Raw genomic sequence first — 60,948 nt, forward strand, 5'->3', positions numbered from 1 at the left:
ACTCCTTGGAATGAGCCCTCCCGGAGTCTGCCATTAGCCCCACCAAAGAGCCTGTAGCCTCTAGTGTTGGGTCGCCTCAGGCCAAGCAACCAACAGGGAGGGAACTCAGCCCCACCCATCAGCAGACAAGTGGATTAAAGTTTTACTGAGCTCTGCCACCAGAACAACACCCAGCTCTACCCACCACCAGTCTCTCCCATCAGGAAGCTTCCACAAACCTCTTAGATAGGCTCATCCACCAGAGGGTAGACAGCAGAAGCAAGAAGAACTGCAGCCTGTGGAATGAAAACAACATTCACAGAAAGACAGACAAAATGAAAAGGTACAGGACTTTGTATCAGATGAAGGAACAAGATAAAACCCCAGAAAAACAACTAAATGAAGTGGAGACAGGCAACCTTCCAGAAAAAAATTCAAAATAATGATAGTGAAGATGATCCAGGACCTCAGAAAAAGAATGGAGGCAAAGATGGAGAAGATGCAAGAAATGTTTAACAAAGACCTAGAAGAAGTAAAGAACAAACACTTAGAAGAATTAGAGAACACCTAGAAGAATTAAAGAACAACAAACAGAGATGAACAATACAATAACCAATATGAAAAATACACTAGAAGGAATCAATAGCAGAATAACTGGGGCAGAAGAACGGATAAGAGACTTGGAAGACAAAATGGTGGAATTCACTGCCGTGGAACAGAAGAAATGAAGACAGCCTAAGAGTCCTCTGGGACAACATTAAATGCATCAACATTCGCATTATAGGGGTCCCAGAAGGAGAAGAGAGAGAGAAAGGACCTGAGAAAATATTTGAAGAGATTTTAGTCAAAAACTTCCCTAACATGGGAAAGGAAATAGCCACCTGAGTCCAGGAAGCGCAGCAAGTCCCAGGCAAGATAAACCCAAGGAGAAACACGCCTAGACACATAGTAATCAAATTGACAAAAATTAAAGACAAAGCAAAATTATTAAAAGCAACAGGGGAAAAATTACAAATAACATACAAGGGAACTCCGATAAGGTTAACAGCTGATTTCTCAGCAGAAACTCTACAAGCCAGAAGGGAGTAGCAAAATATATTTAGAGTGATGAAAGGGAAATACCTACAAACAAGATTACTATACCTGGCAATGATCTCATTCAGATTTGATGGAGAAATCAAAAGTTTACAGACACGCAAAACCTAAGAGAATGCAGCACCAGCAAACCAGCTCTACAACAAATGCTAAAGGAACTTCTCTAAGTGGGAAACACAAGAGGAGAAAAGGACCTACAAAAACAAACACAAGAAAATTAAGAAAATGGTAATAGGAACATACATATCGATAATTACCTTAAATGTGAATAGATTAAATGCTCTAACTAAAAGACACAGGCTCGCTGAATGGTTACAAAAACAAGACCCATCTATATGCTGTCTACAAGAGGCCCACTTCACACCTAGGGATACATACAGACTGAACATGAGGGGACGGAAAAAGATATTCCATGCAAATGGAAATCAAAATAAGCTGGAATAGCTATACTCATATCAGATAAAATAGGTTTTTTTTTTTTTGCGGTACGTGGGCCTCTCACTGTTGTGGCCTCTCCCGTTGCAGAGCACAGGCTCCGGACGTGCAGGCTCAGCGGCCATGGCCCACAGGCCCAGCCGCTCCGTGGCATGTGGAATCTTCCCAGACTGGGGCATGAACCCGTGTCCCCTGCATCGGCAGGCGGACTCTCAACCACTGTGCCACCAGGGAAGCCCTAAAATAGGTTTTAAAATAAAGAATGTTACAAGAAACAAGGAAGGACACTACATAATGATCAAGGGATCAATCCAAGAAGAAGATATAACCATTATAAATATATATGCACCTAACATAGGAGCCCCTCAATACATAAGGCAAATGCTAACAGCTATAAAAAAGGAAATCAACAGTAATGCAATAATAGTGGGGGACTTTAACACTTCACTTACACCAATGGACAGATCATCCAAACAGAAAATTAATAAGAAAACACATAACACTTCACTTACACCAATGGACAGATCATCCAAACAGAAAATTAGTAAGGAAACACAAGCTTTAAATGACACAATAGACCAGATAGATTTAATTGGTATATATAGGACATTCCATGTGAAAACAGAAGATTACACTTTCTTCTCAAGTGCAAATGGAACATTCTCCAGAATAGATCACATCTTGGGTCACAACACAAGCCCTGGTAAATTTTAAAAAATTGAAATCATACCAAGTGTCTTTTCCAACCACAACACTATGAGATTAGAAATCAATTATAGGGAAAAAAATGAAAAAAACACAAACACATGGAGGCTAAACTATATGTAACTAAATAACCAAGAGATCACTGAAGAAATCAAAGAGGAAATCAAAAAATGCCTAGAGAAAAATGACTATGAAAACACAACAATCCAAAACCTATGGGACGCAGCAAAAGCAGTTCTAAGAGGGAAGTTTATAGCTATACAATCCTACCTCAAGAAACAAGAAAAACCTCAAATAAACAATCTAACCTTACACCTAAAGGAACTAGAGAAAGAAGAACAATCAAAACCCAAAGTTAGCAGAAGGAAAGAAATCATAAAGATCAGAGCAGAAATAAATGAAATAGAAACAAAGAACACAATAGCAAAGATCAATTAAACTAAAAGCTGGTTCTTTGAGAAGATAAACAAAATTGATAAGCCTTTAGCCAGACTCATCAAGAAAAAGAGGGAGAGGACTCAAATCAATAAAATTAGAAATGAAAAAAGAGAAGTTACAATGGACACTGCAGGAATACAACACATCCTAGAGACTACAAGAAACTCTATGCCAATAAAATGGACAACCTGGAAGAAATGGACAAATTCTTAGAAAGGTATAACCTTCCAAGACTGAACCAGGAAGAAATAGAAAATATGAACAGACCAGTCACAAGTAATGAAATTGAAACTGGGATTAAAAATCTCCCAACAAACAAAAGTCCAGGACCAGATGGCTTCACAGGCCAATTCTATCAACCATTTAGAGAAGAGCTAACACCCATCCTTCTCAAACTCTTCCAAAAAATTGCGGAGGAAGGAAAAGTGCCAAACTCATTCTACAAGGCCACAATTACCCTGACACCAAAACCAGACAAAAATACTACAAAAAAAGAAAATTACAGACTAATATCACTGATGAATATAGATGAAAAAATCATCAACAAAATACTAACAAACAGAATCCAACAACACATTAAAAGGATCATACACCATGATCAAGTGGGATTTATCCCAGGGATGCAATGATTCTTCAATATATGCAAATCAATCAATGTGATATACCATATTAACAAACTGAAGAATAAAAACCATATGATCATCTCAATAGATGTAGAAAATACTTTTGACAAAATTCAACACCCATTTATGATAAAAACTCTCCAGGAAGTGGGCATAGAGGGAACCTACCTCAACATCATGAAGGCCATATACGACAAACCCACAGCAAACGATATTCTCAATGGTGAAAAACTGAAAGCATTTCCTCTAAGATCAGGAGCAAGATAAGGACGAGCACTCTCTCCACTATTATTCAACATAGTTTTGGAAGTCTTAGCCATGGCAATCAGAGAAGAAAAAGAAATAAAAGGAATCCAAATCGGAAACGAGGAAGTAAAGCTGTCACTGTTTGCAGATGACATGATACTAAACATAGATAATCCTAAAGATGCCACCAGAAAACTACTAGAGCTCTTCAATGAATTTGGTAAAGTTGCAGGATACAAAATTAATGCACAGAAATCTCTTGCATTCCTATACACAAATAATGAAAGATCAGAAAGAGAAATTATGGAAACAGTCCTATTCACCATTGCAACAAAAGGAATAAAATACCCAGGAATAAACCTACCTAAGGAGGTAAAAGACCTGTACTCACAAAATTATAACACACTGATGAAAGAAATCAAAGATGACACAAACAGATGGAGAGATATACCATGTTCTTGGATTGGAAGAATCAATATTGTGAAAATGACTATACTACCCAAAGCAATCTACAGATTCAATGCAATCCCTATCAAATTACCACTGGTAGTTTTTACAGAACTAGAACGAAAACTCTTAAAATTTGTATGAAGTCACAAAAGACCCCGAATAGCCAAAGGAATCTTGAGAAAGAAAAACAGAGTTGGAGGAATTAGGCTCCCCAACTTCAAACTATACCACAAAGCTACAGTAATCAAGACAGTATGGTACTGGCACAAAAACAGAAATATAGATCAATGGAACAGGATAGAAAGCCCAGAGATAAACATACACACCTATGGTCAATTTATCTATGACAAAGGGGGAAAGGATATACAGTGGAGAAAAGACAGTGTCGTCAGTAAGTTGTGCTGGGAAAACTGGACAGTTATGTGTAAAAAATGAAATTAGAACACTCCCTAATACAATACACAAAAATAAACTCAAAATGGATTAAAGACCTAAATGTAAGGCTGGACACTATAAAACTCTTAGAGGAAAACATAGGAAGAACACTCTTTGACATAAATCACAGCAAGATCTTTTTTGACTCACCTCCTAGAGTAATGAAAATAAAAACAAAAATAAACAAATGGGATGTAATGAAATTTAAAAGCTTTTGCACAGCAAAGGAAACTATAAACACAACGAAAAGACAACCCTCAGAATGGGAGAAAATATTTGCAAACAAATCAACTGACAAAGGATTAATCTCCAAAATACATAAACAGCTCATGCAGCTCAATATTAAAGAAACAAACAGCCCAATCCAAAAATGGGCAGAAGACCTAAATAGACATTTCTTCAAAGAAGACATACGGATGGCCAAGAGGCACATGAAAAGCTGCTCAACATCACTAATTATTAGAGAAATGCAAATCAAAACTACAATGAGGTCTCACCACACCTGTTAGAATGGGCATCATCAGAAAATCTACAAACAACAAATGCTGGGGAGGGTGTGGAGAAAAGGGAAACTTCTTGCACTGTTGGTGGGAATGTAAATTGATACAGGTACTATGGAGAACAGTATAGAGGTTGCTTAAAAAACTAAAAGTAGAATTGCCATATGAACCAGCAATCCCACTACTGGGCATATACCCTGAGAAAACCATAATTCAAAAAGACGCATGCATCCCCGTGTTCACTGCAGCACTATTTACAATAGTCAGGTCATGGAAGCAACCTAAGTGTCCATCGACAGACGAATGGATAAAGAAGATGTGGTACATATATACAATGCACTATTACTCAGCCATGAAATTGGGTCATTTGTAGAGATGCGGGTGGACCTAGAGAATGTCATACACAGTGAAGTACTTCAGAAAGAGGAAAACAAATATCGTATATCCATGCATATATGTGGAATCTAGAAAAATGGTACGATGAACTGGTTTGCAAGGCAGAAATAGAGACATAGATGTAGAGAACAAATGTATGGACACCAAGGGGGGAAAGCAGGGGTGGGGGTGGTGGTGGAATGAATTGGGAGATTGGGATTGACATATATACACTAATATGTATAAAACAGATAACTAATAAGAACCTGCTGTATAAAAACATTAAATTAAAAAAAAGACTTCATATGTTAATTCCAGTATCTGGTTCATCTCTAGGTATACTCCTATTAACTGTTTTTTTTTAATTAATTAATTAATTTTAATCTTTTTATTTTTGGCTGCGTTGGGTCTTCATTGCTGTGCGTGGGCTTTCTCTAGTTGTGGCGAGCAGGGGCTACTCTTCATTGTGGTGCGTCTGCTTCTCATTGTGGTGGCTTCTCTTGTTGCAGAGCATGGGCTGTAGCCACACTGGCTTCAGTAGTTGTGGCACACGTGCTCCGTTGTTGTGGCTTGCGGGCTCTAGAGCACAGGCTCAGTAGTTGCAGCACACAGGCTTAGTTGCTCCGCGGCATGTGGGATCTTCCCAGACCAGGGCTTGAACGCGTGTCCCCTGCATTGGCAGGTGGATTCTTAACCAGTGCGCCACCAGGGAAGTCCCTAACTGTTTTTTCTATGATGTGTGTGTGTGTGTGTGTGTGTGTGTACTTTAATCATATTCTATCTCTTTGCATAAGAATTTGTTTTATAGGAGATCTTTTGGGTGATTAAAAAAAAAAAAGAGATACAACATAACTCAGCCAGGGGAGTACTGGGTCTGCTAAGGGAAGACAAGGACACTGAAGGAGTGGCCCATATGTAATGGAAGGAGGTGGGAAAGTTTATATGGGAATGGATACTGAGGGTGCCGGATCAGAGAGTGGAATATAAAGTAGGATAAGGGACAGTTTATCAGTATGGTTAGAATTCAACTCCTTACAGACATCATATATGTGACCCTTTGTGATATGGCTTTTGTGTCTTTCCAACCTGAGGTTTTGTTCAATTTGTCCCCTCTATTCCAGCAATACCAACCTCCTTAAGCCAAGTTATTTTACCCCTCTGTAAAATCATTAACAGCTCTCTCTTCCTAGAATGTTCACCCTACTCCATCCCCCATTCTACCCTTGCCGTAGGCGCCTATAGTCTACTTCTATTTCATAACAGCACATCTGGGAATCTTACCTGCTAAGTGAAGTAGAAATTAATGCATCCTTTTTGGGAAACAATTTTGCAATACTGAGAGCCTTAAATTGGTTCAGGAATCCCACTTTTCCCTGGGGGTGGTGGGAGGGGATCTGAAATTTTCAAAAATTTATGCACAAAGATATTAAAAATGGCATAATATTATTATAAAAATTAATGTAACCCAAATATCTGAAAGTATAGGTTTAAGGAAATTACATCCATACAAAAAAATTGTATGTAGCTATTGAAAATGAGGTGTTTAAATAACTTGTAATGATAAGAAAATGCTTATGATACACTAAATAAAAAATGAAATGAAGTTAATAGGACCAAAACTTTGTAATAATATGATAGGAAACAATACTGAAATAAAATATTACCAAATTTAACAGCTGTTATTGCCAGGCATTGCAATAAGAAGAAAAAGTTATTTAAATTTTCTTCTTTCTTATGCTTTTCTGTACTGCAAAATTGGCTCAGGGAACAGATACTGCTTTCATAATCAAGATTCAGCTTAAGTATCCCTTCTGGGAAGAAAAGTCCCTTTTACTCACAATGTGGAAAAAATATATATATACATATATTTGTATATACATATATATGTGTATACTTATATATGTATATATATTTTTATCATGGTCCTTACCAAACACAATCATCTATTCACCTACCTGCACCCTTCACTACGATTATGAGGATAAGAATTTTGTCTTTTATTTCTGTGACTTGGCATTTATGCATTGCCTGGCACATAGCAGGTTCCTAACAAATATTTGTTTTCTTTCTCTTTTTTTGGTGGGAGGTTGTTGTTGTTTTCGAACTTCTGACTAAGACAAGTGGTCTCTATTATTCTGAACCTAAGAATAAAAAACCCAAATTTTATTAAAAACAAACTTTTTCAAGAGATGCTTGTGTAACTGATTTTACTTTTGGTGAGTAAAATCTACAGTGTGGGATCATTTTTAAAAAAAAATCCAGGACTTCTGAAAAAAGAAATAAACTTAGCGTTAAACATGATGAATGTTGTAATTATTCCCTGAACCATAGTTACACGATATTAATACTAATATTTTCCTCAAAATAAACTCCAAATTTAACACAGTGTCCTTCCAGATCAGGGGGAAGGCAGGCAGGTGTTTCCCCAAGGGTGTTCCTCTCCGTGGGTGCTGTCAGCCCCAATGCAGTATTTCACAGCTAGACTGTAAACAAAAGTTATTCCAGTTGGCTCAACGTACATTCAATAGTAAAATCACAGAAACGAATGGTCTCTGTTCTCCAAAGTATTATCTTGAGCAGACTTTTATTGTGAAAGTGTTATAGTTTGCACACATTACTCCCAGCTGGAAATTTGCGTCCAGTTTAACAGTTACATAATATAATCTTTCACGTGAGAATTTTGAGCAACACAATAGGGGCATGAAAATAGACTAACCTATCCTTCTTGGCAGAAAGTGTCTTGCTTAAAATGTAAAAGAAAATTTATTTTGGGAACCCTGTGAATATGTTGGAGGAAACCTACGTCGTTGGATTTGACACTGGAGTTTCCTCTAGTAATAACCAGAAAGTTGTAGTTATCATCACCACCCAGTATAAAAATAAATTTTCCTCCAGGCTGTGTTTGTGCAGACACGCGTGTGTAGAGGGTTAGGTACCACCTACATTCGTTAGGTCATGAGGACCTGGAGGGTAACGCACAATCACCCTGAAGACGTGTGAGGACCCCATGAAAACCCTCCATGGGGAGAGAATTCTGTCTCTGGATGGTTCTGAGGTGAGCAGGGTGAGGTTAGAGCCAGCGCCCGCGGAGTCCGCATCATCTAGTGGCGCCCCTCCCCCGCCCGCCAACAGCTGGCCCAGAACCTTCCTTCCCCCGCGCCCCGTCGCGCCCCACAGTATCCCTACCCACCTCCAAGCCCCAGAACCACCCGCGACACCCGGACCCGCGCCCACCACCCCATCCCCCAACTCCCTCCAGGCCGGATCCCCTAGAGCCGTCGCGCTCGTTGCTCGCCCATTGGCCCGCGCGATCCGGGCGGGAAAAGCGACTAACGGCTGCCGCTGGCCCGCAGGGTGCTGAGGAGATGGCGTCGGGATCCAGAGTCACGGTGCCTGAAGACTCGGTCCGGACCGTCAGCCCCGGCCGGCGAGGCAAGAAGGCTGTCTCCGCGCTCACCGGGGACTCAGTGGAGGCGGGGACCCTGAAGAGCGCCGCGTCTGCCGTGCGGTCAGTGGTGGCCTCCCCTCGCCCCGTGAGGCGGAAAGCCGACCGGGAGGCGGCCCAGAGGCGGCCCCAGCTCCTGCCGGGCTCTCAGGACGAGGGTCGGGGACAGGGGCCTGAGGAGGAGGAAGAAGAGCCCCTTCTGTCAGTGCCGGAGGAGGATGACAAGAAGGCGCAGCCACTGCCCCCAGTCTGCGTGTCCCCCATGAGGGGGATGTGGCGGGAGGAGAAGGTGGCGCTGTATTGCGACGAGGTGCTGCAGGGCTGCAAGGTGAGGAGGAGAAGAAAACGGATGGGAATCCAGCACCGAGGGACTCGGGTTTTCCTCCTATGCTGATGGGGGTACAGAGGGCACAAAGAAACCCTGCATTTCAAAAAGTAAATTTACTCCACACTTCCAGGGCTTCCACCTTGTTGGAGGTTCCCAGGCCCTGTTAAAGGAGTTCCAATTCGATTTTCCTTCAAACAGATCACATAGTGTTTTCTGGTTTTCTGAGAGGTTATCAGTGCCCAGGTATGCATCTTAGTGTTTTCATTAACAATCTGTGCCCAAGCATAAGGATAAGATTACTTAGCCTTGACTTTTACACTACAATAACTCAAAACGTTTACACTTTAAGAGTGGTTCCCAGCCATCAGTCTAGGATGTGGAATGAGGTTTTGTAAAGAAGATACATGCCTGGTAACACTGAATAGAGCAAATATTGTTTTTTCTAACCTTTTTTTTTTTTTAAGTTATAGCAGAAGAATTTGTTTACAAGGGTTTCATTGCACCGATGTTTATAAAATTTAAAAACTAGAAACTAAATTTCCAACTATGGGGGCTGTAAAGAACTTGTGGTGGCTTCACGTAATGAAAAATCATGCATCAGTAAAAATTATGTTTTCAGAAACTATAGATATGCTTATGCTATAATGCTAAGGAAAAAAAATCAGAAGACAAAACATAGGCTTCATATGTATGGATGAATATATGCATAGAAAAAAGACTGGAAGGAAATGCACCAAAATATCAACAATGGTTATTCTGGCTGTCAGGATTAGGGGGTGGTTTTTGTTTTCCTTATATTATCTGTATTTTGCAGATTTTCTGTAGGTTAACCATATTTTATAATCAGAAGAAAAAATTTTAAAATACTGTTACCATAAAACTAGAATGGTATTTAATGACCAACTTATATTTGATATTCGGGGTTGGAGAAGGCTAGACCTCTTAAAGGCAATTGAAAAACATTTATATAAATCACAGTGTCATTGATCAGTCAGGGTCTAATGACTGAGTTTCATAATAGTTTATATTATTTATCATCCTGAGGTCACTGAATTGAAATGTAGAAAATCAAATGGGCAGATATTTATTGAATGCTTAATACGCTCATTTGTTTTATAGAGTGGATTTCTATTTTAAATTTTTATGTACTGAATAAATTTTAAATAAAGTCAATACATCTTTAAAGTTCAGAAAAAATCATTACTAAGTATTTTAACACGATAATAACTATGTTTTAATATGTATAATTACAGTATATTTTTTGCTCAGTGGATTAATAAAACAAATTACTTAAAACATAATAAGTAGATGTCTCATCTCTGAATTACTCTATTGAGTGAATAGATCTCTTTTAAATTTATTTAATTTAATTTATTTATTTATTTATTTTTTGCAGTACGCGGGCCTCCCACTGCCGTGGCCTCTCCCATTGCGGAGCACAGGCTCCGGATGCGCAGGCTCAGCGGCCATGGCTCACGGGCCCAGCCACTCCGCGGCATGTGGGATCTTCCCGGACCGGGGCCCGAACCTGTGTCCCCTGCATTGGCAGGCGGACTCTCAACCACTGCGCCACCAGGGAAGCCCTATTTTAATTTTTTAATGTTTCTATTTTCCATTAAATATAGATTCAGTTAAAAATCTATTATTTCCCAGGTTTTTCATTATTTAAGTGTATATTGGTTTCATATTTAAATAGAAATCAGTAAAAAAATATATAAATCTATAATTTCATATATTTATATGTATCTGTTTTTTCTTTTGCTAGGCAGAAGATGCTGATGATGCTATGAGTAAATACCTATCAGAAAAATTAAAGTTGAAAGGCAAATGGCTTGGAGTCTGGAAAACTAATCCTGAGTTATTCTTTGTGAAATATGAAGAAGCTTCTATTTCTTTTGTTGGTATACTGGTTGAGGTAAATAATTTTCACCTGATCCTTGTTCTTTGAGTGAAATTATCAGTTCTTTTTAAGACCAAAATGTAACCTTATTAATTTGAGGCTTTGATACTTAAACAATGGTTGACAAAAGTTTACTTCTATTTTAAGTTTCTAAGCAAATTAATAGTGTAAAAAGAAGGTAAGGAGGGATATTAGCACCCATTTACCTATAAACAGTTGTCATTAAATCAAATCTAGTAGTATTACATAATATTTATTAGCCTAGTTTCAATTGCTCAAATAACATAAAAATAACTAAAGTGCATTTCTTAAAATTTAGTAACTTAGGCTTTAATTAACTTGGGTCTTTTTTCCCCATCATTTCTCTTTAATCTTCATTTATCTGAATTATGAGGTTTAGTTACATTAGGAAAGAAAAAAATAGATCAGAAAACTATTGGTAAAATTTGAAATATTTTCCTTCGAAAAGTGCCCTTTTAGTATAATACATCCACTTCCAAACCTTTAGCTGATACAATTTTGCTTTTATAAGTCTATACGTTAAATACTGTAGCATATTTGACATCATAAATTCGATTCACTTAAAGGTTAATTATCCTTGTATAGAAATCAATATTTACAATCACAAATGGTACCCCTGTTTCAGATAGATATTTCAAATCTGTGGTTTTGGTGACAAGAAAAATTTGTGTTTGGAACTCATTACATTGCACACTGCCTGAAAACAATTCAATTCTGTGTTATATGGAAGAATAAATTAGTGGTATTTTTACAGTAAAGGATGGCATATTTTCAGTCATAGATGCTACAAAAGAATATGAAAGTGTTGGGATTAATTTTCCAATAATACTCTATTTTTAGTGGTTCTTTGAGGTTTGACCAACTTCGGATTTTGAGCAGATTTTGCCTAGAACTTTCATAACTTCTTTGGGCTTTTTTCATGTGGATAAAATAAGAGGAGGTGGACTCTATAGTATCTTAAAAAATTTTTTTAACAGTATAAGTTTGGGTTTTTTCAGTCAAGTTTTATGAAGAAGTCCCACATATACAACATATTAAAGTGGAACATTTCTGATTGAAATGCGGGATGGTATCATAGCAATTGCTTGGCTTCTCTCTCAACATCACATGATAGCCCCTACATTCCATAAAACTTTTCAAGATCCCTAAAGTTACATGGAAACTCACTGGATTAGGTTATCCAAAAATTCTGTCAAGTTCTAAGATTTTACATGCAATATATTTGCTCTCTTCCTTATTCCAAAAATAACAAACAAGATTACACATAATTAGATTGCTTTAAAATCCTCTAGGAAATGCTAACATCCTTTAAACATTAGAAAGGTGGGAAGAAAAGCGAGAACAGAAGAAAAGCAGAATAACATATTGGCAGATTCTAATTCTTTGCATTACAAGGCATTGAGACTAGTTCTTGGGACCTCTTAAGATTGTGCTGCACAATTCAGATTTGGTGGTTTTGTCTGCCTCTACTTCTTTAGTCTTACTTGGACTGAAATATCAACAGTGCTATATAATGCTCCTTGTTCTGAAGTCACGATAATTTATTCCTATGGACCTCAATCTCTGGCTTTAGCTTTAGATGCTATATTAGTTTTTCTATTGCTGCTGCAACAAATTACCACAAATTTAGTGGCTTAATATAAATTTGTTATTTTACAGTTCTATAGGAAAGAAATCTGACATGGGACTAATTGGGCTAAAATCAAGGAGTAGACAGGGCTCATTCCTTTCTGGAAGCTCTAGGGGAATATCTGTTTCCCTGTCTTTTCCAGCCTTTATAAGGTACCTGCATTCCATGACTTGTGGCCCCCTTTATCCATTTTCAAAGTCCTTCTCACAATATCTCTCCAGTTCCCTACAGTCTAGAAAGGTGCTTCCATTTTAAAAGACTCATGATTAGAATGGGCCCAACTGGGTAATCCAAGAGAACTTCCCCATCTCAATTCCTTAACCATAATTACATCTACAAAGTCCCTATTGCCTTGTAAAGTAATATATTCACAGGTTCTAAGTATTAGGGGACCATTTGAGGGCCATTATTCTGCCTAATACAGATCCATACAACAAAGAAAAAAAACTTGGAAATATAATATTTGATTGGAAGGAAATCTACCATATCCTTCTTTGTTACAAAGTGGGCCAAATATTAAGGAAACTTTTTTATAACCTCCGTAGAAAGCAATTTGGTAAAATATATTAAGAACTTTAAAACGGTTTATTTGTTGTAAGTCAGTTATTTCTCAATAAAGTCCTGGAAGAAATAAAAATAGTAATAAATAAATAGACCCCACTGCACAGAAAAATAAATAAAAATAAAAATTAAAATGTTCATCTTATTTCTAGAAATTCATTCTATAGAAATCATAAATGTAGAAAAAGATTTATGTATTTAAGGTAATCAAGTCATTTTTATAAAATTAAAAATTGGGAAGACCATAAAAGTTTAATAATAGGATATGGGTCAAATAAATGATAATATATTCATAAGATAGAATATCATGTAGTTATAAAACTTATGATAACAAAAAAACTCTTAATGATTTGGAACGTGCTCATTGTGTACATAAAGTAAAACAGAAGACACAAAACTAAATATACAGTATGATCCAACGAAGTATATAGGAATAAAACTGGAAGATAAAGAGCAAAAGGTTAACAGTGATTATCTCTGATGACAGAATTTTGGTTGATTTTTAAAAATTTTGTAAAAAAAGCATGTCTAGTCACCATCAGTAAGCTTTCTTGGACAACATGCTTTAAAATTTTGTTTATATCCCTTGATGAAGGCTTAGAGAATCTTTAATTTGAAGATGTTTAAGGGCATTCTCAGTGGATTCTGGAAATTGGTTATTTACCTGATTCTGCTATATCATAGTTGTAAAGAGGAAATAGTAACTTAGAGCTGTGCTCAACATTCACAGCTTGCATCGTGGCTATTTCCACACACTCCCAACTCCAGTAATAGGCCCCTTCGTTTTAAAGCCTGTATTAAAACTTGGTGATCTCTAGACCTGCTGGACAGCTTTTGGGATCTCCCTCCATCATCATCCTAGAAATTTCTTTCATCGTTCTCTTTTGTAAATAACCTATTTCCCCCAATTCCTTTTTTCTTAGTTTATTCTCTCATTTTGGCCAAGGATCTTATCCTAATAGCTTCACGGGTAAGGGCACAAAGTAGATAAAATTTTTGTGATATTGTGTGCTTGAAAATATCTTTACAGATCTTCAAGTTTATTTGACAGATTAACTGGGTACACAAATTCTACGTTTGATTTCATGCCCAGAATTTGTAAAATTCTATTTCATTGTCTTCAAACTTCCAGTGTAGCTGGTTGAGAATCCAGTGTCACTGATTCTTTGATGATATATATATATATAGATAGATAGATATAGATATAAAATATATGTATATATTTTTGTGGTTGTGTTGAGCCTTCGTTGCTGCGCATGGGCTTTCTCGAGTTGCAGCGAGAAGGGACTACTGTTCGTTATGGTGCACAGGCTTCTCATTGCAGTGGCTTCTCTTGTTGCGGAGCAACAGGCTCTAGGCTTGCGGGCTTCAGTAGTTGTGGTGCTTGGGCTCAGTAGTTGTGGCTCGCGGGCTTAGGTGCTCTGTGGCATGTGGGATCTTCCTGGACCAACACTCGAACCTGTGTCCCCTGCATTGGCAGGCAGACTCTTAATCACTGTGCCACTAGGGAAGTCCAGATGATATATTTTTTCCTGTCTGAAAACTTGTAGTATCTTCTCTTATAATATTGTCCCCAGAGTCCTCCACCAAAATGATAGCAAAGGAATTTTTTAAAAGGTACCCAAGGACAAGAGATAGAAAAGTAGACAATAGCAATTTAGAAGGTGTAAAACATATAAATAAATCACAGCTGACTTAGTAGAGCTAAGAAAGTTGAATTCTGTTTACAGCAGGGAAAGCCAAAAAAAAAAAAAAAAAAAACCACTTGATTTACACTGCATAACCCCAAAGGCTTAGGAATTGACTGTACTTAGAACTTGAATTGGGTTGAAGATGGAGCTTGAATTCAAGAAGAATTGCTTGAAAGCTATTTAAGAAACAGAGACTTCCCTTCCAGGAAGATGGAGTAGACAAACTTTTCCCTATTCTTCCTATCAAGTACAGCTAAAAACCCTGGATTATATGTATAAATAAACATAAGACTCTGAAAGTTGGAGAGAAGGCAGATTGTCTAGGGACCTTGTGACACAAGGAATGACATGATGATGAGTTCCCTGGGCTTTGCTTCATATATCCTAGACTGTGTACCAGAGGAGCTGGAAATCTGGAAACACCAACAGGTGTAGGAAAAAAAATTAAAAATTCCCCTCAAAAGCCTGCTTTCTCTAGTCAAAGCCAAACAATACAGAAAAAAAACTGCTGCTCTTCACTCCCATCTTGTAAGAAAAGACAAAGTGAAGAACCTACACTTCCACCCTTGCCAAGTTGTAACAAGGCACACTAACCCCACTCCCAGAGTGGTGTTAGAGAAGATCTAGTGGGAAGAAAATGGGGAGCTGGGTGATAAGGAACTTTCCCTGCCTCCCATGGTGTCAGTGTAGACTACATGGGAAGCCCAAACTACTACCCCCACTGGTAAAGGGACTCCTTCCACTTCCTGGAAGGATGATGTCAGAAAAGGTCTAGTGGAGAATCAGAACTTTCACTACCACCCCCATGATGTTAGTGGAGACAACATAGGGAGAAGTAATGAGGTGCTCTCCTCTCTCTCAGCCAGGGTGGTATCAGTGGAGGCCTAATAGAGAACCTGAACTCCCACCCCTGAATAACGGTAATGAACACCCCCCTCACCCTCCAGTGTCAACAGAGGTTGAGCAGAGAATCTGGACTTCCATCCCCATCTGGCAGTAACAAAGCCCCTTTTCCATGCCGGATTGGTGTCAGAAGAGGACTGATAAAATAAAAGATTTAAATAAAATCAATACTCAATGTAATACACAAAATGTCCAGGTTTCAATAGAAAATTACTTGTCATCACTCTCAATCACTTCTAAGACCCAGGAAGATCTCAACTTGAATGAGATAAACCAATAGACCTCAACACTGAGATGACACAAATGTTAGAATTATCTGACAAGGATTTTAAAGCAGCCATCATAAGAATGCATCAATGAGCAATTATGAACACATGCGAAATGAAAAAATAGGTCTTGGCAAAGAAATAGAAAGTAAGTAAATGAAAGATATAAAGAAAATGAAATGAAAGATGTAAAGAAAAACCAAAACAAAGTTTTAGAACTAAAACTAAAAAATATATAGTAACTGCAATTAAAAACTCAGTGGATGTGCTCAACAACAGAATGAAGACAGAGGAAACAATCAGTAAACTTGAAGGTAGAATAATAGAAATGACCTAACTGAACACCCGAGAGAAAATAGATGAAAAAAAACCCCAAAACCAAAAAATAAACAAATAAAAAATGGAGCCTCAAGGCCATGTTAGACTATAACAATTCATGTCTTCAGAGTCCTAGAAGAAAAGATTGGGCTGAAAAAAATATTCAAAGAAATAATGGCTGAAATTCCCCAAATTTGGCAAAAGACATAAACCTACAGATTTAAGAAGGTGGCTTGAGAAGCATGGTTAAAAATGGGAGTATCCCACTGAAAAAAAGATTGTGATACTTCATTGGTACTGAATGTTAGGATCCTCTGCCTTCTACCCTGATTCTCCTTCTAGAACACAGGCAGCTAAGGCATATCTCTCTAGGAATTAGAGTTGAAAGATTCTTATATGATCAGTTCAAAAGAAAAGATCTAAAGATACTGATATATGAAGTTCCCATGGAAAGAACCTGGGCAGAACATCTTACAGTGGATCCATAGTAGACTTGTTCCACATAGACCTTCCAATTACCTTTATAGTACTCAACTCTTAAATATGAGCAGACAGCCAAGGGTCACCAGACATTTGAGGAAACTTTAATATCAAAACAGTGGTTAAAACAGCAGAAAAGAAGACATTTGGAAGAAACAGATGACAGGGAGAAGAAAAACACACACACATATATATAAAACTATTAATATTCTCAGAAAGAAGAGACAAGCTAAAGCATTCATGAAACAAGAACTGGATCCTGTATGATGGGAAAATTCCAAGAAAGAAAGAGAGCTTTTGGAAAATAAAAATACAACAGCAAGTGAAAAACTGAATAGAAGGATTAGAAGCATTGGAAGATAAAGTGGAGTAAAATCTCCCATAAAGTAGAGCCGAAGGACTAAGAAATGGAAAGGAAAGAGAGGAGAGTAGTTAGGGGATTGGGTCCAACATCCAATTAAATGTTCTAGAGAGAGAAAAGGAAGGAGGGAGGGAGGGAAGAAAAGAAGAGGAGAAGGAGAGAGAGAGAGAAATAGGAAGAGGAGAAAACAAGAACAAAGACAGAGGAAAGAAAATTGTCAAGTTGTGAAAGTTTCCTAGAACAAAAGGACATGAATTTCTACATTGAAAAGGCCCACTGATTGTCTAACACATAGTGAAATTTGAGAACACGACAGTCAAAGAGAAGATTGAGCAGGATTACAGAGAGAAAAACAATAAGTTCATATAAATGATCAAGAGGCAGAATAGCATTGGACTTCTCAAAAGTAAGTTCTTAACTTTAAAAGGCTATGTAAGTATACTGTCAACAAAAGTGATATCCTAACCTAGAATTCTATACCCAGTCACACTATCAGTTAAGTAAAAGAGTAGAAAAAAATGTTCTCTTTTCGGCCTTCCCTGGTGGCGCAGTGGTTGAGAGTCTGCCTGCCAATGCAGCGGACACGGGTTCGTGCCCCGGTCCGGGAGGATCCCACATGCCACAGAGCGGCTGGGCCCATGAGCCATGGCCGCTGAGCCTGCATGTCCGGAGCCTGTGCTCCGCAACGGGAGAGGCCACAACAGTGAGATGCCCGCGTAACGCAAAAAAAAAAAAAAAAAAATTCTCTTTTCAAGGATGTCATATAGTATACAGCCTTTTCAGGTTGGTTTCTTTCACTTAGTAATATGCATTTAAGGTTCCTCCATGTCCTTTCATGGCTTGATGGCTCATTCCTTTTTAGCACTGAATAATATTCCATTGCCTGGATGTACCACAGTTTATCCATTCATCTACTGAAGGGCATCTTGGCTGTTTCCAAGTTTGGGCAGTTATGAATAAAGCTGCTATAAGTAGCATTAGGTAAATAAAATCTACTTAAAAATAAACAATTTTATTGGAGATGTCCTTGAAAATGTTTAAAATTGATTATTGGAAGCGTATTTTTTTCAGTTTTATTGAGGTTTAACTAACAAAATTGTAGGATAGGGTGTATAACATGATGATTTTATATATATATATACCCATATACATTGTGAAAGGATTCCCTTCATTAAGTTAATTAACATATCCATCACCTCACATATTTACACCCCCCCCCTTATTTGGTGAAAACATTTAAGTTCTCTCTTAGGAAATTTCAAATATATACTACAGTGTTATCAACTATAGTCACTATGCTATATATTAGATCCTCAAACCTTATTCACCTTATAGCTGAAAGTTTGTACCCTTTTACCAACTTCTGTAATTTTAAATTTTGTGTTAATACTTAGCATAATTTATTAACTTTTAAAGCTACTGTCAACTCAGTGGTTCTCAAGCACTGATTTTCAGACATGCTGGAGGTTATCACTCTGTTGTGGTGAAATGAGACAAGTAAGCACAATATAGTGTGCTGATTATGAATCTAAATTTATTCAACCTAAGGACTTTACCTTTTTTTTTAGGACTCCATTTTTTGATTATGTCCATTCTACTTTTTTGGTACTTTATTAGCCTTTCTTTTTTTTTTTTTTTTTTTTTTTTGTGGTACGTGGGCCTCTCACTGTTGTGGCCTCTCCCGTTGCGGAGCACAGGCTCCGGACGCGCAGGCTCAGCGGCCATGGCTCACGGGCCCAGCCGCTCCGCGGCATATGGGATCCTCCCGGACCGGGGCACGAACCCGCATCCCCTGCATCGGCAGGCGGACTCTCAACCACTGCGCCACCAGGGAGGCCCTATTAGCCTTTCTTTTAAAAATAATGTAATATAGATAGTAGGATTTTTTTTAAATTTTTAAAATTTATTTTATTATTATTATTTTTTATTTTTTTCAGTATGCAGGCCTCTCACTGTTGTGGCCTCTCCCGTTGCGGAGCACAGGCTCCGGACTCGCAGGCTCAGTGGCCGTGGCTCATGGGCCCAGCCGCTCCACGGCATGTGGGATCTCCCCGGACCGGGGCACGAACCCGTGTCCCCTGCATCGGCAGGTGGACTCTCAACCACTGCGCCACCAGGGAAGCCCGATAGTAGGATTTTTAAAAACATACTTTTATGGCAAAATTAGTCCAAAAACTTTTTTTAATACTACTGTTTTATAAAATCCCAAAGTCTGGCAACTCAAATTTAGAGTAATGTGGGAGATAAGCAATTCCTCTCATGAACGTTAAAATTAATGTTGTTTAAGAATTAGTTTGAAAAATTGTGTTTATATTTTATTCAATATTGATCTATTATTTTTATGTATGTTGATTGTTAGAGAAGTCATAAAAATTTAAAAGAAGAAATTTTATAAGTAGATCATATTTGAGAAAGAATTCTTGTGGTTTACTTTCATTTATAATTACAAATTTTATAATATTTATCTTAGGTAACTTGTAAAGTACGCCAAAGCTCATCATCTTGTTTCAAAGTTACTGTTTCTGTTGCTGAGCCCTTTTCTTCTAACATTGCAAATATTCCAAGGGATTTGGTCGATGAGATTTTGGAAGAACTAGAGCATAGTGTGCCTCTCTTGGAAGTGTACCCTGTTGAAGGACAAGATTCTGATTTACATGATATTGCTTTGGCCTTGGAAGTTGTAAGGTATTAGAGGTTTTTTCTTCTGAAAGTTCAAGTTCTCATATTCAAAAAGTTAATTTAATATGTAAGTCTTGTTCATAGAGGCACTTTATTTAACTTTTACTCACTGCTGAATTCAATTTTTCTATTTTTAATGAACATACTTGTAACTTTTACTTAAAACATTCTCTCTTGTGGAATTATTATATATGGGCAGTAAGTTTGCTGTTTTTTGATCTTGCATTTTACAAAAACTGAATTTTGAACAGTTCTAGAGATAAGTAATGCTAAAGTCTAGGGAATTCCCTGGCAGTTCAATGGTTAGGACTCAGTGCTTTCATTTCCCGGGGCCCAGGTTCAGTCCCTGGTTGGGGAACTAAGATCTGGAAAGCTGCATGGCGCAGCCAAAATAACCCAAAATCCAAAAAACAAAACCACTAAATTCTGTTCATATTTAAGCATCTTAAATATATTAGATTTCATTTTTCACATTTAAAGGCATTACAAATACCTGATGTCATCATCCCCATTGTGATTGCTTCTTACAAGTTGATACAATTTGAGAGAAGCTATCCGTAAGCATAATACAGAATATTGGGGGCATGTTTTTGTTTTCCTAATGCTTCCCCAATATAAAAATATGATGATATCTCAAGTATTATTTCTTTGGTAAACAAAATCATAGCCACAATCTGTGAAATGTGGAACATGAATTTTACAATCCCACTTTAAGAAACATTATCTTATCTGTAGTAACTTGAAATAGAATGCAGATCATCTAATGTATAAAGTTTTACTTTAATATTTGTTCACTGAAAGATCATTTTGAAATATTTTTCTTAACAATTAAGATTCATATAAAGATTTCTGACATCAGAATGTCTTTTTAATTCTAAACATGTACTGGCTGATTTTGATCACTGTCATCTCAATTTGATTTATCATAGGTTTTTTTATGACTTTCTTTGGAGGGACTGGGATGATGAAGAAAGTTGTGAGAATTATACTGCCTTGATTGAAGAAAGACTTAATTTGTAAGTATAGTTAAAACATTCATCACATTATGTAAGATAAACATTGTAACTATACTGATACTTTTCAGGTGGTGTGATATACAAGATGGAACAATACCTGGTCCTATTGCACAACGTTTCAAAAATACTTTGGAGAAGTATAAAAACAAGCGAATCGAGCTCATTGAGTATCAGAGCAATATTAAAGAAGATCCATCTGCAGCAGAGGCTGTTGAATGCTGGAAAAAGTACTATGAGATAGTAATGCTCTGTGGATTATTGAAAATGTGGGAAGATTTACGCCTCAGGTAATAATTTGTTCTATTTTAAACAGAAACAAAAAGATTGCATGGTCATTCTTTTATCATATCAGTTGTCATATATGTTACCCTAATTGAAATAGATTATAAAAGTAGATGTCCAGGGCTTCCCTGGTGGCACAGTGGTTGAGAGTCCACCTGCTGATGCGGGGGACACGGGTTCGTGTCCCGGTCCAGGAGGATCCCACATGCCATGGAGCGGCTAGGCCCGTGAGCCATGGCCACTTGGCCTGCGCATCCGGAGCCTGTGCTCCGCAGTGGGAGAGGCCACAATGGTGAGAGGCCTGCGTACCAAAAAAAAAAAAAAAAAAAAAAGTAGATGTCCAATTTATAAATAAACACAAGTGCAACTACCAATATTGGAAAATTATTTTTATATTAGCTGAATTCACTGAAATCATTGTTTTGGGTTTTTTTGATGAAAAAAATCTCATAAATCTAGTCCTTTCCTTACCTTTTTTCTTTACCTTCTTAATTTTGGCCAAAGCATAAGAAAAGAGTAAGTAGACGTCATCCACATATAAAATGAAAAGTCGAGAGAGAGTTGACTAATTTGGCTGCCTCATAATTTCTTTTCTAACCAAAATAAGTTAAGTTTTTTTGATGTTAAATAAAATAATGCAGATTTAACTGGCATCCTTCTCCAGAATATTTCAAAATGTATTAAAATATTTTTACATTACTGTGCAGTAAAGTATATATTTCTGTCTTTGTTTGAAATAGAGGGGAAAGAGGAATTCTTGCTTATGACCCCAAAATTAATGGAAAATCTTGATTGGAGCCAAAGGACTTTTGGCTATTTCATACTAAGTTGTTAAGCTCCTTCCTTTGTGTTCCACTTTTACTCATTCTTTGCCTTAGGAATTCTGAGCCATATTTTACTTGTCTAACAATTAATTATTAGCCTAAATATTTTCTTTTTCTATTTTCTTTCAAGTTTGACCTTTCTTTATTTTTATTTATTTATTTATTTATTGTGGTACGCGGGCCTCTCACTGTTGTGGCCTCTCCCATTGCGGAGCACAGGCTCTGGACGCGCAGGCTCAGCGGCCATGGCTCACGGGCCCAGCTGCTCCGTGGCATGTGGGATCTTCCCGGACCGGGGCACGAACCAGTGTCCCTGGCATCGGCAGGCAGACTCTCAACCACTGCACCACCAGGGAAGCCCTCAAGTTTGACCTTAAAAAAAAAAAAATTACTTATTTGTTTATTTATTTGGTTGTGCCGGGTCTTAGTTGCAGCATGCGAACTCTTAGTTGTGGTGCGCATGTGGGATCTAGTTTCCTGACCAGGGATTGAACCCAGGCCCCTGCATTGGTAGCGTGGAGTCTTAACCACTGCACCACCAGGGAAGTCCCCAAGTTTGCCCTTTTTTTTTTTTTTTCTTTTTTTTCTTTTTTTTTTGCGGTACGCGGACCTCTCACTGTTGTGGCCTCTCCCGTTGCGGAGCACAGGCTCCGGATGCGCAGGCTCCGCGGCCATGGCTCACGGGCCCAGCCGCTCTGCGGCATGTGGGATCTTCCCGGACCGGGGCAAGAACCCGTGTCCCCTGCATCGGCAGGCGGACTCTCAACCACTGCGCCACCAGGGAAGCCCCCCCAAGTTTGCCCTTTTTAAAGATCACTAAGTATCTCATTCTAGTACCCACTTTTGATGTTTCATTGTTAGTGGGATTCCTGTGTAACAAAACCTTAGGATTACTTTGGGGAATCAGTATAGATAAGATTTTTGAAATCCACTTATCTAGAAATCCAGATTTAATGAAAGTTGAATTTTAATACAAGTTATCATCACTAGACTTTATATTCTAATGGTATAGGGCAACACAGAGTCCTCTCATCTTAAAAGTTATAATCACAGAGAATCTTATTCCAGGGGTGGTGGAGTGAGTTAATTGGTTAAACCCTTCCATAGGTAACAATTATAATATCTGGCAAAATATATTAAAAGTCTCCAAATATTTTAAGGCACTATGAAATGACCAAAAGCAACAGGAACCAGAAAAGTTTATCCTTGGAATGGGTAAGAAATGGGAACTTGTGGCATTCTAGTCTGAGGGTCATCACCAGTTCTCATAGCCCAGGCAGCAAAAAAAAATGGCATCTTACTGTTTCAAGGTGACAAAGGACAGTGCTGGCAGAGCAGCTGGAAATTTAGTTGGGATAGTCTGAAAGTGAGAGAGCTGCAAAAGCAGTGAGACCCAAAATTTGAGCATAAACTCTGCTCAGATCCTTGGCTGTCCACTAAACTTTGCTAGCAATGGCAGGGGAGAGAAATCTGGGAACTCTGCTAAATAAGGAAGTATAAGAGCGAAACATGGAAGGTGAGAGAACTGAGCAGAGATGTCAGCTGCTACATACCTCAAGGAAAACATTTTGCATTTTGAGGCCAGGCAAGTTAACTGCCTGCTAAAATACAAGACTAACAATCCTCAGAAGAACATAATACAGAGTTACCAGAATATATTATCCAAAATCTCCAGTGTTCAACCCAAAATTAATAGATATGCAAAGAAACCAGAAATTTAGATCTATCCTCAGGAAAAAAAGAAGTTAATAGAATCTGATTTTGGGTGGGGCCAGATGTTAGATTTGTCAGACAAAGACTTCAAAGCAGCTGTTATAACTATATCAGAGAACTAAAGGAAAGCATAGTGTTAATAATTATACAGAGAATCTCAACAGAGAAATGAAAACTATAAAATAGAACCAAGGATTTCCAGATTCAGCTCTGACATGCAAAGAGCTTGTGAGTTATCATTCCTATCCTTACAACAAGAAAAAAGCTGAACAAACTTGAAAATTACTTTCTTGGAACTATCAGAGAGCTGAGGTCACAGGACAAACTGCCACCCTGAAATCTGGAGAAAGGTAAGAGTCACAGCTAAGATTTGCTTACCTTGAACAGAATCCGCTAGAGCCATAAATTGTAAACGACTTAAATGGTAATTTTGATAGATTGCTGGAGGCTGAATGTTAACGGAGTATGAGAGAAACTCCTGGGGAGCTGCAGTTCTTAGGGAGACCTCATACCTTTGTGGGGTTTTACCTCCAGGAGTCTCACTAGGTTCTCAGGTGAAGAGCCAAGAAAAATCCCATTATGACTGTGGCAGGTTGAAGGGAAAAGTAACCATTGTGAAATATACCCTGAGCATTCTCCATAACGAAGATCTATTCTCCAGGGGAAAAGACTTTACCAGAGCTTTTTCCCACCTAGAGGAAGGGCATTTCCCTGACTCTAGCCCCATCTAGCCTTCAAGTCTGGGGAAAGAGGGGACTAAGAAACACTTGTGAAGGTCACAGTTTGGTGATATAGACTCAGTAAAAGCCTGAAAATCAATCATAAGAATATAGAACACTTCCTCTCTGCCGAAATTTAAAACCACACCAACAGGATTCCAGTATAACTGGATTATAGTTAAAAGACCTGTAAGACACAGACTCTTCCAAGAGTAGTTTTAAAGGAAGAGGAGGAGACAGAAATATGGAAACTACAGGAATTTGAAGCCTCTGCCACCTAAAGCTACAACAAAGAAATACAGGCTACCTCCTGGTTGGATTAATATAAAACCTCACACTAAAAGCCTATCTACTTCACTTCCTATTAGCCAATACATCATACGTGGGTTTCAACAAAAAATTATAAGATATGCTAAAAGGCAAGAAAAAACTAAGTCTGAAGAGGGAAAGCAAGCATCAGAACCAGACTCAAGTATGATTTTGGGATTAACCAAACAGGAAATTTAAAATAGCTATGATTGGGACTTCCCTGGCAGTCCAGTGGTTAGGACTGTGTGCTTCCACTGCAGGGGGCACAGGTTCAATCCCTGGTCAGGGAACTAAGATCCCTCATGCCGTGCAGTACAGCCAAAAAGAAAAAAAAAAAAAAAGCTATGATTAATATGTTAAAGACTTTAATGGAAAAAAAGTACACAACCTGCAAGAACAGATGGATAATATAAGCAGAAGATGGAATCTGTAAGAACAAATTAAAAGATCATGCTAGAAATCAAAGACACTGTAAATAGAAATGAAGAATACCTTTGAAGGACTCACCAGTAGATGGGACACAACTGAGGAAAGAATCAGAAAGCTTGAAGATATGTCAATTGCATTGTCTCAAACTGAAATGCAAAGAGAAAAAATAATGAAAAAACAACAAAACATCCAAAAACTGTGGAACAGTTTCAAAGAATGTAGCATATGTGTAATTGGAATACCAGAAGAGAAAAGGGAAATGCAGCAGAAAAAAAATTTAAATTAATAATGGTGAAAATTTTCCAAGTTAAATGCAGACACCAAGCCACAGATTCAGGAAGCTTAGAGAACACCAAGCAGGATAAATACCCCCAAATTGTATAAATAGGCATATTATATTTAAACTGAAGAAAACCAAAGATAAAGAAAAAATCTTGAAAGAAGCCTGGGGGGTAAGGAAACCCTACCTATAGGTGAACAAGAATGAGAAATACAATGGGCTCCTTATAAGAAACCATGTAAACAAGATGATAGTGGAGTGAAATATTCAAAGTGTTGAAAGAAAACCACCATCCTAGAATTCTATGTCTAGTGAAATTATCCTTCAAAAGTGAAGGCGAATAGCTTCCTTAGACAAAAAAAAAAAAAAAAAAAAAAAAAAAGAAGAAGAGCAAACTAACAAAAACCAAAGGAATTTGTCACCAATAGATTGGCCTTGCAAGAAAGGCTAATGGAAGTTCTTCAGGGAGAAGAAAAATTATTAAAGGTCAGAAACTCAGATCTACTTATACAAAAGAAGAGCTTTGGAGGAGGAATAAATGAAGGTAAAATCTTTTCTTTTTCTTATTCTCAATAGATCTCTATCAATCTAAAAGATAACTGTTTAAAGTAATAGTAGTTATGATGGTATTGGGTGGTAAAATAAGTGACAGTAATATCATAAGGGATAGGAGGGGAGAAATGGGGGTACTCTGTTAAAAGGTACCTGTACTATACATGAAGTAGTATAGTGTTATTTGATGGTGGACTTAGTTTAAAATGTATATTGCCATCTATAGGGCAAACACTTAAAAAACTTTTTAAAATAATTGATATGTTAAGAGGGAAGATAAAATGGAATCACTAAATGCTCAACTAAAACTAGAGGAGACAAAAAGGAGGTACAACAAATAGAAAACTGTTGCAAGTGTAGTAGATATTAATTTAACGATATCAATAATTACTTTATTTATTTTATTTTATTTTATTTTTTTTTAGCGGTATGCGGGCCTCTCACTGTTGTGGCCTCTCCCGTTGCGGAGCACAGGCTCCGGACGCGCAGGCTCAGCAGCCATGGCTCACAGGCCCAGCCGCTCCACGGCATGTGGGATCTTCCCAGACCGGGGCACGAACCCGTATCCCCTGCATCGGCAGGCGGACTCTCAACCACTGCGCCACCAGGGAAGCCCCTATTTTTTTTTAATATTTATTTTTATTTATTTGGCTGGGCTGCATCCTAGTTGTGGCATGCGGGATCTTTTTAGTTGTGGCATGTGGGGTCTTTAGTTGCATCAGGCGACCTCTTAGTTGCAGCATGTGGGACCTAGTTCCTGGACCTGGCATTGAACCCAGGCCCCCGGCATTGGGAGCACGGAGTCTTAGCCACTGGATCACCAGGGAAGTCCCTCAATAATTACTTTAAATGTGAATGATCTAAATACATAAATCAAAAGATAAGCGATTGTCAAAGCGGATAAAAAGACAAGATTCAACCATATGTCATCTACAAGAAACCCACTTTAAACATAAAGGCTTATAAATGTTCAAAGGAAAAGGTTAGAGAAAGATACTTCAAGCTAACACAACCATTAAAAAGCTGGAGTAGCTATATTAATTTCAGACAAAGTAGGCTTTCAGAACCAGTAAAATTATCAGGAATTGCATAACGATAAATGGTTTGATTTTCCAAGAAGACATGACAATCCTTAATGTGTGTATGCACCCAACAACAGAGAATCAAAGTATGTGAGGCAAAAACTGATAGAAATGCAAGGACAAATAGACAAATCCACTATTATAGTTGGAGACTTCAGCATCCCTTTTTCAATAGTTGATAGATCAAGCAATAATAATAATAGATCTAGAGGAGAATTCCTCTTATTGTAAAAGAACATTACAAAAACTCTACAGCTAACATCATACTCACTGGTGAGAAACTGTATGCTTTCCCTCTAGGAATAAGGCAAGAATATTTTCTCTAATCCCTTCTATTCACAATCATACTAGAAGTCTTAGTGCAATAGGACAAGAAATAGAAATGAAAGGTATACAGGCTGGGAAGGAATAAATAAAACTCTTTACAGATGACATGACTGTCTACATAGAAAATCCTAAATAACAACCACAATAACAAAAAAGCCTGGAACAAAAAATGAGTATAACAAGTTCACAGGATGCAAGGTTAATATTCAAAAGTCAATTTCTTCCACCCCAATGTTCATAGCAACATTATTTATAATAGCCAAGATATGTAAGCAACCTAAGTCCATATAGATTCAATGGAATAGTACTCAGCCATATAAAGAATGAAATTTTGCAATTTGCAACAATATGGATGGACCTAGGGGTATTATGCTTAGTGAAACAAGTCAGACAGAGAAAAATAAATACTGTCTATATTCACTTGTGTGTGGAATATAAAAAATAAAACAAACTGGTGACTATAACAAAAAAGAAACAGACCTACAGATACAGAGAACAAACTAGTGGTTACCAGCGGGGAGAGGAAAAGGGGGAGACACAAGATAGGGGTAGGGGATTAAGAAGTACACAGTACTATGTAAAAAATAAATAAGCTACAAGGATATATTGTACAGCACAGGGAATATAGCCAATATCTTATAATAACTATAAGTGAAGTATAATCTATAAAAATTTTGAATCATGTTGTACACCTGAAACTAATATAATAGTGTAAATCAATAAACCTCAGTTAAAAAGTCAATTGCTTCCTTATATACCAGGAACAATTTAGAATTCTAAAAAATACCACTTACAGTAGAGCCAAAAAATGAAATATTTAGGTATAAATCTAACAAAATATGTATAGGATCTATATGTGAAAAACTATAAAACTATGATGACAGAAAAGAAAAGGGAATGTAAATAAATGAAGAGATATTCCATGTTCATGGACTGGAAGACTCAATGTTGTTTAGATGTCAATTCTTTTCAACTTGATCTATAGATTCAATGCAATCCTAATGAAAATCCCAGCAAGCTATTTTGTAGATACCACCTACTTCTAAAATTTGTATGGAAAGGCAATAGCGTAAGATAGCCAACACAGTACCAAAGAAAAATAAAGTGGGAGTACTCATACTACCCAATTTTAAGGTTTACTATAAAGCTACAGTAATCAGAGGAGCAGGGTATTGTTGAAGGAATAGACATATAGATCAATGGAACAGAATAGAGTCCATAAATGGATCTACACAAATATAGTTGACTGATTTTTGACAAAGGAAATTAAATAGAGAAAGGATATCCTTTTCAACAAATGGTGTTAGAATAATTGAATGTCCTTGTGCAAAAACATGAACTTAGACACAGACCTTACACCTTTCACAAAAAATTAACTCACAGTGATCCGTAGACCTAAATGTAAACAAACTAAGACTTCTAGAATAAAACAGAAGAAAATCTATGTGACTTTGGGTTTGGTAATGAGTTTTTATATACAACACCAAAAGTATGATCCATGAGAGAAAAAGATGATGAATTAGACTTCATTAAAATGAAAAACTTCTGCTCTGTGAAAGACACTGTTAAGGGAATGAAAAATTAGCCATAGATTTGGAGAAAATATTTGCAAAACACATATCTTATTAAAGATTTGTGTCTAGGGGAATTCCCTGGCAGTCCAGTGGTTAGGACTCTGCGCTTCCACTGCAGTGGGCACAGGTTTAATACTTGATCAGGAACTAAGATCCTGCATGGCATGTGGTGTGGCCAAAAAAAAAGAGACATATCTAATATATATATAGATAGATATAGATATAGATAGATCTCTTAAAATTCATTCATAAGTAGCAAATAACCCAATTAAAAATGGGAAAAGGACTTAAACAGACACCTTAACAAAGAAAATATATAGATGGTAAATGGTAAATAAGCATATAAAAAGATGCTCGAGGGACTTCCCTGGTGGCACAGTGGTTAAGAATCTGCCTGCAAATGCAGGGTACACAGGTTCAATCCCTCGTCCAGGAAGATCCCACATGCCATGGAGCAACTAAGCCCGTGTGCCACAACTACTGGTCCTGTGCTCTAGAGCCTGTGAGCCACAAATACTGAGCCTGCGTGCCACAACTACTGAAGCTTGTGTGCCCAGAGCCCATGCTCCACAGCAAGAGAAGCCACCATGGGAAGCCTGCGCACCACAGCAAAGAGTAGACTCTGCTCACCACAACTAGAGAAAGCCCACACGCAGCAATGAAGACCCAACACAACCAAAAAAAAAATCAATAAATTAAAAATAAGATGCTCAACATCATTTGTCATTAGGGAATTACAAATTAAAATGAGATCTCATTGTACCCTATTAGAATGGCTAAATAAACAAAACAAAGCAAAAACCTGACAATACCAATTGCTGACAAGGATGTGGAGCAATAGGAACTCTCGGGCTTCCCTGGTGGCGCAGTGGTTGAGAGTCTGCCTGCCGATACAGGGGACACGGGTTTGTGCCCTGGTCCGGGAAGATCCCACATGCTGCGGAGCGGCTAGGCCCGTGAGCCATGGCCACTGAGCCTGCGCGACCGGAGCCTATGCTCCGCAACGAGAGAGGCCACAACAGTGAGAGACCCGCGTACCGCAAAAAAAAAAAAAAAAAAAAAAAAGGAACTCTCATTATTTATGGGAATACAGAGTAGTACAGCCTCTTTTGAAGAGGGTTTGATAGTTTCTTAAAAGCTAAACTTATTCAAACCGTTGGTATTTACCCAAATAAGTTGAAAATATGAACAGAAATAAGAAGGATTATTAAGGAATAGTATGAGCAATTATATGCCAAAAAATTAGATAACCTAGATCAAATGGACACAATCTACCAAAACTGACTCAAACAGAAACAGAAAATTTGAATGGGCCTATAGCAAGTAGGGAGATTGAATTAACAAATTTAAAAACTATCCACAAAGAAAAGCCAAGGACCAGATATCTTCACTGGTGAATTCTATCAAACATTTAAAGAAGAATTAACACCAATTTTTTTTTTTTTACAAACTCTTCCAGAAAATAAAAAGAGAAGGGAACACCTCCCCAACTCATTCTATGAGGCCACTATCAATCACCCTGATACTAAAACTATAGAAAGACATAACAAGAATACTACATAAACTATCCTGTATAAATATAGATGCAAAATCCTCAGTAATACTTTCACAAACTGAGTCTAGCAACATATAAAAAGGATCATACATTATGACAAGTGGAGTTTATCCCAGGAATGCAAGGTTGGTTTAACATATGAAAATAAATCAATGTAATACACAATAAAGCCATATTATCATCTCAATTGTTATAGAAAAATCATTTGACAAAATTCAACACTCTTTCACACAAAAATTCTCAAAAAGCTTGGAATAGCATGGATCTTTCTCAACCTGTTTGAGACCATCTATGAAAAACCTATAATTAACATCATACTTACTGATGAAAGAATGGATATTTCCCCGCCTAAGATCAGGAACAAGACAAGTATGTCCATTCTTGTATTCAATTGTACTAGAGTTTCTAGCCAGAGCAGTGGGCAAGAAAAAGAATTAAAAGTCATCCAGATCAGAAAGGGAAAAGTAAAATTATCTGTACTTGCAGATGACATGCTTGTATGTAGAAAATCCTATAATGAAATAATGTTCTGCACTATAAAGAAATAAATTGCTGATACACAAAATAACATGATGGATCTCAAAATAGTTGACTGAAAAAAGCCAGACACAAGAGAGTACATAGCATATTCCATTTTAAAATTCCATTTAAATATTCCAAGAAAGGGAAATCTATGACAGAAAGCAGATCAGTGGTTTTCTGGGAGTGGGTGTGGAGGATTGACTGCAAAGATGCATGAAGGAACTTATTATCAGTATGATGGGAATGTTCTATATCTTGATTATTATGATTGAGTTAAATGGGTGTTTACATTTGTGAAACCTCATAGAATGGTTCATTTAAAATGAGCGTCTGTGATGTAAATTATACCTTAATAAAGGTATAATTTAAAAAATCACATATACCTTTAATTTCAAAACTAGGATTGTATGAGAAACTACTTATTTTCTGCATGTAAGATCCTTTACTCTTTGAGCAACTAGTAATTAGCTATACAGTGAAAAAAATGTATGAGTAGTTCTCTCAAAATCAAAACCAATTGCTTAAATAGGTATAAAAATGCTGAATGGGTTTGATTTTGAAATGTTAAATGAAACTTTTGCTTTGGAGGACATTGCTAGTATCTTAAAATTCAAAATTTAATAATTGGTGTCATAAATTCTTCGAAAGAGTTTTCTGAAATTTTAAGCTTTACAAAAATATTAACAATTGAAATATAAGCTGAAAAATATTGGTATTAATGATGCATCCCATTAGCATCAAGCAATAATCAAAGTGCTGCAGAGAACCCAAAAGATTACTCCTGAGACTACTGGTAAATATGTTGAAAAAGGAGTATCCCTTTTGGCTGACAGTAATGGTAAAAGTTATACTCAATTTTATTTTTCTTTCTTTTGATGACACTTAAATGATTGATAGGAAACAGGAACTGTAAAGAAAAGCAGAAAGAAGAGAAAGAGTGCTGAACATCAAACAGTTAAAAAGCAATGAAGAGGGAAGCTAGAATTGTTCTACTGGGAGGCCAGCATCCAACTATATCTATGGAGAACTTAACCTTTGAAACAAAAACAATCTGTTAAATGAACATAGTATCTCAAATTAGGCATGTCCCAAAACATTCTTTTTTTTTTTTTTTTTTTTTTTTTTGCGGTACGCGGGCCTCTCACCGCTGTGGCCTCTCCCGTCGCCAAAGCACAGGCTCCGGACGCGCCGGATGCGCAGGCTCAGCGGCCGTGGCTCACGGGCCCAGCCGCTCCGCGGCACGTGGGACCCTCCCGCACCGGGGCACGAACCCGCGTTCCCTGCATCGGCAGGCGGACTCTCAACCACTGCGCCACCAGGGAAGCCCCCCCCAAAACATTCTTATACCTCAGTATCACAGACATAACCTATCACTGCTTCAAGTGTCTACAATTCAGTGGATTATGAAAATACAATCAAGAAAATTTCTACTGTATTGGAAAGTTGAGATGATTGTAGTGGGTTGCATGCAGATTTTCATTAAAATGAAAAGATTTTAGAATTCAAAGCTTTAAACACTCAGTTATCTAAAAGATTTCAATTGTTGCATTGCTCTCAAGTTGCTCATTGCTCTCAAGAAGCTTAAAATTAGTGAAACCTATTTCTTAAAGATGCTTAGTACCAAGTTTTAATTTTCTAAGTAAGTATATGTTGAGTCTTTTTCTTTTTTTTTTTTAATTTTTTTTTATTAGTTTCTGCTTTATAACAAAGTGAATCAGTCATACATATACATCTGTTCCCACATCCCTTCCCTCCTGCGTCTCCCTCCCTCCCACCCTCCCCATCCCACCCCTCCAGGCGGTCACAAAGCACCGAGCTGATCTCCCTGTGCTCTGCGGCTGCTTCCCACTATCTATCTACCTTACGTTTGGTAGTGTATATATGTCCATGCCTCTCTTTCGCTTTGTCACAGCTTACCCTTCCCCCTCCCCATATCCTCAAGTCCATTCTCAAGTAGGTCTGTGTCTTTATTCCCGTTTTACCCCTAGGTTCTTCATGACATTTTTTTTTTTAAATTCCGTATATATGTGTTAGCATACGGTATTTGTCTTTCTCTTTCTGACTTACTTCACTCTGTATGACAGACTCTAGGTCTATCCACCTCATTACAAATAGCTCAGTTTCATTTCTTTTTATGGCTGAGTAATATTCCATTGTATATATGTGCCACGTCTTCTTTATCCATTCATCCGATGATGGACACTTAGGTTGTTTCCATCTCCGGGCTATTGTGAATAGAGCTGCGATGAACATTTTGGTACATGTCTCTTTTTGAATTATGGTTTTCTCAGGGTATATGCCCAGTAGTGGGATTGCTGGGTCATATGGTAGTTCTATTTGTAGTTTTTTAAGGAACCTCCATACCGTTCTCCATAGTGGCTGTACCAATTCACATTCCCACCAGCAGTGCAAGAGTGTTCCCTTTTCTCCACACCCTCTCCAGCATTTATTGTTTCTAGATTTCTTGATGATGGCCATTCTGACTGGTGTGAGATGATACCTCATTGTAGTTTTGATTTGCATTTCTCTAATGATTAATGATGTTGAGCATTCTTTCATGTGTTTGTTGGCAGTCTGTATATCTTCTTTGGAGAAATGCCTATTTAAGTCTTCTGCCCATTTTTGGATTGGGTTGTTTGTTTTTTTGCTATTGAGCTGCATGAGCTGTTTATAAATTTTGGAGATTAATCCTTTGTCAGTTGCTTCATTTGCAAATATTTTCTCCCATTCTGAGGGTTGTCTTTTGGTCTTGTTTATGGTTTCCTTTGCTGTGCAAAAGCTTTGAAGTTTCATTAGGTCCCATTTGTTTATCTGTGTTTTTATTTCCATTTCTCTAGGAGGTGGGTCCAAAAGGATCTTGCTGTGATTTATGTCATAGAGTGTTCTACCTATGTTTTCCTCTAAGAGTTTGATAGTTTCTGGCCTTACATTTAAGTCTTTAATCCATTTTGAGCTTATTTTTGTGTATGGTGTTAGGGAATGATCTAATCTCAAACTTTTACATGTCCCTGTCCAGTTTTCCCAGCACCACTTATTGAAGAGGCTGTCCTTTCTCCACTGTACATTCCTGCCTCCTTTATCAAAGATAAGTTGGCCATATGTGCATGGGTTTATCTCTGGGCTTTCTATCCTGATCCACTGATCTATCTTTCTGTTTTTATGCCAGTACCACACTGTCTTAATTACTGTAGCTTTGTAGTATAGTCTGAAGTCAGGGAGCCTGATTCCTCCAGCTCCGTTTTTCGTTCTCAAGATTGCTTTGGCTATTCGGGGTCTTTTGTTTTTCCAAACAAATTTTGAAATTTTTTGTTCTAGTTCTGTGAAAAATGCCAGTGGTAGTTTGATAGGGATTGCATTGAATCTGTAGATTGCTTTGGGTAGTAGAGTCATTTTCACAATATTGATTCTTCCAATCCAGGAGCATGGTATATCTCTCCATCTATTTGTATCGTCTTTAATTTCTTTCATCAGTGTCTTATAATTTTCTGCATACAGGTCTTTTGTCTCCTTAGGTAGGTTTATTCCTAGATATTTTATTCTTTTTGTTGCAATGGTAAATGGGAGTGTTTTCTTGATTTCATTTTCAGATTTTTCATCATTAGTGTACAGGAATGCCAGAGATTTCTGTACATTAATTTTGTATCCTGCTACTTTACCAAATTCATTGATTAGCTCTAGTAGTTTTCTGGTAGCATCTTTAGGATTCTCTATGTATAGTATCATGTCATCTGCAAACAGTGACAGCTTTACTTCTTCTTTTCCAATTTGGATTCCTTTTATTTCCTTTTCTTCTCTGATTGCTGTGGCTAAAACTTCCAAAACTATGTTGAATAAGAGTGGTGAGAGTGGACATCCTTGTCTTGTTCCTGATCTTAGTGGAAATGGTTTCAGTTTTTCACCATTGAGGACAATGTTGGCTGTGGGTTTGTCATATATGGCCTTTATTATGTTGAGGAAAGATCCCTCTATGCCTACTTTCTGCAGGGTTTTTATCATAAATGGGTGTTGAATTTTGTCGAAAGCTTCTCTGCATCTATTGAGATGATCATATGGTTTTTCTCCTTCAACTTGTTAATATGGTGTATCACATTGATTGATTTGCGTATATTGAAGAATCCTTGCATTCCTGGAATAAACCCCACTTGATCATGGTGTATGATCCTTTTAATGTGCTGTTGGATTCTGTTTGCTAGTATTTTGTTGAGGATTTTTGCGTCTATGTTCATCAGTGATATTGGCCTGTAGTTTTCTTTCTTTGTGACATCCTTGCCTGGTTTTGGTATCAAGGTGATGGTGGCCTCGTAGAATGAGTTTGGGAGTGTTCCTTCCTCTGATATTGTTTGGAAGAGTTTGAGAAGGATGGGTGTTAGCTCTTCTCTAAATGTTTGATAGAATTCGCCTGTGAAGCCATCGGGTCCTGGGCTTTTGTTTGATGGAAGATTTTTTATCACAGTTTCAATTTCAGTGCTTGTGATTGGTCTATTCATATTTTCTATTTCTTCCTGAGTTAGTCTTGGCAGGTTGTGCATTTCTAAGAATTTGTCCATTTCTTCCAGGTTGTCCATTTTATTGGCATAGAGTTGCTTATAGTAATCTCTCATGATCTTTTGTATTTCTGCAGTGTCAGTTGTTACTTCTCCTTTTTCATTTCGAATTCTATTGATTTGAGTCTTCTCCCTTCTTTTCTTGATGAGTCTGGCTAATGGTTTGTCAATTTTGTTTATCTTCTCAAAGAACCAGCTTTTAGTTTGGTTGATCTTTGCTATCGTTTCCTTCATTTCTTTTTCATTTATTTCTGATCTGATCTTTATGATTTCTTTCCTTCTGCTAGCTTTGGGGGTTTTTTGTTCTTCTTTCTCTAATTGCTTTAGGTGCAGGGTCAGGTTGTTTACTCGAAATGTTTCCTGTTTCTTAAGGTGAGATTGTATTGCTATAAACTTCCCCCTTAGAACTGCTTTTGCTGCGTCCCATAGGTTTTGGGTCGTCGTGTCTCCATTGTCATTTGTTTCTAGGTATTTTTTAATTTCCTCTTTGATTTCTTCAGTGATCACTTCGTTATTGAGTAGTGTATTGTTTAGCCTCCATGTGTTTGTATTTTTTACAGATCTTTTCCTGTAATTGATGTCTAGTCTCATAGCATTGTGGTCGGAAAAGATACTTGATACAATTTCAATTTTCTTAAATTTACCAAGGCTTGATTTGTGACCCAAGATATGATCTATCCTGGAGAATGTTCCATGAGCACTTGAGAAAAATGTGTATTCTGTTGTTTTTGGATGGAATGTCCTATAAATATCAACTAAGTCCATCTTGTTTAATGTATCATTTAAAGCTTGTGTTTCCTTATTTATTTTCATTTTGGATGATCTGTCCATTGGTGAAAGTGGGGTGTTAAAGTCCCCTACTATGATTGTGTTACTGTCGATTTCCCCTTTTATGGCTGTTAGTATTTGCCTTATGTATTGAGGTGCTCCTATGTTGGGTGCATAAATATTTACAATTGTTATATCTTCTTCTTGGATCGATCCCTTTATCATTATGTAGTGTCCTTCTTTGTCTCTTCTAATAGTCTTTATTTTAAAGTCTATTTTGTCTGATATAAGAATTGCTACTCCTGCTTTCTTTTGATTTCCATTTGCATGGAATATCTTTTTCCATCCCCTTACTTTCAATCTGTATGTGTCTCTAGGTCTGAAGTGGGTCTCTTGTAGACAGCATATATATGGGTCTTGTTTTTGTATCCATTCAGCCACTCTGTGTCTTTTGGTGGGAGCATTTAGTCCATTTACATTTAAGGTAATTATTGATATGTATGTTCCTATTCCCATTTCCTTAATTGCTTTGGGTTCGTTATTGTAGGTATATTCCTTCTGTTGTGCTTCTTGCCTAGAGAAGTTCCTTTAGCATTTGTTGTAAAGCTGGTTTGGTGGTGCTGAACTCTCTCAGCTTTTGCTTGTCTGTAAACGTTTTAATTTCTCCATCAAATCTGAATGAGATCCTTGCTGGGTAGAGTAATCTTGGTTGCAGGTTTCTCTCCTTCATCACTTTAATTATGTCCTGCCACTCCCTTCTGGCTTGTAGAGTTTCTGCTGAGAGATCAGCTGTTAACCTGATGGGGATTCCCTTGTGTGTTATTTGTTGTTTTTCCCTTGCTGCTTTTAATATGATTTCTTTGTGTTTAATTTTTGACAGTTTGATTAATATGTGTCTTGGTGTATTTCTCCTTGGATTTATTCTGTATGGGACTCTCTGTGCCTCCTGGACTTGATTAAGTATTTCCTTTCCCATATTGGGGAAGTTTTCAACTATAATCTCTTCAAATATTTTCTCAGTCCCTTTCTTTTTCTCTTCTTCTTCTGGAACCCCTATAATTTGAATGTTGGTGCGTTTAATGTTGTCCCAGAGGTCTCTGAGACTGTCCTCTGTTCTTTTCATTCTTTTTTCTTTATTTTGCTCTGCATCAGTCATTTCCACTATTTTATCTTCCACCTCACTTATCCGTTCTTCTGCCTCACTTATTCTGCTATTGATCCCATCTAGAGTATTTTTCATTTCATTTATTGTGTTTTTAATCGATGCTTGATTCATCTTTAGTTCTTCTAGGTCCTTGTTAACTGTTTCTTGCATTTTGTCTATTCTATTTCCAAGATTATGGATCTTGGAAATAGAATCTTGGATCAGCTTTACTATCATTATTCTGAATTCTTTTTCAGGTAGACTGCCTATTACCTCTTCATTTGTTAGGTCTGGTAGGTTTTTATCTTGCTCCTTCACCTGCTGTGTGTTTTTCTGTCTTCTCATTTTGCTTATGTTACTGTGTTTGGGGTCTCCTTTTTGCAGGCTGCAGATTCGTAGTTCCCGTTGTTTTTGGTGTCTGACCCCAGTGGCTAAGGTTGTTTCAGTAGGTTGTGTAGGCTTCCTGGTGGGGGGGACTAATGCCTGTGTTCTGGTGGTTGAGACTCGATCTTGTCTTTCTGGTGGACAGGTCCACGTCTGGTGGTGTGTTTTGGGGTGCCTATGGCCTTATTATGTTTTTAGGTAGCCTCTCTGCTAATGGGTGGGGTTGTGTTCCTGCCTTGCTAGTTGCTTGGCATAGGGTGACCAGCACTGTAGCTTGCTGGTCGTTGTCTTAAGCTGGGTGCTGGTGTTGAGATGGAGATCTCTGGGAGATTTTCGCTGCTTGATATTATGTGGAGCTGGGAGGTCTCTTGTGGACCCGTGTCCTGAAGTTGGCTCTCCCACTTCAGAGGCACAGCACTGACTCCTGGCTGCAGCACCAAGAGCCTTTCATCCACCCGGCTCAGAATAACAGGGAGAAAAAGCAGAAAGAAAGAATTAGTAGAAGAAAGAAAGAGAGAGGGAAAGAAAGGAAGAAGGGAAGAAGGGAAGGAAGGAAGAAAGAAAGAAAGGAAGGAGGGAGGGAGGGAGGAAGGATGGAAAGAGAGAAGGAAAGAAAGGAGGGGGGAGGGAGGAATAAAAGCAAAAGGAAGAGTGAATGGAAGAAGGGAGGGAGGGAGGGAGGAAGGAAAGAAAGAAAGAAAGACAGGAGGGAGGGAGGGAGGAAGGAAAGAAAAAGAAAGTGGAAAGAAGAAGGGTGGGAGGGAGGGAGGAAAGAAAAAGAAGGAAAGGAGGAGCGGAGGGAGGGAGGGAGGAAGGGAAGGTAGGAAAAAAAGAAAGAGCAGGTAAAGTAAAATAGAATAAAGTATGAAATATAGTAGCGTTATTAAAATTAGAAAGTAATTATTGGAAAAAAAAAAAAAACGGACCGATAGAACCCTGGGACATATGGTGGAAGCAAAGCTATACAGAGAGAATCTTACACAGAAGATTACACATACACATTCACAAAAAGAGAGCAGGGGGAAAAATCAAAAATCTTGCTCTCCAAGTCCACCTCCTCAATTTAGGATAATTCGTTGTAAAAAGAGGAAAGGGGCGAGAAGTCTGAAATCTTGCTCTCTAAGTCCACTTCCTTAATTTGGAATAATTCGTTGTATAAAGAGGAAAAGGGGGGACAGTCTTAAATCTTGTCCTCAAAGTCCACTTCCTCAATATGGGATGATTCGCTGTTCATTCATGCACTCCACAGACGCAGGGCACATCAAATGGACCGTGGAGCTTTAATCCGCTGCCTCCGAGGCTGCACAGAGAGATTTCCCTGTCTCTGCTCTCACAGCTCCCGGGTCTCAGCCTTGGACCTGGCCCCGCCTCTGCGCGTAGGTCGCCGGAGGGCGTCCGTTCTTTGCTCAGACAGGACGGGTTTAAAGGAGCCGCTGATTCGGGGGCTCTGGCTCACTCAGGCAGAGGGGAGGGAGGGGCGCGCAGTGTGGGGCGGGCCTGCAGCGGCAGAGGCTGGCGTGACGTTGCAGCGGCCCGTGGCGCTCCGTGCGCTTTCCCGGGAAAGCCGTCCCCGGGTCTCGGGACCCCGGCAGTGGCGGGGTGCACAGGCACCCCGGAAGGCGGGGCGGACAGTGACCCGCGCTCGCACACAGGCCCCGCGGCGGCGGCGGCGGGCGTCGGCGTCGGCGGTGGGCAGCGTCGGCGTCGGCTTCGGCGGGCCGCGGCGATGGCGGCGGCGTCGGCGGCGGGCGGCGGTGGCGGCGTCGGCGGCGGGCCGCGGCGTCGGCGGCGTCGGCGGCGGGCCACGGCGGCGGCGTCGGCGTCGGCGTCGGCGTCGGCGGGCGTCGGCGGCGCCGGTGGCCCACGCCCGTCTCCGAGGTCCGCGCTTTACCCGCGGCTCACGCCTGTCTCCGGCGCTTCCCCAAGCAGCCCTCTTAATGCCCTCTCCTCGCGCACCAGGAAACAAAAGGGAAAAAAGTCTCTTGCCTCTTCAGCAGCTCCAGACCCTTTCCCCGGACTCCCTCCGGGCTAGCCGTGGTGCACTAACCCCTTCAGGCTCTCTTCCTGCTGCCAGCCCCAGTCCTCTCCCTGCGCTCTGACTGAAAGCCGATACCCGAGCCTCAGCTCCCAGCCCCCCCGCCAGGGCGGCCGAGCAGAGAAGCCTCTCGGGCTGGTGAGTGCCTGAGGGCACCGATCCTCTGTGCCGTAATCTCTCCGCTTTGCCCTCCACACCCCTGTTGCTGTGCTCTCCTCCGCTACTCCGAAGCTTTCCCCCTCCGCCACCTGCAGTCTCCGCCCGCGAAGGGGCTTGTAGTGTGTAGAAACCTTCCCTCCTTCACAGCTCCCTCCCACGGGTGCAGGTCCCGTCCCTATCCTATTGTCTCTGTTTATTCTTTTTTTTCTTTTGCCCTACCCAGGTATGTGGGGAGTTTCTTGCCTTTTGGGGGGTCTGAGGTCTTCTGTCAGCGTCCAGTAGGTGTTCTGTAGGAGTTGTTCCACGTGTAGATGAATTTCTGATGTATCTGTGGGGAGGAAGGTGATCTCCGCGTCTTACTCTTCCGCCATCTTCCTCCGGGCCCCTGTTGAGTCTTTTTCATGTTAATTTAATCATAAATAAATGTTTTCAACTTCAGAGTTCATGGGCCTTTCTTTCCAAGAATTCTGAGGTGTAGGAAAGGAAGAGACTTTGGAAGGACTATAACACATATCGTAGCAGAAGTGATGACTACTGACATGGTAAGAAATACACTATTATTATTTGTTCATTTACATAGCTGCATATAATCAGAAAAGAAGCTCTTTGAAGGTTGGATTCTTATCTGACAGTAATGCTTTATTTCCTCCATTACATCCAGCTCAGAGATTGGCAATTAATAGGTACTAAGTAAATATATGTCAGCAACTATTTACAGAGTACTAGTCTTGTTGCCAGGTGCTATGGTAGTAGCTACGGGAGACAAATACGAGAAATACTGCATTTGAGGGAGATACAGTTTTGAACCAGACCCACAGTCTTGCTTCTTCCATACATTTGACAAGTTTGAATTATGGTGGAGATATGGACAAGTAAATAGGCTATTACAATTACAACACAAAATGATAAATGCTATGATAGGAGTATGTACAGAAGGCATATAAGATGGGTACATAAGCCAGAGTTAGGAATTCTGGCAGTGCTGGCTGGAAGAAATAACCAGATGAAATCTGAAGGATGAGTGTAAATTTAACCAGCCCAAGAAGGGAAAGTGTTCTAAGTCAGAGTAAATATTTCTGTCTCATTTGACCTCTCAGTAGCATTTCACAGCTCTCTCCTTGGAATACTCTTTTTCATTGTCTTCTGTTACAATACTTTGCTGGTTTCAGTCTGTCTAGTTTTTTTATCCTTCTGTCCTCTAAATGCTTGGAACTTATCTTTTTTCTGCACTATAATATCCCTAAGTGATTTATCTGATATCCTCCCATGACTTCAGTTATATACACTGATAATCTAAAATGTGTATCCACAGCCCACATTTTCGTTCTGAGCCCCAAACCTATATGTCTAGCTGCCTATTACTCATCACCCCTTGATTACCTCATGAGTACTTCAACTCAGATGTCCGCAATTAAATTCATGATCTTATCCATTGACTTGTTTATATTCTAGAGTTCTCTGTTTCAGTAAATGGCACCACTATCTACCCAGTTGTTAATTACAATCTTCTGAGAGTTAGCCTAATCCTATCCCTCATCACCTTCATGTACCCTCTTTTATTCCTCATTAATACCATATCCTGGTGTACACCATGTTGTTTCAGAGAGCTACTGCACATCCTTTAGGTCTCAATTTAAATGTCATTTCCATAGAAAAAGGCTTTCTCAACCTTCCAGAATACATTATACTACATATTCCCATGTACCCTGCACTTTCCCTTATTGGCACTTTTCCTTATCATGACTGTATTAAATACTTTTGTGGCTATCTATTGCATGTCTGTCTGTTTTACTAGAATATGAGCTTCTTGAGAGCAAGGGGTGTATGTTTACCATTCATCCAATCACCTAGCATGATGCTTAGCACGAGGTAGGTGCTGAGCAGTTTTTGTTGAATTAGTAAATGAGTGCATGTTTGACAAGATAGTATGGGGTATATGTGAAGAACTAAAAGAAGTCCAGCAAGGATGGTGTTTAATACCTAGGAGGAGAGTGGTTAGAGATAAAGCTGGACTATTAGACTGGTCTTATCTGCTATTCTACCCATTTTTATTATTTTCAACAAAATTTAACTTTCCTTTGATTTGCTTAGTAGATCAGATTTTCAATAACATTAATTATTCCACCAATTATATTTGTAAACATCTTTTAAAACATCATTATAAAGTAAGGTATAGATTTTGCTTTTATCTCCAGCCTTTTAAAATATTTTTATTTATCTTTTTTTGTTGTTTTTAAATCTGTTTTTGGCTTTATTTTCCTATATGGCAGTAAGAAATTTCTTTGACTTTTATTCAGTGCTTTGCAACCCTGTCTTCATTTGTGTAAGTAAATATCCATGAACTTCAGAGGACAGGATAATGAGAGGAAGGCTACTCTGAGAAGGCACTATCAACTTCCACTTTGCCTGGATCTTTGATTTTAGATTTACCTTTGAGGTTGACAAAAAATTTTAATTTGATTGTAGTTGCAGCTATGTACGTAAGCCTTTAACAATTTTCTCAACTTTGAAGATTCTTTACTTGGTGTTTTTCCTCCTCTATAGTCTTCTTAAACAGTTTTATCCATGCCCATCATCTTTATGCTGGTGATCTTCACAAGTAGTATAGCGAAAAGGCATGGACTTTGTAGTCAGGTAAATAGCCTGTCTTGGGCAAGCTGCCTAACCTCTGAACCTCAATTTCTATTTGCAGAGTGCTTTAAAAAGAGAAAAAACTGTGTACTGTGCTGATGAGGAGGATGATCTCTGGAGCCAAACTGCCTGGATTCAGATTCTGGCTTTGGCACTTACTACTTATGTGATTTTCAACAAGTTATTTACCCATTTGTGCTTTAGTTCCTCATTTGTAAAATGGGGATAATACCTTATTTCCTTATTTATAGAGCTATGAGTGTACCTTATTTATAGAGCTATGAAGATTAAATGAGTTCATATTTGTGATGTGCTTAGAATAATGGCCAGCACATAGTAAGTACTAAATAAATGTCTTATTACTACTATTACGGCTACCACCACCACTGACACCTTATAGGGTTTTTTGAGGATGAAATGAGATGCTATGTATAAAATACCTAGCAGTGTCTAGCACAGAGTGGCTTTTCAGTAATTTCATTCCCTTTTCTCTTTCCCTTCTTCCTTGTATTCTTTGCTGACCAACATTACTACAAGTTCTTCTCAGCATCTTTACCTTATGTCTCACTAACATACAACAATCCTAAATTTGAACTTATTTTTTTTGAATTTTATTTTATTTTTTTATACAGCAGGTTCTTATTAGTCATCAATTTTATACACATCAGTGTATACATGTCAATCCCAATCACCCAATTCAGCACACCACCATCCCCATCCCCCCGTGGCTTTCCCCCCTTGGTGTCCATATGTTTCTTCTCTACATCTGTGTCTCAACTTCTGCCCTGCAAACTGGTTCATCTGTACCATTTTTCTAGGTTCCACATATATGCGTTAATATACATTTGTTTTTCTCTTTCTGACTTACTTCACTCTGTATGACAGTCTCTAGATCCAGCCATGTCTCAACAAATGACTCAATTTCATTCCTTTTTATGGCTGAGTAATATTCCATTGTATATATGTAACACATCTTCTTTATCCATTTGTCTGTCGATGGGCATTTAGGTTGCTTCCATGACCTGGCTATTGTAAATAGTGCTGCAATGAACATTGGGGGGCATGTGTCTTTTTAGGTTATGGTTTTCTCTGGGTATATGCCCAGTAGTGGGATTGCTGGATCATATGGTAATTCTATATTTAGTTTTCTAAGGAACCTCCATACTGCTCTCCATAGTGGCTGTATCAATTTACATTCCCACCAGCAGTGCAAGAGGGTTCCCTTTTCTCTACACCCTCTCCAACATTTGTTGTTTGTAGATTTTCTGATGATGCCCATTCTAACTGGTGTGAGGTGATACCTCATTGTAGTTTTGATTTGCACTTCTCTAATGATTAGTGATGTTGAGCAGCTTTTCATGTGCTTCTTGGCCATTTGTATGTCTTCTTTGGAGAAATGTCTATTTAGGTCTTCTGCCCATTTTTGGATTGGGCTGTTTCTTTATTATTGAGCTGCATGAGCTGTTTATATATTTTGGAGATTAATCCTTTGTCCAATGATTCATTTGCAAATATTTTCTCCCATTCTGAGGGTTGTCTTTTCATCTTGTTTATGGTTTCCTTTGCTGTGCAAAAGCTTTTAAGTTTAATTAGGTCCCATTTGTTTGTTTTTGTTTTTATTTCCATTACTCTAAGAGGTGGATCAAAAAAGATCTTGCTGTGATTTATGTCAAAGAGTGTTCTTCCTATGTTTTCCTCTAAGAGTTTTATAGTGTCTGGTCTTACATTTAGGTCTTTAATCCGTTTTGAGTTTATTTTTGTTTATGGTGTTAGGGAGTGTTCTAATTTCATTCTTTTACACGTAGCTGTCCAGTTTTCCCAGCACCACTTATTGAAGGTACTGTCATTTCTCCACTGTATATCCTCACCTCCTTTGTCATAGATTAGTTGATCATAGGTCGGTGGGTTTATCTCTGGGCTTTCTATCTTGTTCCATTGATCTATATTTCTGTTTTTGTGCCAGTACCATATTGTCTTGATTTCTGTAGCTTTGTAGTATAATCTGAAGTCAGGGAGCCTAATTCCTCCAACTCTGTTTTTCTTTCTCAAGATTCCTTTGGGTATTCAGGGTCTTTTGTGCCTTCATACAAATTTTAAGAGTTTTCGTTCTAGTTCTGTAAAAACTACCAGTGGTAATTTGATAGGGATTGCATTGAATCTGTAGATTGCTTTGGGTAGTATAGTCATTTTCACAATATTGATTCTTCCAATCCAAGAACATGGTATATCCCTCCATCTGTTTGTGTCATCTTTGATTTCTTTCATCAGTGTGTTATAATTTTCTGATAAAGGTCTTTTACCTCCTTAGGTAGGTTTATTCCTGGGTATTTTATTCCTTTTGTTGCAATGGTGAATAGGACTGTTTCCTTAATTTCTCTTTCTGATCTTTCATTATTTGTGTATAGGAATGCAAGAGATTTCTGTGCATTAATTTTGTATTCTGCAACTTTACCAAATTCATTGAAGAGCTCTAGTAGTTTTCTGGTGGCATCTTTAGGATTATCTATGTTTAGTATCATGTCATCTGCAAACAGTGACAGCTTTACTTCTTCGTTTCCGATTTGGATTCCTTTTATTTCTTTTTCTTCTCTGATTGCCATGGCTAGGACTTCCAAAACTATGTTGAATAATAGTGGAGAGAGTGGACATCCTTATCTTGCTCCTGATCTTAGAGGAAATGCTTTCAGTTTTCACCATTGAGAATATCGTTTGCTGTGGGTTTGTCGTATATGGCCTTCATGATGTTGAGGTAGGTTCCCTCTATGCCCACTTTCTGGAGAGTTTTTATCATAAATGGGTGTTGAATTTTGTCAAAAGTATTTTCTACATCTATTGAGATGATCATATGGTTTTTATTCTTCAGTTTGTTAATATGGTATATCACATTGATTGATTTGCATATATTGAAGAATCATTGCATCCCTGGGATAAATCCCACTTGATCATGGTGTATGATCCTTTTAATGTGTTGTTAGATTCTGTTTGTTAGTATTTTGTTGATGATTTTCTCATCTATATTCATCAGTGATACTGGTCTGTAATTTTCTTTTTTTGTAGTATTTTTGTCTGGTTTTGGTGTCAGGGTAATTGTGGCCTTGTAGAATGAGTTTGGCACTTTTCCTTCCTCCGCAATTTTTTGGAAGAGTTTGAGAAGGATGGGTGTTAGCTCTTCTCTAAATGGTTGATAGAATTTGCCTGTGAAGCCATCTGGTCCTGGACTTTTTTTTGTTGGGAGATTTTTTTTTTTCCGTGGTACACAGGCCTCTCACTGTTGTGGCCTCTCCCATCGCGGAGCACAGGCTCCGGATGCGCAGGCTCAGCGGCCATGGGTCACGGGCCCAGCTGCTCCGCGGCATGCGGGATCTTCCCAGACCGGGGCATGAACCTGTGTCCCCTGTATCGGCAGGCGGACTCTCAACCACTGTGCCACCAGGGAAGCCCTGTTGGGAGATTTTTAATCCCGGTTTCAATTTCATTACTTGTGACTGGTCTGTTCATATTTTCTATTTCTTTCTGGTTCAGTCTTGGAAGGTTATACCTTTCTAAGAATTTGTCCATTTCTTCCAGGTTGTCCATTTTATTGGCATAGAGTTTCTTGTAGTCTCTAGGATGTGTTGTATTCCTGCAGTGTCCGTTGTAACTTCTCCTTTTTCATTTCTAATTTTATTGATTTGAGTCCTCTCCCTCTTTTTCTTGATGAGTCTGGCTAAAGGCTTATCAATTTTGTTTATCTTCTCAAAAAACCAACTTTTAGTTTTATTGATCTTTGCTATTGTGTTCTTTGTTTCTATTTCATTTATTTCTGCTCTGATCTTTATGATTTCTTTCCTTCTGCTAACTTTGGGTTTTGATTGTTCTTCTTTCTCTAGTTCCTTTAGGTGTAAGGTTAGATTGTTTATTTTTCTTGTTTCTTGAGGTAAGCTTGTATATCTATAAACTTCCCTCTCAGAACTGCTTTTGCTGCATCCCATAGGTTTTGGATTGTTGTGTTTTCATTGTCATTTGTCTCTAGGTATTTTTTGATTTCCTCTTTGATTTCAGTGATCTCTTGGTTATTTAGTAACGTATTGTTTAGCCTCCATGTGTTTGTGTTTCTTTCGGTTTTTTTCCCTTGTAACTGATTTCTAATCTCATAGTGTTGTGGTCAGAAAAGATGCTTGATATGATTTTGATTTTCTTAAGTTTACTGAGGCTTGATCTGTGAGCCAAGATGTGATCTATCCTGGAGAATGTTCCATGCGCACTTGAGAAGAAAGTGTAATCTGCTGTTTTTGGATGGAGTGTCCTATAAATATCAATTAAATCGATCTGGTCTATTTTGTCATTTAAAGCTTCTGCTTCCTTATTTATTTTCATTTTGGATGATCTGTCCATTGGTGTAAGTGAGGTGTTAAAGTCCCCCACTATTATTGTGTTACTGTTGATTTCCTCTTTTATAGCTGTTAGCAGTTACCTTATGTATTGAGGTGCTCCTATGTTGGGTGCATATATATGTATAATTGTTATATCTTCTTCTTGGATTGATCCCTTGATCATTATGTAGTGTCCTTCCTTGTCTCTTGTAACATTCTTTATTTTAAAGTCTATTTTATCTGATATGAGTATAGCTATTCCAGCTTTCTTTTGATTTCCATTTGCATGGAATATCTTTTTCCATCCCCTCACTTTCAGTCTGTATGTGTCCCTAAGTCTGAAGTGGGTCTCTTGTAGACAGCATATATATGGGTCTTGTTTTTCTATCCATTCAGCAAGACTGTGTCTTTTGGTTGGAGCATTTAATCCATTCACGGTTAAGGTAATTATTGATATGTATGTTCGTATGACCATTCTCTTAATTGTTTTGGGTTTGTTTTTGTAGGTTCTTTTCTTCTCTTGTGTTTCCCACCTAGAGAAGTTCCTTTAGCATTTGTCGTGGAGCTGGTTTGGTGGTGCTGAATTCTCTTAGCTTTTGCTTGTCTGTAAAGCTTTTGATTTCTCCATCAAATCTGAATGAGATCCTTGCTGGGTACAGTAATCTTGGTTGTAGGTTCTTCCCTTTCATCACTTTAAGTATATCATGCCACTCCCTTCTGGCTTGTAGAGTTTCTGCTGAGAAATCAGCTGTTAACCTTATGGAAGTTCCCTTGCATGTTATTTGTCATTTTTCCCTTGCTGCTTTCAATAATTTTGCTTTGTCTTTAATTTTTGCTAATTTGATTACTATGTGTCTCGATGTGTTTCTCCTTGGGTTGATCCTGTATGGGACTCGCTGCGCTTCCTGGACATGGGTGGCTATTTCCTTTCCGTTAATGAAGTTTTTGACTATAATCTCTTCAAATATTTTCTCTAGTCCTTTCTCTGTCTCTTCTCCTTCTGGGACCCCTATAATGCGAATGTTGTTGCGTTTAATGTTGTCCCAGAGGTCTCTTAGGCTGTCTTCATTTCTTTTCATTCTTTTTTCTTTGTTCTGCAGCAGTGAATTCCACCTTTAAGTCTTTCACTTATCTGTTCTTCTGCCTCAGTTATTCTGCTATTGATCCCTTCTAGTGTAGTTTTCATTTCAGTTATTGTATTGTTCATCTCTGTTTGTTTGTTCTTTGATTCTTCTAGGTCTTTGTTAAACATTTCTTGCATCTTCTCGATCTCTGCCTCCATTCTTTTTCTGAGGTCCTGGTTCATCTTCACTATCATTATTCTGAATTCTTTTTCTGGAAGGTTGCCTATCTCCACTTCATTTAGTTGTTTTTCTGGTGTTTTGTTGCTTCATCTGGTACATGGCCCTCTGCCTTTTCGTCTTGTCTATCTTTCTGTGAATGTGGTGTTTGTTCCACAGGCTGAAGGATTGTAGTTCTTCTTGCTTCTGCTGTCTGCTCTCTGGTGGATGAGGCTATGTTAAGAGGCTTGTGTAAGTTTCTTGATGGGAGGGACTGGTGGTGGGTAGAGCTGACTGTTGCTCTGGTGGGCAGAGTTCAGTAAAACTTTAATCCACTTGACTGTTGATGGGTGGGGCTGGGTTCCCTCCCTGTTGGTTGTTTGCCCTGAGGCAAGCCAACACTGGAGCCTACCTGAGCTCTTTGGTGGGGCTAATGACAGACTCTGGGAGGGCTCACGCCAAGGAGTACTTCCCAGAACTTCTGCTGCCAGTGTCCTTGTCCCCACGATGAGCCACAGCCACCCCCTGCCTCTGCAGGAGACCCTCCAACACTAGCAGGTAGGTCTGGTTCAGTCTCCCCTGGGGTCACTGCTTCTTCCCCTGGGTCCTGATGTGCACACTACTTTGTGTGTGCCCTCCAAGAGTGGAGTCTCTGTTTTCCCCAGTCCTGTCGAAGTCCTGCAATCAATTCCCACTAGGCTTCAAAGTCTGATTCTCTAGGAATTCCTCCTCCCGTTGCTGGAACCCCAGGTTGGGAAGCCTGACGTGGGGCTCAGAACCTTCACTCCAGTGGGTGGACTTCTGTGGTATGTGTTCTCCAGTCTGTGAGTCACCCACCCAGCAGTTATGGGATTTGATTTTACTGTGATTGTGCCCCTCCTACCATCTCATTGTGGCTTCTCCTTTGTCTTTGGATGTGGGGTATCTTTTTTGGTGAGTTCCAGTGTTCTCCTGTTGATGATTGTTCAGCAGCTAGTTGTGATTCTGGTGTTCTCACAAGAGGGAGTGAGAACACATCCTTCTACTCTGCCATGGTGGTTCCTCGACCTGAAGTTATTAATTTTTTTAAACTTATTAATTAATCCCATCCCTAGTCCTCCTGTATTCTCTATTGAGTTAATGTCCTAAATATCCTTCCAGTCAACTGCATATGTTAAACCATATATGTTTAACTTTTTAAAGAACCACTAAACTGTTTTCCACAGCGGCTGAACCATTTTACATTACCACCAGCAATGTTTGAGGGTTCTGATTTCTCCACATCTTTATCAACACTTATCTGTCTCTTTCATTATAGTCATCCTAGTGGTATATGAAGTGGTATCTCATTGTGATTTTGATTTTCATTTCGTCTTTTCATGTGCTTGTTGGCCATTTGTATCTCTCGTTTGGAGAGATATCTCTTCAAGTCCTATGCCCATTTTTGATTGGGTTGTTTGTTTTTTTGTTACTGATTATGAATTCCTTGTATATTCTGGATACTAGATTCATATTAGATGTATGTTTATGTATGTTTTCTCCCATTTCATAGTTGTCTTTTCACTTTCTTAATAATGTTCTTTGATGCACAGACGTTTTAAACTTTGGTGAAGTTCAGTTTATCTGTTTCTTCTTTTATTATTCATGCTTTTGGTATCATACCCAAGAATCCACTGCCAAATCCAAGGTCATAAAAATTTAACCTTATGTTTTCTCTTAAGAGTTTTATAGTTGTAGCTCTTATATTTAGGTCATTGATCCATTTTGTGTTAATTTTTGTATATGGTGTGAGTGAGGAGTCCAATTCTATTTCTTTGCATGTAGATATCCAGTTGTCCCAACACCACTGTTGAAGAGACTGTTCTTTCCTCCACTGAATAGTCTTGGCACCCTTGTTGAAAGTCAGCTGGCCTTGGTTGTATGGGTTTATTTCTGGGCTTTCAGTTCTGTTTCAGATACTGTCTATCCTTATGACAGTATCACACAGTTCAATTACTATAGCTTTGTAGTAAGTTTTGAAATCAGAGGTGTGAGTTCTCCAACTTTTTTTTCAGTACTGTCTTGGATATTCAGTGTCCCTTGCAATTCCATATAAATTTGAGGATAAGATCTTCCATTTCTGCTAAAAAGGCTATTGGAATTTTGACAGGAATTACATTGAATCTGTAGATCAATTAGGGTAGTATTGCCATCTTAGCAATATGAAAATCTTCCAATCCATAAACATGGAGCCTTCCAATTTACTTAGGCATTCTTTAATTTCTTTCAGCAAAGTTTTGTAGTTTTTACATAAAGGCTTTCACCTTATATGTATGTAAAAATCATTCCTAGATATTTTATTATTTTGGATGCTCTTGTAAATAGAATTATTTCCTTAATTTTCTTTTCAGATTGTTCATTGCTGGTATATAGAAACAAAACTGACTTGTGTGTTGATCTTGTGTCCTGCAACTTTGCTGAATTTATTAGCTATCATACTTTTTTGGTGAATTCTTTTGGGATTTTCTATGTATATGACATGTAGAATCATGTTGTCTGCAAATAGAAATAGTTTTACTTCTTCCTTTCCAGTCTAGATGCCTTTTATTTTTTTATTTTATTAGTATTATTTTTTTTGCGGTACGCGGGCCTCTCACTGTTGTGGCCTCTCCCGTTGCGGAGCACAGGCTCTGAATGCGCAGGCTCAGCGGCCATGGCTCACAGGCCCAGCTGCTCCGCGGCATGTGGGATCTTCCCAGACCGGGGCACGAACCTGCGTCCCCTGCATCGGCAGGTGGACTCTCAACCACTGCGCCACCAGGGAAGCCCCTAGATGCCTTTTATTTATTTTTACCTAGTTGCTCAGGCTAGAACTTCTTCTGGCTAGTACAGTGTTGAATAGCAGTGGTAAAAATAGGTTTCTTTGTTTTGTTCCTGATCGTAGGGAAGTGTTACAGGATGAACTGTGTCTCTCCAGAATTCATATGTTGAAGTCTTAATCCCCATACCTCAAAATATAACTACATGTATTTGGAGATGGGTATTTAAAGAAATGATTAAGTAAAATGAAGTCCTTATGGTGGGTCCTAACCCAAACTGCCTGATGTCCTTATAAAAAGACAAAATTTGGACACACAAAGAGGTACCAGGGTGCACATGCACAGAGGGACAACCATGTGAAGAGGAAGCAAGAGGGTGGCCATATGCAAGCCAAGGAGAGAGGTCTCAAAAGAAACCAAACTTACTGACACCTTGATCTAGGATTTGCAGCCTCCAGAACTGTGAGAAAATAAATTTCTGTTGTTTAGCTAACTAAGTTTGTGGTATTTTGTTACCCTAGGAAACCAATACAGGGAGAAAGCTTTCAGTCTTTTATGATTGAGTATGATGTTAACTGTGAGCTTTTCGTAAATTACATTTATTGTGTTGAGGAAGTTCCCCTCTATTCCTAATTTTTGAGTGGTTTTTATAATGAAAAGGTATTGGATTTTGTCAAATGTTTTTTTTTTTTTTTTTTTTTTGTGGTACATGGGCCTCTCACTGCTGTGGCCTCTCCCGTTGCGGAGCACAGGCTCCGGATGCACAGGCTCAGCGGCCATGGCTCACAGGCCCAGCCGATCTGCGGCATGTGGGATCTTCCCGGGCTGGGGCACGAACCCGTGTCCCCTGCATCAGCAGGCGGACTCTCAACCACTGCGCCACCAGGGAAGCTCCTCAAATGCTTTTTATACATCAATTGAGATGATCCTGTAGTTTCTTTCCCCCATTCATTTTATTAATGTAGCATTGATTGATTTTTATGTGTTAAACTACCACTGAATTCCTGGGATAAATCCCACTTGGTCATGGTGTATAACTCTTAAAATACTGTTGGGTTTGGCTTGCTAGAATACGTTGAGGATTTTTGCATTTATATTCATAAGCGAAATTGGTCTGTAGTTTTCTTCTGGTTTCTTTGGCTTTGTTATCAGAGGGCTGGCCTCATAGAAGGAGTTAGGAGCTGTTCTCTCCTGTTTTTGGAAGAATTGGAGAGAAGAATTGGTGTTAATTCTTTAAATGTTTTGTAGTAGTTACTAATGGAGCCATCTGGTCCTAGATTTTTCTTTTTTGGGAGGTTTTTGATTACTGATTCAATCTCTTTACTTGTTCTAGGTCTGTTCAGATTTCCTATTTCTTCTTGACTCAACTTTGGTAATTTGTGTATTTCTAGAAATTTGTACATTCATTTTGTTGTACATTTTGTTGGAGAATTTGTTGGTGTACATTTGTTCATAATATTCTCTTATAATCCTTTTTATTTCTAGAAGTTCAGTAGTAATGTCTCCACTTTCATTCCTGATGTTATTTTTTGCCTTCTCCCTTTTTTCTTAGTTTAGCTAAAGGTTTGTCAATTCCATAGATCACGTCAAAGAATCAACTTTTGATTTCATTAATTCTATTGTTTTTCTGTTCTCCATTTCATTTATCTCTGCTCTAATCTTTATTATTTTCTTTCTTCTGCTGACTTTGGATTTAGTTTGTTCTTCTTTTTCTAGTTCCATAAGATGTAAAGTTAGGTTACTGATTTGAGATCTTTCTTTTTTTTTAATTAATTAATTTTATTTTTGGCTGCATTGGGTCTTTCTTCATTGCTGCGCACGGGCTTTCTCTAGTTGTGGTGAGTGGGGGCTACTCTTTGTTGCAGTGCGCGGGCTTCTCATTGCGGTGGCTTTTCTTGTTGCAGAGCACGTGCTCTAGGCATGAGGACTTCAGTAGTTGTGGCACATGGGCTCAGTAGTTGTGGCTCACAGGCTGTAGAGAGCAGGCTCAGCAGCTGTGGTGCATGGGCCTAATTGGTTCGCGGCATGTGGGATCTTCCCAGACCAGGGCTCGAACCTGTGTCCCCTGCATTGGCAGGTGGATTCCCAACCACTGCACCAACAGGGAAGTCCCCAAGATCTTTCTTTTTTAATGTAAGCATTTATAACTATAAATTTCACTCTGAACTCCACTCTGAGCATCCCATAAGTTTTGGTATGTTGTGTTTTTGTATTCATTCACCTCAAAGCATTTTCTCATTTTTTCTTTGGGTTTTCTTTGACCCATTTGTTGTTTAAGAATGTTGTTTAATTTCCACATATTTGTGAATTTTCTAGTTTTTCCTGCTGTTATTCATTTCTAAATCAATTCCATTGTGGTCAGAGAGGATACATTTATTGAAACTTGTTTTGTAGCTTATCATATGGTGTATCCTGGAGAATGTTCCATGTGCAATTAAGAAGAATATGTATTCTTCTGTGTTGAGTTCTGTATTAGGTCTAGCTGAATTATAGTGTTGCTCAAATCCTGTTTCCTTATTGATCTTCTGTAGATGTACTAGTCATTATTGCAAATGGAGTATGGAAGTCTTCAACTATTATATTATTGTAGAACTGTCTAGTTCTCCCCTCAGCTCTGCCAGTGTTTGCTTCATATATTCTGGGGCCTCATTGTTTCCTGCATATGTGCTTATTATATCTTCTTGATGAATAAATTCTTTTTGGTCAATATATAATGTCCTTCTTTGTCTCTGGTAAAAACTTTTGACTTAAAGTCTATTTTGTTTAATATTAGTATAGTCACTGCAGTTCTCTTCTGGTTACTATTTGTATGGAATGTCTTTTTCTATCCTTTTACTATTAATTTATTAATATTTGGACCTAAAGTGAGTCCCTTGTAGACATTATATAATTGGATCATGTTTATCCATTCTACCAGTCTCTATCTTTTAATTGGTGATCTTAATCCATTTACATTTGAAGTGATTACTGATAAGGACTTCTGCCATTTGCCATTTGATTTCTGTAAGTCATATTCTTTTGTATTTGATGAGTTTTTTCTAGTGTTTTGTTTGACTCACTCATTTCCTTTCTGTATATTTTTAGTTATCGTCTTAGTGGTTACCATGGAGATTACAATTAACATTCTAAATTTATAATAATCTAGTCTGGATTGATACCAACTTAGCTTCAATAGCACATAAACACTCTGCTCTTTTACAGCTCCAATCCTACTTTATGTTGCTATTGTCACAAATTACATCTTTATACATTGTCTGCCCATTAACATGGATTTATAATTGTTTTATGCATTGCTCTTTTAAATCATACAGGAAACAAAGAAAAGGAGTTACATAGAAAGATTATAATAATACCGGCTTTATATTTACTCATGTATTTGCTGCCTTTGCTGGAGTTACTGCTTCATATGGCTTTGAGTTACTATCTAGTGTTCTTTTCCTTCAGTCTGAAGGACTCCCTTTAGCACAGGGAAGATCCAGCCTTTGTTTATCTGGGAATGTCTTAAGTTTTTCTTTATTTTGAAGGATAGTTTTGCCAGATACAGAATTCTTGTTTGATAGTGTTTTTTCCCCCTTTCAGCACTTTAAATATGTCATCTCATTGGTTTCTGTCTTCCATGGTTTCTGATGAGAAATCATGTTAATCTTATTGCCAATCCTTTGTTCGTATTGAATTGCTTCTCTCTTGCTGCTTTCAAGGTTCTGTTTTGGCTTTCAACAGTTTGATTATAATGTATGGTGTGGATCTCTTTGTATTTATTCTGCACCCATTAAGCTTCTTGGATGTGTTGATTCACATCTTTCAACAAATTTGGAAAGTTTCCAACCATTATTTTTCAAATATTCTTTCTGCTCTTTTCTCTCTCTCTTCTTCTGGGATTCCCATATCGGTGTTCTTGATGGAATACCACTGGTCCTTTCAACTTTCTTCATTTTTCTTCCTGCTCCTTAGATTCAATAATTGCAATTGTCCTATCTTCAAGTTTGTTATTCTTCTGCCTGCTCAGATCTGATATTGAACCTCTCTAGTGAGTTTTTCAACTATTGTACTTTTTTGTACTTTTAATGTACAGCTATAGAATTTCTATTTGGTTCCATTTTATAAGTTTTATCCCTTTATGGATATTCTCTATTTGTTCATCTGTTGTTCTCTTGGTTTCCTTTAATTATTTATCCATGGTTTCCTTGAGCTCTTTGAGGCTATTTAAGACAATTGATTTAAAGTTTTGTCTCGTAAGTCCAAAGTCTTTTCTGGACTTCCTCAGAGATGGTTTCTGTCAATTTCTTTTTTTTTTCCCTGTAAATGGGCCATAGCTTCCTGTTTCTTTGTATGTCTTATAATTTTTGTTGAAAACTGGGTATTTTTAATAGTATAATGTGGTAACTCTGGAAATTGGATTCTACCTCATCCCCAGGGTTTGCTGTATTGGTTGTTTAGGACTGCAGTTGTCCATATGTTTAGTGAATTTTCCAAACTGTTTTTGCAAAGGCTCTATTCTTTTTTGTGTGTGGCTGCTTAAGTCTCTGTTATCTCAGCAGTTAGTCAGTGACCTGAAATTTCCCTTAACACCTGCAGCTAAAAAGAAAAACAAAACCCAAAAACTCCTTGTCTTTGCAGATTAGCTCTGAGTTGAGGCACTCCTTCAAACTAAGCCAGGCTGCCTACAACCCTGCCTTAGTTTTCGCCTCCTGCTTGCACAGGGCCCAGTGATCGGCCAGAAGCACACGCTTAAGGTCTTTACAGGTCTCTTCTGAGTATGCATCCATCCCTGAGATTGTGCATTTTACTGTAGACTCCCCAGTATATAAAGTAGCTCTTATTTCCCCAAGAATCTTCCTCCTCAGCCTCCTCATTTGTAGGCTTTTCCTTGCCCTTCCTTCATCCTTTGTCCCAGGTAGCTTTGGGTAGAGTATGTCTTTAAATGCTTTCATCAGATGCTACTTATAAAGCTGCTCCATCCTGAGGGAGGTGAAACAAAGGTCAGTTTCTTTGCCAGTCCCTCTCCTGAGATACTACTGATCATCAGACAGGTCAAAATGCACGGTCACAATTTTTTGAGAATAAGGTCCCTATTTCCCCCACCCCTCACCCATCCCAGTGCCAGCAAGCCACATCAGAAATACGGGCTGTTGCTATTCACTCAACTGCTGCCAGTCTGGAGAATGGGATATGGTAGGCAAGTAAGTAAAAACACCAGAACACTTTCTTACTGAATTTTAACAACCTCTTCATCTAGCACTCCTTGGCTGCTATGTTTAATTAGATTTCAGAGTTACAAAAAACATTGATTCTGTCATTTTTTGCCAATTTGTTTGCTTTAGAAGAAGAACTAATTCTTGGAGCTCTTTACTCCACTATTTCCAGGATGTCACCTCTTTCTTGTATCTCTCTGCTCTCTCCTTCCTGAATGCATTGAGAGATACTCAATTCTGTCTTATCTTAAATAACAAAACAATATCTTCCCTAACTACCACATCTTTGTCTCTTCCCTTGCAGAGCCAAACTTCTTGAAATATTTGGCTTCACTTGTCTTTACTTCTTTCCCATTCATGCCTCTACTCACTGTGATCTGGTTTCTGCCTCCAGAGTATCAGTGAAAATGCTCTTGTGGTCATGTGGGACCAAGCTGTGGCTAAATGCAGTAGGGACTACCATCTCTTTTAATCTTTCAGCATTTGACATGATCTACTTCCTCCTTTCATGACATCTTGATCTGATTTTCTTACCACCTCTTTGGCCACTCCTCAGTTTTCTTTGTAATATCTTGTTTTTGCCTATCCTTTAAATGTTATTCCTCAGTGTTCTGTACAAGGGTGCTACCTTTTCCTTTTTATACATTCTTATAGCTAATCTCACCCATTCCCATGCTTGAATTTTCACACAAGTAAACAATTCTAGGGTCTATATACCTTGTCAGATTTCAGTCCTGTATTCTAGATCCTTATATAGATGGTCTACCGGATATCTCTGAGTGACTCCACTGGTACCTCAAATTAACTGGCACCAAAATTAAACTCATTACCTTCCCCCCTCAAACATTTTTCTCATGTTTCCTGTTTCAGTGAATAAGGCAAATATAAATGATGGGAATTCCCTGGCAGTCCAGTGGTTAGGACTCTGTGCTTCCACTGCAGGCAGCTCGGGTTCGATTCCTGGTCGGGGAACAAATATCCTGCAAGCCATACACATGGCACGGCACAAAAAATTTTTTTTTAATATATATATATAAATGAGATGTATTCTAGAGTTCTTCCAAAGTATTTACAGAGGTAGTCCTTGTACTGTCTGTTACAGAAGTATTTAGAGTATGTAAGATGTAATACAAGCACAAATGACTGTATTGGTTTGCTGATTTAGTGAGGATTTTTAAGTTTCATATATATATCTGGAAAAAAATGTTCACTCCTGCTTATCAAAGAAAATTAAAATGAGGCAGTGAGCCTATTAAAACGGCAAATATTTTTATACATTTAAAAGATACCCCATGCTGATGAGCTTGCAGAAAAGTGAGTTCTCAGACCAAGTTTCAATTGGTTAAACTTTCTTGGAGGGTGGTTTAGCAATATGTATCCAAGAGGCTTAAAATGTTTTATACCTTTTGACTTAGTAATTCTCAATCTAGTTTATACTAAAGAAATAACTAGAGATGTGCATGATTTATTTGTGGTAGTATTTTTGTAATATTGAAAAAAAATGTAAGCTATCTAAATGAGGGTAAGAAAATCATATTATGACACACCTGTATGATGTATTATTATGTAACTCATAAAAATTAGGCTTTGGAGACACAGACGTAGAGGACAAACATATGGACACCAAGGGGGTAAGGGGGTGGGTGGGATGAACTGGGAGATTGGGATTGACATATATACACTAGTATGTATAAAATAGATAACTAATGAGAACCTGCATGTAGCACAGGGAACTCCACCTCACTTCGCTGTACAGTAGAAACTAACACAACATTGTAAAACTATACCCTCCCAATTAAAAAAAAAAATCTAGGCTTTGAAAAAATATTTAAAGACATGGGGAAATGTGATATAATGAAATGAGAAAAATCAGGATTCAAAACCATATGCATCTATGGTATGATATATTGGTATTATGAATAAATGAATATATGCATGGGAAAAAGACAAGAAGGAAATATCTATATAAATATATTTTATTTAGGTTAAAATTTCCATTTTTGTTATGCTTTGTTTCATTTTGTTTTTTATAATAAGTGCCTCTTATATAATAAGAAAAACAATATATGAATGATGATGCCATTTCTATTGGGATAAAAGAATAGGCATTTTTTCAGAGTATATTTTTAGTTATCAGATTTTATTTTTAAAGTTCCTCATTCTTCATGGCACTAATAATGAAGTTCTTTCCCCTTTCCTACTCCCAGTGCAAAGTTCTGGTACTTTTTTGATTTTAGTTCTAGAATCTTTAATATATAAATTTTTGTTGGTCTACCGTAATTTTAGAGTCAGTTTGAGTTAAAACAAAGTAGTAGTTTCCAGTAGGAAAGAGATCTGATGTCATCAAGACCTAGATCTAAAACTTAGCTTCACCACCCACTAACTCTGCGTCCGTGGGCAAATCATTTACTCTCACTGAGTTTCAATTTCTTAACATTACAAGGGTATAATAATACTTTACCTCAAAGAACTGTTGTGAGGCTTAGGAGGTAATATGTAAAGGTCAAAATATGACTTCTGGCTGTATTTAATAGCTGTAAAATTACTAGTGATTGTAATCATTCACTAGTGAATGTAATTGTAATGAGAAAATCTCTTTTCATCATTCCTTAATTGATGGACTGATACTTTGAGCATTTAATGAACATAAATACATAGAGTATTTACAGTGCACTAACTATACAAAGTAAGTCTTTGGGAAAAGCACATGTTACCAATGTGTTAACTGATTAAAATGACCTGTTTCAGTTTGACCTACTGTTTTCTTTTTTTCAGGTAAAGGACTTATCTTCAGACACACTTCTCCAACAGCATGATGATTTGGATTTGGCTTTGGATAGTTGTTATAGTGGAGATACAGTAGTTATTTTTCCAGGAGAATATCAAGCTGTAAATCTTGCTTCATTGACTGATGACATCGTTATAAAGGGTTAGCAAGGCATCCTTTGCAATTTTTTAACAGCAATCTATGCTGGAGAAACTGTATATTATAAACATGGTTAATCAGATTACTAGAAATTAGAACAGGGTTTTGTTTCACAAAAATCCCTTATGTGCTTTTTACAATTAAGATTTTCTCACCTGTTCAGTAGTATATTATCTGTACAGGTGACCTCGTTTGGACATACTGTACCAGAGCAAATCAATCAGTGAGACTACTTTTTTCCCCATGATAATGTAGCACTACAAGCAGATTCTAAATAAATAATCAAAATTAAAAAAAATCAGTTCACAGTATCTTCTATTAGCTCTATATTTTTACCTAAACTACTTTTTTCTCCTCTGTCTCCATAGCACTTCATAGCACTCTAGTAGGAAAACCTAAATGTAAGGCTATATTAAAATATGCTCAGCATTTTCTCAGGAAGTTTAATTCACATGCAAAATCACTAAAATAGAAGTAAAAAGCAGAGTTTACTAAATTTCTTTTAGGTTCTGAACGTATTTAGTGACTTTAATTTTGACCTTTTAAAGTAAGGTTATTCCCCTTGTCTAGCCAAAAAGAAAAGACAGATGACTTAAACTTTGCTATCAATTCAAAAATTGAGCAACATTTTCACTAGATTTTGATGACTGTAATCAGTTATATTTTGCTGAACTATATGGGTAATAAGGATCATACTTGTAATTTTAAAAATTGGTAGCCTTCTTAAAGATCCAACCCCTTATTTTTGGATTGTTTAGATGATTGCTCAGACTACTCTAGAGCAAAATTATGGATATGATTACATTAATCTTGTAACCTAATTCAAGTCTCTGCCTGTCTTTTTCGTTATGGTAATTTATAATGGTTTTGAAGCCAGGTTTTGGTAAGATACTTTTTGTATCTTACACATTTTGTAGATGACTGCTCACTATATAATATAGGGAAATATATAGTGGAAGGAGTATGTTGAATAAGTACCATAGGTACATTTAGATTGATTATAAACCCAGATTCTTCCATCATGGCATCAAAATAAGATATGCATTCACAGGCTCTGGGAATTAGCACGTGGACATCTTTGAGGAGGCATTATTCTGCTCACCACTTGTCTTAACCAATTTTCTAGGTCAAGGGAAGACAAATCCTAATTCTACTCCTCAAATGGGATTTAAGAAGTTTCCTCTACCAGGACCAACCAATGCATAGCTTTTATACATTTAAAAGAGATTCTAAATTAGAACAATGGCATATGCCCTGAGAAAACCATAATTCAAACCATAATTCAAAAAGAAAACCACAATGTCCACTGCAGCACTATTTACAATAGCCAGGACATGGAAGCAACCTAAATGCCCCATCGACAGATGAATGGATAAAGATGTGGCACATATGTACAATGGAATAGTACTCAGCCATAAAAAGAAACGAAACTGAGTTATTTGTAGTGAGGTGGATGGAACTAGAGTCTGTCATACAGAGTGAAGTAAGTCAGAAAGGGGAAAACAAATACTGTATGCTAATGCATATATATGGAATTAAAAAAAAATGGTACTGATGAACCTGGTGGCAGGGCAGGAATAAAAACGCAGGCGTAGAGAATGGACTTGAGGACGGGGGTGGGGGGTGCGGGGGCGGAGCTGGGGTGAAGTGAGAGTGGCACGGACATATACACGCTATCACATGTAAAACAGATAGCTGGTGGGAAGCA

At 38.1% G+C, this 60,948-nt stretch overlaps 1 protein-coding gene across 1 annotated transcript; it reads left to right on the forward strand.

Moving 5' to 3' along the window:
* Positions 1-8,524: 8,524 nt before the first annotated feature.
* Positions 8,525-59,775, forward strand: SHCBP1L (SHC binding and spindle associated 1 like). Its single transcript, XM_082616316.1, has 7 exons — positions 8,525-9,054; positions 10,820-10,969; positions 19,656-19,870; positions 20,794-20,880; positions 20,949-21,167; positions 40,522-40,624; positions 59,090-59,775. The coding sequence occupies exons 1-7, from the start codon at positions 8,647-8,649 to the stop codon at positions 59,246-59,248; spliced, it is 1,341 nt and encodes a 446-aa protein (XP_082472442.1). The 5' UTR covers positions 8,525-8,646; the 3' UTR covers positions 59,249-59,775.
* Positions 59,776-60,948: the final 1,173 nt, after the last annotated feature.

This window comes from Mesoplodon mirus (assembly GCF_964341445.2).
Source record: "Mesoplodon mirus genome assembly, chromosome: 3".
Taxonomy (NCBI): domain Eukaryota; kingdom Metazoa; phylum Chordata; class Mammalia; order Artiodactyla; family Ziphiidae; genus Mesoplodon; species Mesoplodon mirus.

Coding starts and splice junctions, on each gene's coding strand:
- SHCBP1L (XM_082616316.1), top strand. CDS start 8,647: ATGGCGTCGGGATCCAGAGTCACGGTGCCTGAAGACTCGGTCCGGACC. Junction 10,970..19,655: donor TTGTTGGTATACTGGTTGAG/GTAAATAATTTT, acceptor TATTTATCTTAG/GTAACTTGTAAAGTACGCCA. Junction 19,871..20,793: donor TTGGCCTTGGAAGTTGTAAG/GTATTAGAGGTT, acceptor GATTTATCATAG/GTTTTTTTATGACTTTCTTT.